Source organism: Somniosus microcephalus, chromosome 29, assembly GCF_052327205.1.
Source record: "Somniosus microcephalus isolate GS21.2 chromosome 29, FLI_Smic_1.0, whole genome shotgun sequence".
Lineage (NCBI taxonomy): Eukaryota > Metazoa > Chordata > Chondrichthyes > Squaliformes > Somniosidae > Somniosus > Somniosus microcephalus.
The window spans coordinates 3,399,928-3,460,875 of NC_141015.1; the positions used below are offsets into that span (position 1 = coordinate 3,399,928).

A 60,948-nucleotide genomic window follows, 5' to 3' on the forward strand; every position below is an offset into this window, starting at 1 on the left:
GAACTGAGCTCTGCATACGGCCTCTGGATTATCTTTGCAAACGCAACATTTGGCGACGAGGATCGCTGAAATCTCTCTTCCACCACCTCCTCCCTTCCTTACACTACCCGGTGAGCCCCCGATCCCATGGGTTCGCTGGTTACAGTCCTTTGAAACCTACCTCATTGCTCTTGGACTAGAAAATGTGAGGACAGCACGGAAAAAGGCACTGTTATCCCATTGCTTGGGAGCGGAGGGCCAGCGTGTTCTTGCGACATTATGCACAGCAGAATCAATTCAAACATATGATGTGGCTGTGGCTCTGTTAAGCGCACACTTCTCTGCCCCACAAAGTGCCCTCCTGCGGCGATTCATTTTTAGACAGCGTCACCAACTCCCCGGCGAGTCGGTGCATCAATACGTGGCTAATTTGAGGGGGTTAGCTAGCTCATGCAAGTTCGGTGCATTAGAAGATGAGATGGTGCGTGATCAACCAATAGATCACACCAACAACGTGAGAGTGCGTGAAAGACTGTTACTCGGGTCCGATGATCTGTCGTTGTCACAGGCAGTCAACATTGCCTTTCAAGTGGAGTCTGCAGCCGAATGTGCAGCGAAACTAGCACACACACCCAGTGACGGCGCCCTCGGCTCCGACAGCCCCGACACTGTAATGCTCGCACAACGGCAGCAACGCGCGCTACCGCGGCAACAGTGTGGAAACTGCGGATCTCGTTCACATGCTACCAGAATGCAGAATTGCCCCGCGCGCAGCCAAGCCTGTCGCAATTGTGGAAAACAAAATCACTTTGCCAATGTCTGCCGCTCTGCCCCTGTTGCTACAGATGAACACTCTCAGTCCTCAAGCAGTTGGCCTATAATTCACAACGTGAGCTCTGGGCCAGTAGTGGCTTTCAAGTCATGCACAATTAACCTGAATGATGTGCGCATCCCTCTGTTGTTGGATACCGGTGCCAGCATCTCACTGCTGAATGTGGACACATTCAAATGCTTTTTCAGCTCCCTGCCACTCTCTGCGCCCTCCACTGCCCTTTGCGGGTATGGTAATTCGAAAATTGGACTAGTGGGCTCAGTCAACCTCACTGTACGCTATGGAACAAAAGTTTTGCCAGATTTTTGTTTTCATGTGGCATGCCAAGGAGCTAACCTGATGTGACTGGATCTTTTCACTGACCTGGGTTTTTCTCTCTTGGACACCGGCGGGTCTGCGATTCTGCACGTTGCCTCACCATGTCACCAAACATGGCCAGCACTCTTCGAGGGTCTGGGCTGCCTGACTGCCTTCATCCACCAGCCCATGGTTGAATCCGCCGTTACCCCTGTCATTCAGCCACTGCGCCGCATCCCACTTGCTCTCCGTGACGGGGTCATAGCTGAACTAAAGCAGCTACTGGAAGCTGGCATCATCAAACTAGTTGATGCCTCCCCATGGGTCTCCAACCTGGTGGTTGCAACGAAAAAGTCAGGTGGTCTACGTGTCTGTGTCGATCTTCAAGCAGTGAATAAGGCCGTAATCCCTGACAAATATCCACTGCCCACGTCAGAGTAACTCACAGCGCAGTTCTATGGTTCCATCCTGTTCTCGAAACTGGACCTTCGACAGGCCTATCTACAGGTTCCCCTCCACCCCAGCAGCAGGGACCTCACTGCTTTTGTGACACATGCTGGCGTCTTTCGGTACACCAGGATGCCATTTGGACTTAGCTCTGCACCCAGCTGCTTCCAAAAGGTGATGTCCTCTGTGCTCGCGTGCATTCCTGGGGTGGCCATCTACCTGGATGACATCGTCGTGCATGGGCCCTCGACCTCCACTTACGACGAACGCCTTCACAGAGTGTTCATGGCTCTAGCAAAACACAAGCTCACACTGAATGGCGAAAAGTGTGTCTTTGCTATTTCAGAGATCGAATTTGTGGGGTTTTGGTTGTTGGCTGACGGTATATCCCCACTCCAGTCAAACGTGGATGCCATTCACAGCATCCCAGAACCCAGCTCTGCAGCACAGGTTGCCTCCTTCCTTGGCATGACTGGGTACTACCTGAAGTTTTTGCCCCAGTACACAGCCACCACAGCCCCACTGCGCCAGCTCCTGCGAAAGGTTGAGTCCTGGGTGTGGTCACAAGCCTGTATGGAAGCTGATCGCCTCCTCAAATCGCAGCTCATGTCGCCTCCAGTGTTGTCTCACTTTGACGTCGCCAGCCCCACCCTCATCACCTGCGATGCATCCGCTGCAGCTATGGGGGTGGTGTTATCGCAGATACAGAATGGAGTGGAGAAACCAATCGCCTTTGCCACCCGAGCTCTTAGCCCCACTGAACAGAAGTTCTCAGTAGGCGAGCGTGAGGCGCTGGCGTGCATGTGAGCGGTGGCACCTGTACATGTATGGCCGTGCCTTCACCCTGCGAACTGATCACCAGGCTCTCACTGCCCTGCTGTTGACATCCGGCACGGGCCACAGACCACTGCTTCTACACCGCTGGTCTCACCGCCTCCGCCAATACAATTTCAGTCTCCAGTTCACACCAGGACGTGACAATGTTGTTGCACATCTGCTCTCCCGCACTGCCTCTGCCCCAGCCCCACTCATCGGGTCTGAACATGTGGAACAGGATATCGTCCAGATGCTGCACACACCCTTCCAAACCACAGTCTCTCTCCAGGAGCTCAAAGAGGCCTCTGAACAGGATCCGGCCCTCTCCCAGCTGTGCATCTTCATTAGAGATGGCTGGCCTCGCAAGGTGCCTGAGGAACTGTCTGCCTCCTCCAGAGTTAAAGAGGAGCTCTGCTGCTGGAATGACTCCTGTGTTGCACGTGGGCTCTGCACTGTTGTCCCAAGTGCCCTTCGTGCGCATGTTTTATCCATGGCGCACGAGGGCCACTTTGGCATAGTGAAGCTCAAACAATGATGCCGAGACCTTGTGTGGTGGCTGGGTATCGACAGTGAAATCGAGGCACTGGTCAAGGACTGTGCAGCCTGCCTTGTAAGTGACAAGACTGCCGCCAAGCTCCTCCACCCCTGCAACCCCTTGCCTGGCCCTCTCAGCCCTGGGAGCACCTGCAGCTGGACGTCCAAGTGGGGACCTATGAACTGCACTCAAAATGGCCAGAGGTCACTGCCGTGGGTTCCGTCACCTCTTGGGTTATCATCGATACCCTTGAGTCCCTCTTCTCCCGCTGGGGGCATCCAAAGGCCATCACCACAGACAATGGCCCCCAAATGGTTTCTTTGGAACTCTCCTCTTACCTTGAGAGCAAGGGCATCCGTCACATACACACAGCGTACTACTACCCCGAGTCAAATGGGGGGGGGTGGAGCATTTTAACCAGACACTGAAAAATGGCCTCAGAGCACACCTATCCCAGGGGTGTGTGTTTGAGAAGGCCCTCCTTCACACACTGCTGCACTACAGAGCCTCCCAGCATTCCACTACAGGGGTCTCACCCGCATCCCTCATGCTAGGCCGTGAGCTCATGCTGGGCTGAGGCACACTGAGCTCATGGCTGCAGTGGCAAGGATGCCCGACTCCATTGAGACACTGGCAAGGAGTGTCCAGGACTTTGGCGCAGCACAGGCAAAGGGTGTGCAGGACTTTGGCGCAGCACTGGCAAGGATTCTTCAGGATTTCAGCGAAGCACTGGCACCTGCCACGCATGTGCTGAGTGCTGCCACACAGTCAGTGGCTGGTCTCATGCAGACGCAGATTGAGGCCACGTGAGCACTGACTGCTGCCACCCTCGCTGGATCGGGCAGGATTCCCCGGGGCCCTCGCCGCGCCACAGCAGGCCAGCAATCTGTGCACCAGCCGATTGCTGCGCATGCTGCAGTGCTGCCCCGTCAGAGTGCCAGTGTCGGCCGACCAGGGAGCTGCTGTCCGCTCTCAGGATGACAGCATTCCTGATGCCACCACTGGCACTTCTCCACTGCCTCTTTCTGTGCTGTATAACTCTATGACTCTATGTAATAAAAGAAGAGAGAGACATTGGAGGATGCAGAGTGGAGAGCTCGAACAGGCCATTAGGCTGGTGCTAGAGTCCGTAGAATATTCGTCAACAGTCTTTATAAAAGACAGAATCATCCAATCCCACTCCCCTCAGTCACTATATTGCACGTCACTCAGTCACTGCAGTTTTTATTCGTTCCTGGGATGTGCGCGTCGCTGTCAAAGCCAGCATTTATTGCCCAACCCCAAATGCCCTTCAGAAGGTGGTTGTGAGTCGCCTTCTTGAATACAACTGCGTGGCGTGCTAGGCCATTTCAGATGGCAGTTAAGAGTGAACCGCATTGCTGTGGGTCTGGAGACGCATAAAGGCCAGACCGGGTAAGGATAGCAGATTTTCTTCTCTGAAGGACATTAGTGAACCAAATGTTTTTTATGACAATCTGGTACTTTTGTGATCTAGCTTTCAATTCCAAATTTTTATTAAATTCCCAGCTGTTTTGGGGGGGGATTTGAACTCATAGGGGGAGAAATTCGGTATCGCCCCGTTTGGGGCGCTAGTATTGGCGGTGCGCAAAATTTAGCGCCAGGCGCAATTTATCACCACCTCGAGCGATATTGGGTAGCTGCGCCCCTGAAGGTGATTGTGGCGCTAAATCAGGCACTGCACGATAGTCTTAAGGCTCTAACCCGGCGGCGCGACGCAATATCTCCGCGGGCAGGCGCAGCGCAGGTGCTGTCAATTTTCGAGTGCAGCCAGACACGCTGGCGCCGGCCAGCTCTTAAAGGGGCGGATCGATTATCATCTGCAGCCGCACCCTGCGCCTCGTAGGCCTCAAATTCGGCGGTAACCTACCTGTGGCGTTGACAACTTCCTGAACATGGAGAGGGCCAGGGAGAGAGCGCAGCGCTTCAGCGAGGGGGCATTGGATGCTCTGGTTGGCGCGGTGGAGCGCAGGCGATCTGTGCTGTACCCGGAGAATGGCAGGAGGCCTCAACACAGCGACTATCGCAGAGCTTGGAGGGAGGTTTCCCAAAGAGTCACCTCCAGCAGCATGGTTCCCAGGACTCCTGTGCAATGCAGGGAGAAGTTCAACGACCTCACTCGGGTCGTAAGGGTGAGTGCCTTTTTCAGAATCATCTTCATCCCACCATCTGGGCCTCACTTTATGGCCAGAGGTTGTGCAAAGCCCCAATGGCCAGCTGTCATCCAGCCACCATGGCCCTTTCTGGAAACACACACGCACATTCAGCTCTGTGCATAATGTAAGGGCTAATCGACCATGGGAGGCATGTCATGCCAGATCAGGGCTGCAGGTTTCATCACACCCCGTCCTTTCTCTTGCAGGCCAAGCTGGCGAATAATAGAAGGCAGCAGCATCGGACCGGAGGAGGCCGGCCTCACCTGCAGACCCTTACAGACCTGGAGGAGCGAGTCCACCGGATAGTGGCAAGCCGGAAGATTGGCCCCGTCGCCTCTGGAGATGCCGACCCCATTGTGGACAGCAATGGTAAGGTCATCAACTTTCTGACCTCTCTCCTTCCACTTGTTCCCCACACCAGCATGCGTTTTCACTCTCGAGCCAACTGAGAGCATTGCCGCACTCATGCATCCCTTGCTGCCACTCTGTCCTTTCGCTAAAGAAATCTTGAACCTCCCTGCTTTCAGATGCTGCATCACCAGCTCGGGAGGCGGGCCCTCAAGCTGCCAGTGCGAGTGACTCTGGAGGCGATGAGGAGGAGGAAGCCGGACCATCCCTACCACCCTCAGGCAAGCCAGCCCATGTCCAGACTGGGGAGACGCCTTCCCTGAAGGGGAGTGGGGGGGAATGGTCTGAGGAGGATGCAGCACCAGGACCCAGCAGCCTGCAGCAACGCGAGGGGGGTAGGGAAGCTCGGGGCTCGCCAGAGGGCCACGAGTGCTGCTGCACAGAGCGCAGAAGAGGTGCGTGCCCTCGCAGAAATGAGCGCCCAGGCTGGGCTGAGGCACACTGAGCTCATGGCTGCAGTGGCAAGGATGCCCGACTCCATTGAGACACTGGCAAGGGGTGTGCAGGACTTCGGCGCAGCACTGGCAAGGATTCTCCAGGACTTCAGCGAAGCACTGGTACCTGCCATGCATGTGCTGAATGCTGCCATGCAGTCAGTGGCTGGTGTCATGCAGACGCCGATTGAGGCCACGCGAGCACTGACTGCTGCCACCCTCGCTGGATTGGGCAGGTTTCCCCGGGGCCCTCGCCGCGCCACAGCAGGCCAGCAATCTGTGCACCAGCCGATTGCTGCGCATGCTGCGGTGCTGCCCCGTCAGAGTGCCAGTGTGTCGGCCGACCAGGGAGCTGCTGTCCGCTCTCAGGATGACAGCATTCCTGATGCCACCACTGGCACTTCTCCACTGCAGCTGCCACCACCTGTAGGACAGACTGCTTCTGCCCATGCAGAGTTGGAGCAGTCAGCAGCTGGGCCCTCCAGGCCCAGAGCTGGTCCAGGCCATCCCTCAAGGGCATCTTCAGTTTCAGTTTCGGACAGTCAGCAGGCCTCCCCCAGCCTTTCTGCAGCCACTGGGGTCCCATTATGGAGGAGCTGCAGGGCGGGAAGGGGGCAATTCCGCAAGGTAAGCAGATCACCATCGAGGGGCAAAAAGTAGAAGGTGCTGCTAAATTATATTATTTCTTTCATTCAAGGCCGAGGATGCTGGTCTGAATGTTGGTTATGTTTTGCACATTGTCTCCAGGGTGTGAGAGACAGATATGTTTTGGACATTGTCTCCTGGGTGTGAGAGGCAGTTATGTGGCAGTCTGTTTGTTTTGCAGTTTGTTTCCATTGCTTTGTCATGTGGGAAGGATACACATTTTGTTAAATAAAGAAGTTTATTTATTCACAATGTCCATGTTTGTTCTTTGCACTAATTTTTGCATTGACCGGCTTAGGGGTAGGAGAACGGTTCCATTCATGTTCTTGGAATGGCAGAAAGCATTCCCTCAGAGGGGCCTAGAAGCAACTTGTTATAAGCCTCTGATGGACGGCCCTTGCAGTTTGTGCCTCCCTCCCGTCTTGGTACTCCTCCTCCTCCTCCTCCTCCTCTGCTAGTGCTCCAATGTCTGGTGGCATTGGCTGGGTCCTGAGGATTGCCAGGTTATGCAGCATGCAACACACAACCATGAACTGGGAGACTCGCTCAGGTGAGTACTGAAGGGCTCCTCCGGAATGGTCCAGACAGCGGAACCGTTGCTTCAGCACGCCGATTGTGTGCTCAGTGATGTTCCTGGTCGCTTGATGGCTCTCATTGTAACGTTCTTCAGCAGGGGTGCTGGGCGAATGGAGCGGGGTCATCAGCCAGGGGCACAGAGGATAGCCCTTGTCCCCGAGAAGCCAGCCTCCTGGGTGAGCCGGGGCCTCAAAGTTCTGCCACAGTAGTCTGGCGCAGGATGAAGACGTCGTGGCTGCTGTCCGGAAAGTGGGCATTGACAGCGAGTATCAGCTGTCGGTGGTCACAGACCAGCTGCACATTCAAAGAATGGAAACCCTTTCATTTGCGGAAATCCTCTGCATCCTCTAGAGGCGCCCGCAAAGCCACATGCGGCTGTCAATGGCGCCCTGCACCATGGGGAAGCCCGCTATCCTTGCGAAGCCCTATGTGTGCTCTCGCTGCTTGTCCGGGGTCATTGGGAAGGAGATGTAATGCCGTCTCCTTTTAAAGAGCGCATTAGTCACTTGACGGATGCAGCAGTGCACCGCAAACTGTGAGATGTTGGCATTGTCCCCAGTAGCGGCCTGAAAGGAGCTGCTGGCATAGAAGTTTAGAGCCACAGTGATCTTCACAGCCACCGACAGAGATGTCCTGCACCTTAGTTGAGGCTGCAGATCTGGCTGAAGCAGGTGGCAGAGCTCAGTGTCCACCTCCTTACTGAAGCGCAGCCTTCGGAAACACTGCTCCTCCGACACGTTGATATACGAAAACTGTTGGCGGAAAACCCTGGCAGCGTAAGATCACGTGTGCCGACGTCTGTTGGCCCTCCTCCGTCTGGCCATGCCTGCCACTCTATCCCTGCGTCTCTGTGCCCTGTCAATATGATTGAGAAGGACGACGTTTCCATCCAATGCAGCCCCCATAGTAAGTGCGCACTGAAAGTTATGCCGGTTGAGAAGCTTACCAACTGGAAAGTTATGTTCAGAAGGCTAAAGTTCCTCAGCCAGCGCTGGCTCACTGCAGGAATAGCTCTCCGTTTGTCTCTGAGCAACTCTCTCTCTTTCTCTCAAAGAAGGTGTGGTCCAAAACTGGCTACCACTAATAATCCATGAAGAGTCTCCTTTAAATGGCGCCCCCCCCCGCCAGCCCGACAGCGACTGAGAAACGTTCCAGGTAACCTGTCCTTGTTAGCACCAGGCGGAACGGATGGGGGCGCCACTGAATTTCTGGTCCGGGGCGCCCCAAGGGCGTTGCACACTGAATGACATCATGATCTGCATGCGCCAGTGAGCGGGCGCAACAGTTTAGCGCCGACACTAAATGTCCGCTCAATTTAGGAAGAGGTGCAGGGTTCGCTGCGCCCGGGCGCTAGTTGGTTAGCGCCCCACTTCCCAACCTCTTTAGGCGCTAATGGGTGGTGCAACCAACCAAATTTTTCCCCCATAGTCTCCAGGTCATTAGTCCAGGCCTGGAGATTACTGGTGCAGTAACATAAACATTGCGCTACTGTTGCCGCATCGAAATCCCCTCAATCTCCTCATGCAACACACGTCAGTCAGTGCATCCCGCAGCCTTCATTAAGAGACTGGATGAATCACAGGGAAAGCAGATTTTTGCCCTTACATTGGGACGTTTTACTAAGTTGAAGGAGCTATATAAATACAAGGTGTTGTGTTTGGTGTTGAACAGTCTGTATAGAATGGACCTCACAAGGCAGTTACCTGAGCTTGCAGACCCTGCTGGGCTAGAGGAGGAACAGTCAACGGATTTGCGAGTGGATTGTTCCTCGGATTCCTGATTTGGGACTGTCTTGGGATCTGTAATGAAGGAAGAGAGACATGGGAGAGTGCAGAGCGTAGAACACCAGAACAGGTCATCAGGCTGGTACTAGCGGCTGGAGAATGTCAGACACTAGTCTTTATAAAACCCAGAATCATCCAATCCCAAATCCCCTGGCCCAGAAAGCCTGGAGAGGGAGCGTGCGGTGCCCAGCGCTACACTGGGTGTCTATCGCGATCAGTGGGCACCACAGAGAAAAGAGTGTCCGACAGATACAGAGAGCAGCGTTTGATTCAGCTCCCTAGAGCTTTGGTGAAAAGTACTGTTTGTGTTTCAGTTCCATTGTGGTTTGTGCCCCGAACAAGGCAGGGTACGTGTAAATTTTATATTTCTGTTGATGACAAGAGACATCCCAGAGTCACCGTTCTGGATCATTTCAAAATGGACGTGTTTCCTCGCAACACCAACTGCTCTAATTGGTCCCCTTGGATGACAAGTCCTGATTGCTGATTTGTCCCCTTGGATGACAAGACTGCCTACTCCAGCCAGGACAGAGCGTACTTGCAACAGACAGGGCTCACCCTCATGGGTTAAGACCTTCTCCCACCCACAAACATGCTCCTGCCCCCACCGCCCAAGGCACTGACCTCCACCCCCCGCCCGAGTTCCTGACCTCCACCCCCCGCCCGAGTTCCTGACCTCCACCCACCACCCGAGTTCCTGACCTCCACCCCCTGCCCGAGTTCCTGACCTCCACCCCCCGCCCGAGTTCCTGACCTCCACCCCCCGCCCGAGTTCCTGACCTCCACCCCCCGCCCGAGTTCCTGACCTCCACCCCCCGCCCGAGTTCCTGACCTCCACCCCCCGCCCGAGTTCCTGACCTCCACCCCCCGCCCGAGTTCCTGACCTCCACCCCCCGCCCGAGTTCCTGACCTCCACCCCCCGCCCGAGTTCCTGACCTCCACCCCCCGCCCGAGTTCCTGACCTCCACCCCCCGGCCGAGTTCCTGACCTCCACCCCCCACCCGAGTTCCTGACCTCCAACCCCCGCCCGAGTTCCTGACCTCCACCCCCCGGCCGAGTTCCTGACATCCACCCCCCGCCCGAGTTCATGACCTCCACCCCCCGCCCGAGTTCATGACCTCCACCCCCCGCCCGAGTTCCTGACCTCCACCCCCCGCCCGAGTTCCTGACCTCCACCCCCCGCCCGAGTTCCTGACCTCCACCCCCCGCCCGAGTTCCTGACCTCCACCCCCCGGCCGAGTTCCTGACCTCTACCCCCCGCCCGAGTTCTTGACCATCTCCCCAGCGCACGAGTTCCTGACCTCCACCCCCCACCCGAGTTCCTGACCATCTCCCCCCCGCCCGAGTTCCTGACCATCACCCCTTCTCCCACCCGCGTTCCTGACCATCACCCCTTCTCCCACCCGCGTTCCTGACCATCACCCCTTCTCCCACCCGCGTTCCTGACCATCACCCCTTCTCCCACCCGCGTTCCTGACCATCACCCCTTCTCCCACCCGCGTTCCTGACCATCACCCCTTCTCCCACCCGCGTTCCTGACCATCACCCCTTCTCCCACCCGCGTTCCTGACCTTCTCGTTCCCCGCAAAATCCTGATCTTATCTCCCCCACTGAGTTCCTGAACTTCTCTCCGCAACACCGAGCTACGACATTCTCTCTCCCCTACCGAGTTCCTAAACTTCTCTCCCCATCGTCCGAGTTCCGGAACTTTTCATACCTGACATGGTCCTGTCCTTCTCTCCCCCATTGATATCCTGACCTTCTCTACCCTCCCAGAGTTCCTGAACATCTCTGGACCCTGCCCCTTGTTCATGACCTTCTCCCCCATATTCCCGACCTTCTCTCCCCCAAACAAGTTCCTGAACTTCTCTCTCCCTGCCAGTTTTTGTACTTCCCTTCCCATCCACATATTCCCTGACATTCTCCACCATCGAGTTCTGACCTGCTCTCCACCCCCGTGAGTTCCTGACCATCTCTCCCCATACTCGAATTCGTGACCTTCTCTCCAAACCACGATTTCCTTACCATCTCTCCTCGTCCCATGTTCCTGACCTGCTCTCCAAACCGGTATTTCCTTTCGAACGAATTCTTGATCTTCCCCCCAAGTCTCTGACCTTCTCCCCCGAGTTTTTGAACATCTAACACTCCTCCGCGAGTTTACTGCTCCTACACCCCCACCTATACTCCTACACCGCAACATTCCCCCGCCACGCCTCAAGTTTCTGAACTTCACCCATCACCAGCCCCCTCCTGGCTTACAAACCTTCTCTCTCCACCCTCTCCCTAGTTCTTGAATGTCTCTCCCCCCGAAATTCGTAACTTTCTCCACAACCCGAGATCCTGAACTCCCCTTTCCCGCTCCCTGAGTTCCTGATTTTCTCTCCGCACACACCAGTTCCTGAACTCCTTCCCCCACTACCCGAGATCCTGAACTTCTTCCCATCCCCCACTGAGTATCTGACATTCTGCCCCCTCACTCGAGTTCCTGACCTTCTCACCAACCCTCGAGTACCTGACATTATCTTCCCCCCGCCCGAGTTCCTGAATTTCTTTGCCCAAGCCCCGAGTTCCTGACCTTCTCTCCCTTCCCCTGAGTTTTGAACATCTCTCCCCCCCAGAGTTCCTGACCTTCTCTCCCCCACTCTAGTGCCTAACATTCTGTCCCCCCACCCCGAGTGCTTGACATTCTCTCCAACTCTGATTTCCTGACCTTCTCTCCCATAGACTGACTTCCTGACCTTCTCTCCCCCTTCTAGGTTCTGACCTTCTCATCTCCCGCTCCCAAGTTCCTCACATTCTCTCTCCCATCCCCGACATCCTGACCTTCAGTCCCCCCCCCGACTTCCTGACCTTCAGTCCCCCCCCCCCGAGTTCCTGGCCTTCTCTCACCCCCCCGATATCCTGATCTTCTCTCCCCCCCCCCCCGAGTTCCTGGCCTTCTCTCACCAACCCCCCCCGCCCCCCCCCCCCAGTTCCTGGCCTTCTCTCACCCCCCCAATATGCTGGCCTTCTCTCACCCCCCCGATATCCTGACGTTCTCTCACCCCCCCCGATATCCTGACCTTCTCTCCCCCCCCGCGAGTTCCTGACCTTCTCTCCCCCCCGCGACTTCCTGACCTTGTCTCCCCCCCCACCGTACTCGTGACCTTCTATCTCCCCCTCGAATTCGTGAACTTTTCCCTCACCGAGTTACTGACTTTCCCCCCCGCGAGTTCCTGGCCTTTGCTCCCCGAGTTCCTAAACATCGCCCCCCGCAATGTACCTGTGCAATAAGCCAAGTAACATGTGGCTGTCGGCTTCAACTCATAAGCAAAATAACTGGTGCAGTTTTTGATCTTTATCTTCCGGGTCCAGCGACAGGGAGTTCCATCCCAGTTAAGACAAACTGTCCTCGTCTCTTCTCCCTGTCCCATGGTGGGATGAGAACCTGAAACGAGTTGGGCGACCGCCAGATAGAAGAGGAGGACCAGGCAGGTAGTGCAGGAGTCCATTGAGTGCATCTCACACTCCAACGGGTACCTCAGTTCAGGGGAAGTGGGGGACAATAGGGAAAGCAATAATGGTAGGATATTCGAGTTAGGGGAGCAGACTGCCGTTTCTGCGGCTACAGATGTAACTCCAGGCTGGTATGTTGCCTCCCTGGTGCCAGGGTTAAGGATGTCACCGGCTGCAGAACATTCTAAGGGGGGAGGGTGAACAGCCAGAGGTCATGGTCCATGTCGGCATTGACAACATAGGTAGAAAGAGGGATGAGGATCTGCAGGCAGATTTTAGGGAGATAGGAAAGAGATTGAAAGGCAGGACCTCAAAGTTAGTAATCTCTGGATTACTCCCAGTGCCACATGTGAGTGACTATAGAAATAGGAGGATAGAGCAGATTGGGACCTTTCCTGTGGGAGGGGGGACCTGTAGAGGCCGAGGGGTTGCACCTCAACAGTGCTGGTACAAATATCCTCGCGGGATGTTTGCTAGTGCTCCTGAGGAGGTTTCAACTAAGTTGGCAGGGGGATGGATACCAGAATGTAGCATTAGAAAGGAGAAACAAAGGCCACAAAGGATTGGAGAGTTGGATAGTGGTAATGTAATAAACAGTAAGGTATTAGTTGGGGTCAGACTAAGAGACAACACAGGCTGGTCTAAGATAGGTTTACAGTGTAAGTATGTGAACGCACGAAGCATAGTAAACAAGGTTGATGAGCAGCAGACGTAACTAGCCATATGGGAATATGATGTTGTGGCACTAACGGCTCAAACCAGGGCAGGGTTGGTTATTAAATATTCCTGGATATAACTTGGTCAGGAACAATAGGGAATGAAAGATAAGAGGTAGTCTGGAAGTATTGGTTAAGGAGAATGTTGTCCTGGACGCGTCAAGGACAGGATCTGTATGGCTCGAGTTAAGAAATAACAGAGGTACCATGACACTACTAGGTGTATCCTATAGACAACCAAATAGTGGGAAAATATGGAGGAGCCAATTTGCAGAGAAATTAGAGAGAGATGCAAGAAATATAGAGTAGTGATAATGTGGGACTTCAATTATCCTAATACAGACTGGGATAGTAATAGTGTAAAGGGCAGTGAGGGGAAAATTTCTGAAGTCTGTTGAGGAGAAAGTTCTTCATCAGTTTGTTTCCAGCCCAATGATGGAGGAGGCATTGCTGGCTCTGGTTCTGGGGAATGAGGCAGGTCAAGTGGAGCAAGCGTCAGTAGGTGAATACTGAGGGAAGAGTGATCATGTTATCGTAAGCTTTAAATTAGCTATGCAAAAGGACAGGGAGCAATCTAGAGCAAAAATACTTTTTTGGTGGAAGTCCAATATCAGTGGGATGAGGACGGACCTGGCCCGGGTAAATTGGAATCAAAGATTGGCAGACAAATCTGCAATTGGACAATGGGCTGCCTTTAAAGAGGAAATATTTCAGGTACAGTCGAGATACATTCCCACTAGAGGAAAAGGCAGGGCAACTAACATCGGAGCTCCCTGAATGACGAAAGAGAATGAGAGGAAGTTGAAGCAGAAAAAGAGCGCATATGACAAATGTGAGGTCGAGAATACTTCTGAGAATCAGGTTAAAAATAGAAAGTTCAGAGGAGAAGTGAAAAAGAAAGTAAGAGGTGCTGATTGAGGATATGAGAATAGAATGGCAGCTAACAGATTAGGTAATCCAAAAGTCTTCTATATGCATGTAAATAGTAAACTGGTAGTAAGAGGAGGAGTGTGTCCAATTAGTGCCAAAAATAGAGACCTAAGCTTGGAGGCAGAGGGCATGGCTGTGGTGCAAAATGATTACTTTGCATCTGTCTTCACCAAGGAAGAAGATGCTGTCATAGACATAGTGAAGGAGGAGGTAGAGGACATACTGGATTGGATAAAAATTGTTATAGAGGAGGTACTAGAAAGGCTGGTTATACTTAACGTAGATAAGTCACCAGGACCAGATGGGATGCATCCTATGACGCTGATGGGGGTAATGGAAGAAATCACAGAGGTACTGGCCATAATCTTCCAATCCTCCTTAGAAACGGGAGCTTTGCCAGAGGACTGGAGAATTACAAATGTTACATACTTGTTCAAAAACGTGTGTAAAGTTAAACTCAGCAACTACAGGCCAGTTAGATTAAACTCGGTATTGGGGAAGCTTTTAGAACCAATAATCAGGGACAAAATTAACAGTCACTTGGACAAGTGTGGATTCATTAAGTAAAGCCAGCACGGATTTGTTAAAGGCAAATCGTACTTAACTAATCTGATCAGGTAACAGAGAGGGTTGCGGAGGGCAATTCGGTTGACGAGGTGTACATGGATTTCCTAAAGGCGTTCAACAAAATGCCACATAATAGTTTTGCAAGCAAAGTGGTAGCCCATGGAATAAAAGGGACAGTGGCAACATGGATACAAAATTGGCTTAGTGACATGAAACACAGGGTAGTGGTGAACGGCTGCTTGTCGGACTGGAGGAAGGTATACAGTGGTGTTTCCCAGGGGTCGGTTCGAGGAACACTGCATTTCTTGATATATACAAATGACTTGGATGTGGGTTTTAAGGGCACAATTTCAAAATTTCACATGACACAAAACGTGGAAGTATAGTGAACATTGAGGAGGATAATGATAGACTTCAAGAGGATACAGACAGGCTGGTGGAATGGGTGGACACATAGCAGATTAAATTTAATGCACAAAAGTGTGGAGTGATAAATTTTAGTGGAAAGAAAGAGTAGAGGAAATATAAACTAAAGGTTAAAATCCTAAAATGTGTCCATGAACCGAGATCCCTAGGGGTATATGTGCACTAATCGTTTAAGGAGGCATGGCAGATTGATAAAGCGATTAAAAAAGGTTACGGAATCCTTTGCTTCATGAATAGAGGTATAGAGTACAAAGCATGGAAATTATGTTGAACTGGTATAAAACACTGGTTCGGCCTCATCTGGAGTATTGTGTTCAATTCTGGGTACTGTACCTTAGGAAAGATGTGAAAGTCTCAGCGAGTGGTTAGGATGTGGAATGCAATGCCTGAAAGGGTGGTGGATGCAGACTCAATCATGGCTTTCTGAAGGGAGTTGGATACGCACCTGAAGGAAAAATAATTGCAATGCTAAGAGGAACGTGCGGGGGAGTGGGACTAGCTGAAGTGCTCCTGAAGAGAGCTGGAACGAGCGTGGTGGTCCGAATGGCCTTCTTCCTTGCTGTAATCATACTATGATTCTATGAAAGACTGGGACTCGCAGAGAGTACCGGAAACAGCGGTGCATCCTTTACTCTCTGTCCCTGTTCTATATTCCCCTCTATCCCGGGTATCTCCCTTTACTCTTTCCTCGTTCCATATTCCCCATCAACTCGGAAATCTCCCTTAACTCTCTGTTCCTGTTCTATATGCTACGTTATCCCGGGTATCTCCCTTTGCTCCCTGTCCTCATTCTTTATTCCCCTCTATCCCGGGTATCTCCCTTTGCTCCCTGTCCTCATCCTATATTCCCCTCTATCCCGGGTATCTCCCTTTGCTCCCTGTCCTCATCCTATATTCCCCTCTATCCCGGGTATCTCCCTTTGCTCCCTGTCCTCATCCTATATTCCCCTCTATCCCGGGTATCTCCCTTTGCTCCCTGTCCTCATCCTATATTCCCCTCTATCCTGGGTTTCTCACTTTACTCTCTGTCCCCGTTCTATATTCCCCTCTATCCCGGTGTCTCACTTTACTCTGTCCCCATTCTATATTCCCCTCTATCCCGGGTATCTGCCTTTACTCCCTGTCTTTCTCTGTAGTGTCAATTTGTTCCACCTTCCCTGTATCCACTCCCTGTCCTTTGTTCTGACTTATGTTCTCGGCATCCCTGCAGTTCCCATTCCTACTCTCAAGCTTTATTCGCTTTTGTACATTTACTCCTCGCTTATCAACAAATTTACCTGTAATTTCCCCCTTCCGTTACCTTTTAAATCTGTACCATCCGTGGGAAAGAATCTCATCACACTTCACTTCGTCAGAGCACTGATCACACTCCTTCTGATATTGGCCGATGCACTGAGTCCCACTACAGTCCTTGCTCCTCCAGGGCTGGTCTAGGGCTGTGGGGTTTACACACAGGTCAGTAAGTGCAGAGTTTGTGACTGAGTGACAGAAAGATGTATAATGTTAATATAAAGCACAGCTAATGTTACACAGCGGCTTGTACCCCCGAAGCACTAATAACCTCAATCTCACTTTGCACCTTGGTGGAAAATTCCCCAAATGAAAGCTGGAAACTTTCCTCCTTCCATTAACCAGGTTTCCATTGATCCCAGCCCAGCCTCCATTCTGACTCACTGCTCACAGACATTCCTCCATATTCCAGATTAACTATTAGCTCTCAGGTGACATAAAGCAGCAATAACCTAGGCGCCACTTCGTAAAACAGAAAAGATGCAAATTGAAGCTGTAATTTAGCGATTCTGTAAACCAGGCTTCGTTCTGTGTCTCTGAAAGTTGGGCTCCGTTTTACTTCTATTAACACAGAGACTCGGGATGTCTGGCTCACTGTCATCCTCTTACTCCCTCCTCACAGACTGATTTCTCTGTTCTACATTAACTGTTGCGTCCCGGCTACAGAACGCCGTGTACCTGGTTAAGTTTCAGGCTGCAGCTCCCGCGGGCACCTCCAACATATGGGACCCTCCTGCTGCACCTGCAGACTGAGCTGGCGAACACTGAGTGCAGATGGTGAGGGACACTCGATGGTCAGTGAGAGATATCATGGGGTATCTCAGTCCCCAGGTGAACACTGAGTGCAGATGGTGAGTATTATGTCCGTGTATAATTGAGACACGGACTGCAGGAGTTGATTATAACAAGTCTTTACTGAATGGAGACAACCTGGAAACTGAAACTACAGAAGCCTGCTAGGGCCTTTTATACAGGGGTGGTCACTGCCGGTACTGCAGTCTGAGACCAGTCATTCCCTTAAAGGTACATACACAACAATTCCTCCCTTTTTAGATAAACAGTACATAACATTCATTTAACAAATAAATAATAACTAATTACAGTCCAAAGATGTGCGGGTTAGGATGATTGGCTATGATAAATTGACCCTTAGTGTTAGGGGCATTAAATACGTGGGGTAATGGGGATAGGGTGGGATATGTGTTGGTGTAGGGGTTACGGGGATCGGGTGGGATATGTGTCGGTGCAGGCTCGATGGGCCGAAATAGCCTCTATCTGCACTGTGGGGTTTCTGTGATTTCTGTGATTTCTGTGAATTACAATTACGGTTGCTAGATACATTGGTTGAAGTTAAGCAATTATAAGTTCAGTCTTTGAGGAGGCTTCCTGATTCTGTCTGGATAACGCCTCTTTGGGATATCAGGTTCTTCTGGCAAGGTTGAGTCGGGATCAATGTCGTTGTTTGGTTCGTCTGCTTCCAATATCACCGATTCTGCGGTAGATGCAATTGGTACTTCGGTTTCATCGCCAGGTGTATCAGATCGTGCTGTGGAGTTGACATTTTCCAGTGACTCTAGAATCTGGTCAGCATGGCGTCTTACAATGCTCTCTCCAACGTCCACGGTATACATTAGAGGTCCTTGCCGTGTACAGATCGTTCCTGGCTGCCATTTCTCTGTGCGGTAGTCCCGGGCCAAAACTGGTTGACCTATCTTAAAACTCCTGGTCGGCCTTTCATTCATATTCTGAAACTGCCTGTTCTCCACATCTCTTCTGACGTTTGGCTTAACCAAATCCAAGCGGCATCGTAGTCTTCGATTGAAGAACATCATGGCTGGAGTTTGGTTGGTAACCGCATGTGTCGCATTCCGGTAGGCAAACAAGAATTTATCCACCTTGTGTTGTAGGGGTATATCTTCATTACACATTGCCTTGATAGCCTTCTTGAATGTTTGAACAAACCTCTCGGACAATCCATTAGTGGCTGGATGATATGGGGCGGATGTGAAATGCTTAACACCATTGTTCTTTAAGAACCTCCACAACTCTTCAGACACAAACTGTGGTCCACTGTCAGAGCAAATCTGTTCAGGCAGCCCATTCCTGGCGAATATGGTTCGTAAGACTGTAATAGTTTTTTCTGTGGTGGTTGAGGACATTTTTATTACCTCTGGCCACTTTGAATGTGCATCCGCCGCAATTAAAAACATCGAGTCCATAAAGGGACCAGCAAAATCAATGGGCACCCTTTGCCATGGAGATGAGGGCCACTCCCATGGGTGTAGAGGGGCTTGTGGTGGGGCGTTTTGGACCTTCTGGCATCCTGTACAGCTCTTGGTCATCTCTTCGATTTCTCTATCGATTCCCGGCTACCACACAAACGCTCTGGCTAAGTTCTTCATTATTACGCCTCCCAGATGACCCTCATGAAGCTCATTGAGCACTCTATCCTTCAATTTGGGTGGAATTACTACTCTGGATCCACACATCAAGGTTCCTCTGCACACTGACAGCTGTTCTCTTCTTGGCGAGAATGCTGGCAGCAGTGGTTCGCCATGTGCTGGCCATCCCTTCACTATTAAATCATAGACCCAGGAGAGTGTCGGGTCATTTCGTGTTTCCTTTTCTATGTTTGCATTCCTCACAGGGAGACGTTCAGCTATGGTTGAGTGGAATAACTCCACTGGACCCACTGACAGTTCTTCTTCCACCATCGGCAATGGTAGGCGCGACAAACCATCAGCATTCCCATGCTGTTTAGTTCCTTTGTACTCGATGTCATATTGGTGTGCCCCTAGGAAAAGGGACCACCTCTGTAGCCGTTGTGCCGTCATTATCGGTACGCCCTTCTGAGGGTTGAAAATGGAGACGAGAGGTTGATGATCAGTTATTGGAGTAAATTTCTGACCGTGCAGGTAGTGATTGAACTTCTTCACCCCCCACACCAGGCTGAGGGCCTCTCTGTCAATCTGGGCGTAGTTACGCTCGGCTGAAGTTAACGAGCGTGACGCAAAAGCTATCGGCCTCTCTGAACCATCAAGGAATTTATGTGACAGTACCGCCCCAATGCCGTAGGGAGACGCATCACACGCCAGTCTTATCGGTAGTGATGGGTTGTAGTGAGCCAATACTTCTCTTGAAGTGATTAGGTCCTTACTCTTCTGAAAGGCCCGCTTACATTCATCGCTCCATTTCCATGCTACTCCCGTTCGTAGTAGGGCGTTCAGTGGATGCAGAATTGTGGATAAATTCGGCAAAAACTTATGGTAGTAATTCACCAATCCGAGGAATGGCCTCAGTTGCGATACATTTTCAGGTGCTGGAGCCTTAACTACCGCTTCAATTTTGTCAGGGGACTTATGCAACCCCTCTTCATCAATCACGTGGCCACAATACGATATCTGTTTCTTAAAAAACTCGCACTTGGGGCGATTGGCTCGTAGCCCATATTCACGTAGTCTAGTGAGCACTTGCTCTAGGTTGGCAAGGTGTTCACTGTCATCTTCACCTGTCACTAGGATGTTGTCCAAGTAACACTGAGTCACCGGAATCCCTTGCAGGACTTGTTCCATCGCTCTTTGCCATATCGCCAGAGCTGATGCTACTCCGAATACCAGTCGATTATACTGGTAAAGACCTTTGTGGGTGTTTATCGTGAGATACTTCCAAGAGGATTCTTCAACCTCCATCTGCAAATATGCTTGTGCTAGGTCAATTTTTGTAAAACGCTTCCCTCCAGATAGTGAGGCGAAGATATCTTCTATCCTTGGAAGAGATTATTGTACTGTGTGAAGGACTGGGTTCACCGTCACCTTGAAGTCCCCACAGATGCGAACCTTCCTTGGCTCCTCTATTTATGCTAATATATATGTACAAATGTATGTTGAAATGTTTAATTGTCCTAATCCAAATTGTACACTCTCGGGAGCCACAAGCCTACATTTCGTTGTACTGCACTTGTGCACTAACAATGACAATAAAAGTTGATTTGATTTGATTTGATTTGATTTGATGGGTGTCGCCCACTCGCTCCAGTCTACCTTAGATAACACGCCTGCATTCTCCAGATTCTCCAACTCTGCCTCGACGGCTGGGCGAATTGCATATGGTTCCGGTCTTGCTTTGAAAAACTTGGGAATTGCATTCTCTTCTATTTTTATCGAGGCGGTTATGCCTTTAAGAGTGCCCAGTTCTTGTTGAAATACCTCTCTGGCGTCAGCTAAGATTGTTGACAATCATCCAGGAGTGACGTCGTCATCCTTTTTACCAGCCACCGTCAGTGCCTGAATGGAGTGCCAGTCTAAACTTATCTTTCTGATCCATTCACGTCCCAATAACGGTGGTCCACCATCTTGCAGAATGTAGAGATACAATTTCCGTATTGTCTTGCCGTTGTATTCGACAGGCACCTTTATTTTTCCTCTGGGGTATACTTTTTGCCCCGTATACATCCTCAAGACAATGGATGTCTCTCTCAAGGGTATGTGTGGTCATAGCCGCTCGTAGTCTCATCGATTCATGGCGGTTAGAGCTGATCCTGTATCCAATTCCATTTTGAATTGGGACTCTGCTATCGTGAGGGTGACCCAAATGGTTCGGTGATCCTCTTTTGCGATTACGTTGTGAAGTTTGAGACAGCTTAGTCTCTTGTTCCGGGATTCACTATCACTCATCTGGTCTTCGGAACTACTGTCCGTCATCTTTCGTACTTTCCTGTACGGTTCCTTAGTAGCCTTTTTGTTGTCATTGATCTTCTTCCCAGACCTGCAAACTCGTGCAATGTGTCCCATCTTTCTGCATTGCCTGCATATTTTGTCCTTGGACCAGCAGTCCTTCTGGTCATGGTTTGTTCTGCCGCAGCGATAACATTTTGCAAATCCCCGTGTCATTTCGTGGTTGCCGTATTCCTGTGGCTTTTGTTGTATTTCTGCAGCTCCCCTTGCTGCTGCTTCGTACGATACTGCCACGCTGAAAGCCTTATCTAGCGTCAGCTCTTTCTCTGAGAGTAACCTCTTCTGGGTTCCTTCACTCAGGAGTCCACAGACAAATTTGTCCCGTAAGGTATCTGCCAGTCCTGCTCCGAACTGGCAGTGCTTTGATAGCTTGCGTAGTTCCGTAAGATAATCAGCATTGCTCTCATTTTTATGCTGATTTCTCCTGTGGAATTTAAATCTTTCTGCTATCAGCAGCGGTGTAGGATTTAGGTGTTCCTGTAGGATAGCAACAATTTCGTTAAAACTCTTCGCCTTTGGTTTGGCTGGAGTAATCAGGTCCCGCAATAGGCCGTACGTTCTTGCGCCCATTAAATTTAGCAATACCGATGCCTTTTTCTCATCGGCTATTTCGTTTGCCTCGCAATATACCTCAACTCTTTCCACACACGTGGTCCAGTCTTCTATTGCATTATCGAAGGCAGTGATATCGCCAGTCGTTGGAATCTTGAAAATCTAAGATGGCGCCTCCCGCGCTTTGCCTTCGTCCCCAACGGATGAAAATGGTGCCTCCCGCGCTTTTCCTTCTTCCCTGCCGACTTAAGATGGCGCCTCCCGCGCTTTCCCGCCGCTGCCAATGCTGTTGCTGGCGATTATATTTATTTTACTATCCTGTAATGGCGACGCCCTATGGTCTTCGTGCCTCCCCGATCGCTGCTGCCAACTCCACTCTCCGCGGTATTTTTATTTTTCTATCGCGCTTCAATATTTGCTCCGTTAATTGAAGAACCGTTCCCGTCATGGAGCGGACCCTCTGGGACACTTCCCTCCCTCTTCTTAGGTCCGAACGCTGCCCGGCTTCGAAGCACCGGCCGCGCCCTGTGTGCTCCACCCTCTCTCTCTCTCTTTGCTTCCTGACTCGCTGCCCGGCCCCATTGCAGAGCCACCCGATCGAGCTCTAGCCCGCCGCAGCCCAGGAAGGATCAGTGCACTACCTGCCACCAGCCCGATTAGCTGGGAAACCACAGACTGGAGAACCAAGCCTGGCTCTCGACAGTCTCTCCTGCACTTTTCAATTTGATGATTTGGAGGGCGGTTGCCCACGGTCGACGCCCGTTTCTCGAGTTTCTTTGGATTACTTTTTTTTTCTTTCTTCTGGCTTCGACCTTCAATAACGTCGTCTGAGGTGCTGCCGAGTTGCAGGTAAGTTCGTTTCTTACTCGTCGCCAGTATTATGTCCGTGTATAATTGAGACACGGACTGCAGGAGTTGATTATAACAAGTCTTTACTGAATGGAGACAACCTGGAAACTGAAACTACAGAAGCCTGCTAAGGCCTTTTATACAGGGGTGGTCACTGCCGGTACTGCAGTCTGAGACCAGTTATTCCCTTAAAGGTACATACACAACAGTGAGGGACTCTCGATGGTCAGTGAGAGATATCATGGGGTATCTCAGTCCCCAGGTGAACACTGAGTACAGATGGTGAGGGACTCTCGATGGACAGTGAGTGATATCATGGGGTATCTCAGTCCCCAGGTGAACACAGAATGCAGATGGTGAGGGACACTCGATGGTCAGTGAGAGATATCATGGGGTGTCTCAGTCCCCAGGTGAACACAGAGTGCATATGGTGAGCGACACTCGATGGTCAGTGAGAGATATCATGGGGTTATCTCAGGCCTCAGGTGAACACTGAGTACAGATGGTGAGGGACACTCGATGGTCAGTGAGAGATATCATGGGGGTATCTCAGGCCTCAGGTGAACACTGAGTGCAGATGACGAGGTACACTCGATGGACAGTGAGATATATCACAGGGTATCTCAGTCCCCAGGTCAATACTGAGTGCAGTTGGTGAGGGACACTCAATGGTCAGAGAAAGATATCATGGTGTATCTCATTCCCCAGGTAATCACTGAGTGCAGATGGTGAGGGACAGTCGATGGTCAGTGAGATATATTATGGGGTATCTCAGTCCTGGTGTGAAATTAGATTAAAAATAACTTGCTATTATTGGTTCTTCATTGATAAACCTATAAAATTATATATATATATATATATATATATATATATATGAATATTGAATATATTAATACTGAATATGTAATAAATTGGAAGCTGAATATCAAAGATATTTTCATAATAAATTATACAAATCGTTTGAAATATATTCTAATGAAATACTGAGTATTTGAATATCATAGCATCATGGAATAGTACAGCACTGAAGGAGGCCATTCAGCCAATCGAGTCTGCTCTGGTTCTTTCGAAGATAAATCCAGTTAGTCCCACTCCCCCTCTGTTTCCAGATAACCCAGAAATACTTCTACTTCGATTATTTATACAATTCCCTTTTGAAGGCTACTACTGTATCTGTTTCCTCCACCCTATCAGGCAAGTGCATTCCAAATCCTAACCACTCGTTGTGTAAAAAAGCTTCATCTCGTGTTGCCTCTGAATATTTTCCCAATCATCTTAAATCTGTGCCCTCCTGTTATCGACCCATCGGCCAGTGGAAACAGTTGCTCTTCATTCTCTCTATCTAAAACCTTCATGATATTGAACACCTCTATCAAATCTCCTCTTAGCCTTCTCTGCTCTCAGGAGAACAACCCCAGCTTTTGCAGTCTATTTTAAAATAGTCAACATTAAAGACATTTAGTGAAATGATCTGACATAACAAAAAGGTAATCATCTCTCCTGGGCCATGGTAACCATCTGGGCTTTGTTGTTGTAACATAACTTGTCGTCAGCTGCCCAGCATGAATGGCTGAAGGGAGATTGTAACTGGGGAGGGTCTGACCATGTTATGGTCAGTATTGGGGAATGGTCTGTGTATATTTTGAACTTTAATGGGCATAAGGACATAAGAAAAAAGAGCAGGAGTAGGTCATTCGCACCCCCCCCACCCTGACCCTGCTCTGCAATAAGATCATGGCTGATCTTCTACCTCAATGCCACCTTCCCGCACTAACACATATACCTTGGTTCCATTAGTGCCCAGATATCTATCCATCTCAGTCTTGAAAATACTCATCGACTGATGATCCACAGCCCTCTGGTGTAGAGAATTCCAAAGATTCACTAACCTCTGAGTGAAGGCATTTCTCCTCATCACAGACCTAATTGGCTGGTCCCTGATCCTGAGACAATGACTCCAATTCTAGACTCTCCAGCCAGCGATAAACAGCCTCTCAGCATCTACCTTTTCAAGTCTGTTAAGAATTTCACACATTTCAATGAGATCCCCTCTCATTCTTCTAATCTTCAGAGCATATGGGCCCATTCGACTTAATATCTCCTCATAGGACAGCACCATCTTCACCGGAATCAATCTGGAGAACATTCGTTGCACCCACTCTAGGGCAAGTATATCCTTCCTTAGTGATGAACACCAAAACCGTGCAGAGTATAGGTATGGTCTCACCAAATACCTATTTCATTGCTGCAAGACTTCCTTACTCTTATACACCATTCCACTTGCAATAAAGAATAACATACCATTTCCCCTCCTAATTGTTGCTGTACGTGCAAGTTATCTTTCTGCGATTCATGTACACGGACCCCCAAATCCCTCTGAATAACAATTTATTAATCTCTCACCTTTATAAAATGTGCTATTTTTCCATTCTTCCAATCAAAGTGGATAATTTCACATTTCCGCACATTATTCTCCACCTGCCAATTACTTGCTCAATCACGAAACCTGTCTATAACACTTTGCAGTCTCCTTGCGTCCTCCTCACAGATTATAGTAAGTTGAGAGGGTATGTGAAGATCAAAATACGTTTGGCAAATGGATTATGACAGTAGAATGGCAGTTAACATAAAAGGGAACAGAAATATCTTCTACCCGCTAGCTGCTTACATGCAGGTACTAAGAGTTGGGGTGGGTCCTATTAGGGTCAAAGAAGGTGATATATGCATAGAGGTGCAGGGCAATACGAGAATACTCAATGAGTAATTTGAATCGGTGTTTACTAAGGAGCTGGATGCTGACAAAATGTCGGTAGAAGTTGAAACGGTCGAAGCAATGGAAAGGTGAAAATTGATAGACAGGATATACTAGAAAGGCTGGGTATGTTTCGAGTGGAGAAGTCGCCTGGTCCAGATGGCTTACATCCGAGGTTGCTAAAGGAATTGGGGGCGGAGATAGCAGAAGGGCTTGCCATCATTTTCCAATTTCCAAGATGCGGGGGAGATGCCCGAGGATTGGAATGTGGCAAAAGTGACCCCATTGTTCAAGAAAGGGTGTAAGGACAATCCTAGTAACTACCGGCCGGGCAGTTTAACATCAGTGGTGGGTAAAGTTTTAGAAACAATAAAAAAGGAAAAATTTAAAGGGCACTTGGAGAGGTTCAAGCTAATTTACGAAAGCCAACACTGATTTTTAAAAGGCAGATCCTCTTTGGCTAAACTAATTGAATGTTTTGATGATTAACAGAGAGGGCTGATGAAGGATACGCAATCGATGTTTTCTACATGGCTTTTCGGAAGGCGTTTGACAAAGTATCACATAGAAGCCTGGTTAACAAAATTGAGGCTCATGGAGTAGGTGGGTCAGTGGCAGCTTGGATAAGGAATTGGCTTAAGGACAGAAAACAGCGTGTTGTGGTAAATAGCTGTTTTTCAGACAGGAGGATGGTAGACAGTGGTGCTCCCCAAGGGTCACTGCATTTTTTGATATATATTAGTGACCTGGATATTGGAATACAGAGTAGAATTTCCAAATTTGCCAATGGCACTAAACGAGGAGGTGTGGCAAACAGTGACGGTGATACCAATCGACTCCAACAGGACATGGGCAGATGTGTGGCAGATGGAATTTAATAAAATAATTGTGAGGTAAAGCATTTTGGCAGAAGGAACAGGGAGAGGCAATATACATATAATGGCACAATTTTAAAGAGTGTGCAGGGATAGAGGGATCTGGGAGTTAATATGCATAGGTCCCTGAAGGTGGCAGGACATATTGAGAGAGTGGTTTTTTTTTATTCATTGATGGGATGTGGGCATCGCTGGCTAGGCCTGCATTTAGTGCCCATCCCTAATTGCCCTTGAGAAGATGGTGGTGAGCCGCCTTCTTGAACCGCTGCAGTCCATACGGTGTAGGTACACCCACATTGCTGTTAGGGAGTTCCAGGATTTTGGCCCAGCGACAGTGAAGGAACGGCGATACAGGTCCAAGTCAGGATGGTGTGTGGCTGGGAGGGGAACTTGTAGGTGGTGATGTTCCCATGCGTCTGCTGCCCTTGTCCTTCTAAGTGGTAGAGGTCGCGGGTTTGGAAGGTGCTGTTGAAGGAGCTTTGGCGAGTTGCTGCAGTGCATCTTGTAGATGGTACACACTGCAGCCACAGTGCGCCGGTGGTGGAGGGAGTGAATGTTGAAGGTGGTGGATGGAGTGCCAATCAAGCGGGTTGCTTTATCCTGAATGGTGTTGAGCTTCTTGAGTGTTGTTGGAGCTGCACTCATCCAGGCAAGTGGAGAGTATTCCATCACACTCCTGACTTGTGCTTTGTAGATGGTGGCAAGGCTTTGGGGAGTCAGGAGGTGAGACACTCGCCGCAGAATTCCCAGCCTCTGGCCTGCTCTTGTAGCCACAGTATTTATATAGCTGGTCCAGTTCAGTTTCTGATCAATGGTAACCCCCAGGATGTTGATAGTGGGGGATTCAGCGATGTTAATGCCATTGAATGTCTCGCTTGTTGGAGATGGTCATTGCCTGGCACTTGTGTGGTGCGAATGTTACTTGCCACTTGTCAGCCCAAGTCTGAATGTTGTCCAGGTCTTGCTGCATATGGACACGGACTGCGTCAGTATCTGACGAGTCTCGAATGGTGCTGAACAGTGTGCAATCATCAGCGAACATCCCCACTTCTGACCTTATGATGGAGGGAAGGTCATTGATGAAACAGCTGAAGATGGTTGGGCCTAGGACACTGCCCTGAGGAACTCCTGCAGTGATGTCATGTGATTGAGATGAATGACCTCCAACAACCACAGCCAACTTCCTTTGTGCTAGGTATGATTCCAACCAATGGAGAGTTTACCCCTTGATTCCCATTGACTTCAGTTTTGCTAGGGCTCCTTGATGCCACACTCGATCAAATGCTGCCTTGATGTCAAGGGCAGTCACTCTCACCTCACCTCTTGAGTTCAGCTCTTTTGTCCATGTTTGGACCAAGGCTGTAATGAGGTCAGGAGCTGAGTGGGCGTCAGTTAGCAGGTTATTGCTGAGTAAGTGCCGCTTGAAAGCACTGTCGACGACACCTTCCATCACTTTGCTGATGATTGAGAGTAGACTGATGGGACGGTAATTGGCCAGGTCGGATTTGTCCTGCTTGGGATTGGTTAACAAAGCATATGTGAGTTTGGTCTTCATAAATAGAGGTATTGATTACAAAAGTAGAGATGATATGCTGAACCATTATAAAGCACTGCTTAGGCCGCAACTGGAGTAATGTGTCCAGGTCTGGTCACCACACATTAGGAAGGATGTGAATGCCCTTGAGAGGGTGCAAAGGAGATTTACCAGAATGATTCCGGGGGTGGGCCATCTTAGCTACAAGGACAGGTTGGAGGAGCTGGCTTTGTTTTCATTAGAGCAAAGGAGGTTGAGGGGTGATTTGATAGAATTGTACAAGATTATGACGGGTTTGTATAGGCTAGATGGAGAAATTTGTTCCCACCAATTTATGGTACAAGAACTAGGAGATACAGATTTAAGGTTTTGGGCAAGAGATACAGGGGTATGTGAGGGAAAAATTTATTTACGCAGCTAGTGGTGAGGACTTGGAATTCACTGCTGATGGAAGTGGTGGAAGCGGAGACAGTCAATGTTTTCAAGAGGTGACTTGATAGGCACTTGAGGGACATAAACTTGCAGGGCTACAGGGATAGAGCGGGGGAATGGGACTGACTGGAGAGCCGGCACGGACTCGATGGGCCGAATGGCCTCCTTCTGTGCCGTTGTGACTCTATGACTTATTTTGCCACCTTTGTATCATCAGCAAACGTGGTTACATTACACTCAGCTCTCACATCTAAGTGATTGATATAGATTGTAAATAGCTGAGGCCCAAGCACTGATCCTTGCGACACTACACTAGTTACAGCCAGCCATCCCGAAATTGTCCCGTTTATCCCTACTTCACAAGATATATTCCTGGGATGATAGGGGTGTCCTATGAGGAGATATTAAGTCGAATGATCCTATATTCTCTGGAGTTGAGAAGAATGAGAGGTGATCTCATTGAAGGTTATAAAATGATAAAATCAAAATACACTTCAGCCACTGGTTTCCCCCTTATCTAACTTGCTAGTTATACCCTGAAAAACTTTAATATATTTGTCAAACTGTGCTGCCTCTACCTAATCTTATTATGAGTTTCCAAGTGTCCTATTAACATTTCCTTAGTGATATATTCAAGCAATTCCACTCCTACTGATAGCAGACCAAGTGGACACTGAGTGTTAGAGAGAGAATATTCACTGCCAAAATCCCTCCCATATCAGTAACGTGGCCGTAATGAGCAATGGTCTGTGAGTAACACACTCCAATGTACAGCTTACACTAATCCTTCGAGATACACACTCTTGGTGATTCTTGCCATTTAATTCAAATACAGAGACCATCGCAGTCCCTTTACTGTCTCAGTGTTAGTGGGTGAGCAGCAGTCAGGGTCTGAGACATTGATATCTGGTCAGGGGCCTCACAGTACCACGTGTCCTGGTTACACAAACACTCTCCCAGCTCGCTCTCTCTCCTCACTCTAGTTTGCATTTGTTGCTAAATGTACTCCTGTGCTCTTTGAAAGATCTTTTCCATGTTTCTGATGCGAACAAACTATTTTTCTCAGTCTGTCAGCATCATTTGACAAACATTACATCATAGAATCATGAAATGATACAGCACAGGAGGCCATTCAACCCATCGTGTCTGTGCCATCTCTTTGAAAGTGCTGTCCAATTAATCCCACTCCCCTGCTCTTTCCCCATAGATCTGTAATTCGTATCCCTTTAAATATTCGCTTTTGCAAGTTAGTATTAAATCTCCTTCCACCGCTCTTTCAGGCAGCACATTGCAGATCACAACAACTTGCTGTGTAAGAAAATGTTTGCTCATGTCGCCTCTGGTTCTTTTTCCAATCACCTTAAATCGGTGTGCTCTGATTACCGACCCTTCAGCCACTGGAAACAATTTCTCCTTATTCACTCTGTTAAAACCAGTCATGATTTTGATCACCTCAATCAAATCTCCCGTAATCCTCTCTGCTCTAAGCAGGCAAATCCCAGCTTCTGCATTCTCTCCACATAACTGAAGTCCAACATTAATGGCGCCATTCTGCTTCTGCCCGATTCCTTTACCTAAAAATGCCCTCTAAGCATCACCTCAATATTGACATGTTACTGACACGGGAGGGATTCAACGTGTAAATATTCTCTCGCGTACAATCAGTGCCCATTAATGTTCCAGCCTTGGTGACTCTTGACATTTCATTTAAATACATACCATCGCAGTCCATTTACTGTCCCAGTGTTAGTGTGAAACCAGAAGTCAGGGTCTGGGATATTGATATCTGGTCAGGGACCTCACTGTGTCCCATGTCCTGGTTAGACAAGCACTCTCCCAGTTAGACCCCATCTGGAGTAGTGCGTTCAGGCCTGAGCATCGCCCCTCAGGAATGGTATATTGGCCATCACTCCACCAAGGCCAACACCCCCTCAGTTCCTGACCTTCCCCAAACCAATCCCTGACCTTCGCCCACCCCGAGTCCTTGAACTTTGCCCCCCCCCCGAGTTCCTGAACTTTGCCACACCGAGTTTCTGATCTTTGCCCCCGAGTTCTTGACCTTTGCCCCCCGTGTTCCTGACCTTGGCTCCCGAGTTCCTGAAATTTGCCCCCCCCTCCCCCCCATTCCTGATCGTTCCCCCACCGAGTTTCTGACCTTTGACCTACCGAATTCATGATCTTTGCCCCCCGAGTTTCTGACTTTGACCCCCTCTGATGTCCCTGTGCAATAAGCCATGTTACACCAGTGTGTCGGCTTCAACTCATAAACCAAGTCACTGGTGCAGTTTGTGATCTTTATCTCCCGGGTCCAGCGGCAGGGATCGGCATCCCAGTGAAAACAAACTGTCCCCGTCACTGCTCCCTGTCCCCCAGAGGGATGAGTACCTGAAACCAGGTGTGTAAATATTGAAGAAAGTAACCGAGGTGAAGAGTGCTGGACAGTGAATGTAAATCTGAGATTATAAAGTCTGAAATTACCCTTTAACCAGCCTGGGGCGCTGGTGGAGCAGTGAGAGAATGGAATCTCAGTCTCGGGAATCCTCCATCCACCAGAACTGGAACAACAATCACAGAGTCAGCCCCTGAACTGATGGCTCTTATTAACTGACTGAGAGACTGGGAATTGAGTGGTTGGTAAAGGTCACACCGTGTTTCTGCTCTTCATGTTAGGGGCTGGGGTATAATAGCTGCTTAGTGTTAAAGCAGGAGCTTGGAGATTAGTTACTGTTAATACTGAATTACATTAGTAACCGTTAATACTACGTTAAATTAGTAACTGTAAATACTACGTTAAATTAGTAACTGTTAATAATCTAGTAAATTGGTAAGTAATAATAACATATTATATGAATATCTTCAATTAGGTACCCCTGTAGAGTTTGTAAAGTTAGTTAATATTCAAATAAATAGAGGCATGGCAGGGCAGCTCAGTCCCACGGAACTTTAATCCTGTCCCATGTGGGAAATCCAGGATGCTTCCCGTGTCCTGGACAACCATATGTGCAGGCGGTGTCGTCAGCTGGAGGAGCTCGCGCTCTGTGTTTCAGAGCTTGAGCAACTGCTGGCGTCACTGCGGTGCATCGGCGAGGCTGAGAGCTACGTGGATAACACGTTTCAGGAGATGGGAACCCCGTAGCTAATGAGTGCAAAGACTGCGAGACAGAAGAGGAGGAACAGACAGGTAGTGCAGGAGTCCCCTGAGTGCATCTCGCTCTCAAACCAGTATTCTCTTCTGAGTAATAGTAAGGGCGATGATGCCTCTGGGGAGCACAACCATGTCCAAGTCCAAGGCATCACTGGTGTCTCATCTCAGGTGGGTGGAGGAAGATAGGGAAAGCAATTGTGGTAGGGGATTCGGGTTAGGGGAGCAGACAAACGTATCTGCGGTCGCAGATGTGACTCCAGGATGGTATGTTGTCTACCTTTTGCCAGGGTTATGGATGTCACCGAGCGGCTGCATAACATTCTGAGGGGCGAGGGTGAACAGCCAGAGGTCGCTGTCTTATCAGTATCAACGTCATAGTTAGAAAGAGGGATGGGGTCCTTCAGGCAGATTTTAGGGAACTAGGAAAGAAATTAAAAAGCAGGACCTCAAAGGTAGTAATCTCTGGATTACTCCAGGCCCCATGCACAAGTGAGTATAGAAATAGGAGGATAAAGCAGATGATTGCGTGGCTGGAGAGATGGTGCAGGAGGGAGGGCTTCAGATTCCTGTAGTATTGGGGACTTTTCTTGGGCAGGCAGGACCTGTATGTGCCAGACAGATTGCACCTCATCACAGCCATTACAAATATCCTGGCGGGGAGATTTGCTAGTGCTTTGGGGGGAGGACTTAAACTAAGTTGGCAGGAGGATGTGCACCAGGATGCAGCATTAGAAAGGAGAAACAAAGGGCACAAAGAATTGTGAGAGATGGATAGCAATAAAGTAAGAAACAGTAATGTATTCTGTGGGGTTAGAGCAAGAGCGAACACAGGATGGTCTAAGATAGGTTTACAGTGTAGGTATGTGAATGCACGAAGCATAGTAAACAAGGTTCTTGAGCTGCAGGTGCAAATGGCCACATGGGAATATGCTGTTTTAGCAATAACGGAGGTCTGTCTCAAAAAGGGGGAGGATTGAGTGTTATATATTCCTAGAACTAAGGTGTTCAGGTAAGATAGGGAAGGAAAAAAGGAGGTGGTGTGGCAGTACTGGTTAAGGAGAATGTTACAGTGCCTTAGAGAGATGGTGTCCTAAACGGGTCAAGGACAGAATCTATATGGCTCAAGTTAAGAAAAATAGATGTGCCATTACACTACTGTGTTTATTCTATAGACCACCTAATAGTGGGAAAAATATGGAGGAGCAAATTTGCAGAGAAATTACAGAGAGATGCAAGAACTATAAAGTAGTGCTAATGGGGGACTTCAACTATCCTAATACAGATTGGGATAGTAATAGTGTAAAGGGCAGTGAGGGCGAAGAATGAATCTTTCTTGATCAGTATGCTCCCAGCCCAACAAGGAAGGAGGCATTGCTGGATATGTTCCTGGGGAATGAGGTACGTCAAGTGAAGAAAGTGTCAGTACGTGAATATTTAGGGAACAGTGATCATAATATCACAAGGTTTAGATTAGCTATGGAAATGGACAGGGAAAAGTCTAGAGTAAAATATTTATTTGGAGGAGGCCAACTCCTGTAGGGTGAGAGTGGATCTGGCCGGGTAAATTGGACAAAAAGTTTGGCAGTCAAAACTGTAATGTAACAATGGACTGCCTTTAAAGAGGAAATATTTCAAGTTACATTCACACTAGGGGGAATGGTAGGGTAACTAATGTCAGAACTCCCTGGATGAGGAAAGAGATAGAGAGTGAGATGAAGCAGAAAAAGAGCAGGTATGACAGATGTCAGATCGAGAATACATCTGAGAATCAGGCTGTATATAGAGAGTTCAGAGGAGAAGTGAAAAAGAAATTAAGGCCTAGAAATTCACTAGCCTTAGCGCCGCTTTTGAGGCGCTAGAGGGACTAGCGCCAGAGTTATGGCCAGTTGAAAAATTCCCTGGGGCCCTAAAGCGGCGTTGCACCGGTAGCGCTGCGCCGGCACCGATGACGTCATCGGTGTGCGCAGCGTCCCGGTTGCCATGCCGACGGGCCCCAGCGCCGAAATTCAGTTGCGGCCGCCTCGCCCGTGGCAGCCGCAACTAAGACTCTGGCAACAGAGTCCAACATGTGTTTGCGCCGGCGCATTAAAGGCCCCGCGGCGGCCGGCCGCTTTCCCGCCGGCCGCCTGCCCGCAGCTCCCTCCCCGGACTTCTCCCCCCCCGCCCCCCGGAACAGATGCAAGCCCGGCACTTGTCCGAGGTGCCGGGCTCATTTTTAAACAGATTTGCGCGGGCCGCGGCCGGGTGCAGGCAGCTCCTCCTTAATGGAAGGAGGAGGCCTGCACTTCCCCAGCTTGCCGCACCGCATCGGGTGCCGCAGCGCCGGAATTGCGGCGCTAAACGGCAGTGAGCGCCCTTTTCCAGGCGCTAACACCCTTCAGTAGCGCCGGCAGCCGTTTGGGCGCGGCGCTACTGAATTTTTGGCGCACGCAGGGGGACTTAGCGCCGGCACTAACTTCCGGCGCTAAAGCCCTGGCTAAGCCAAAACCCAATTTCTAGGCCTAAGAGTGGCAAAGAGAGGGTATGAGAATAGAATGGCAGCTAAAATAAAAGGTAATCCAAATGTATTCTATTGACATGTAAATAGTAAGCACGTAGTAAGTGGAGGGCTGGGGCCGATTAGGGACCAAAAAGGAGACCTACGCATAGAGGCAGAGGTTGTGGCTGAGGTGCTAAATGAGTACATTGCAACTGTCTTCACCAAGGAAGAGGATGTTGCCATAGACGTAGTGAAGGAGGCGGTAGAGGAGATACTGAAGGGGATAAGATTTGATAAAGAGGGGGTACTAGAAAGGCTGGCTGTACTTAAAGTAGATAAGTTACCAGGACCAGATGGGATGCATCCTCGGACACTGAGAGGAGTGAAGGAAGAAATTGCGGAGGTACTGGCCATAATTTTCCAATCCAACTTAGGAATGAGTGTGGTGCCAGGGAACTGGAGAATTGCAGATGTTACAACAGCAGCGGAGGCGGCAGCAGTGCGGACCTGCGAGGGACGAGGCAACTGAGGCGGGATTAAGCGCCAGAGTTCAGGTGAGGTGTACCAGTCTCCAGTCTCCGAGCTCAGAGGGAGGGAGAGAAGTAAAAAGTAATTGAAGTGTGACATCACCAGAAAGCAGGTAGGTGATTGGTTGGTGAGTATTTCTCTCTTTTTAAACATTAACTCTGTAGTTTATAGTTACTAAGGTCTCTCTGGTGTAACGGGGACTGTTGGTAAACCATTTAACTGTAGTGTAATTGGTGGGATTGATTGATTTAATTTAATTTCAATTAATTAAAGGTTATTCATGGCAGGACAGCCCAGCCACGTGGCATGCTCTTCCTACGCTATGCAGGAACTCAGGGACACTTCCTGTGTCCCTGACAACTACATGTGCAGGAAGTGTATCCAGCTGCACCTACTGACAGACCACATTGCGGCACTGGAGCTGCGATTGGATGCATACTGGAGCGTTCATGATGCTGAGGACGCCGTGAATAGCACGTTTAGCAAGTTGGGCACACCGCAGATAGAGGTTGGACAGGCAGGAAGGGAACAGGTGACCAACAGGCAGAGTGCTAGGCTCAGGCAGGTAGTGCAGGGGTCCCCTGTGGACATCCCCCTCTCAAACAGATACACCACTTTGAGTACTGTTGGGAGGGATGGCTTATCAGAGGAAGGCAGCAGCAGCCAAATTCCTGGCACCAGGGGTGGCTCTGCTGCACAGGACGGGAGGAAAAAGAGGGGTAGAGCTATACTAATAGGGGATTCTATTGTAAGGGGAATAGATAGGCGTTTCTGCGGCCGCAAACGAGACTCCAGGATGGTGTGTTGCCTCCCTGGTTCAAGGGTCATGGATGTCTCAGAGCGGCTGCAGAACATTTTGGAAGGGGAGGGTGAACAGCCAGTTATCGTGGTGCATATAGGCACCAACGATATAGGTAAAAAACGGGATGCGGTTCTAAAAGCTGAATATAGGGAGTTAGGAGATAAATTAAAAAACAGGACCTCAAAGGTAGTAATCCCAGGATTGCTACCAGTGCCACGTGCTAGTTAGAGTAGAAATAGAATGATATTTCTGATGAATACGTGGCTAGAGGAATGGTGCAAGGGGGAGGGATTCAAGTTCCTGGGACATTGGAACCGGTTCTGGGGGAGGTGGGACCAGTTCAAACCGGACGGTTTGCACCTGGGCAGGGCTGGAACCGATGTCCTAGGGGGTGTGTTTGCTAGTGCTCTGGGGGAGGGTTTAAACTAAGATGGCAGGGGGTTGGGAACCTGAGCAGGGGGGCAGAGGAAAGGGAAACAAGGATAAAAGCAAAAGAAGAGAAGGAGAAAAACAAAAGTGGCAGTCAGAGAAATCAACGGTTTAAATCAAACATGGCCACAGTAAATAATAATTCTAATAGGTCTAAGAGCGTTAAAAAAATAAGCCTGAAGGCTTTGTGTCTTAATGCGAGGAGCATTCGTAATAAGGTGGATGAATTGGCTGCGCAAATAGAGGTAAACGAATATGATTTGGTTGGGATTATGGAAACGTGGCTCAAGGATGGTCAAGGCTGGGAACTCAACATCCAGGGGTATTCGATATTCAGGAAAGATAGGCAAGAAGGAAAGGGAGGTGGGGTAGCATTACTGGTTAAAGAGGGGATTAACACAATTGTAAGGAAAGATATTAGCTCTGATGATGTGGAATCTGTATGGGTAGAATTGAGAAATACCAAGGGGCAGAAAACGTTAGTGGGAGTGGTATATAGACCTCCAAACAGTAAGGTGGAGGTTGGGGATGGCATTACAAGGGAAATTAAAGAAGTGTGCAATAAGGGCACAGCAGTCATCATGGGTGACTTTAATCTACATATAGATTGGGCTATCCAAATTAGTAACAATACTGTGGAGGAGGAATTCATGGAGTGTTTATGGGATGGTTTCCTGGACCAATATGTCGAGGAACCAACCAGAGATCAGGTCATCTTAGACTGGGTATTATGTAACGAGAAAGGATTACTGTAATTAGCAATCTTGTTGTACGAGGCCCTTTGGGTCGGAGCGATCATAATATGATCGAATTCTTCATTAAGATGGAGAATGAAGTAGTCGACTCAGAGGCTAGTTTCCTAAATTTAAATAAAGGAAACTACGATGGTCTGAGGCACGGGTTGGGTAGGATTGATTGGGGAATGTCACTCAAAGGGTTGACGGTAGATAGGCAATGGCAAAGATTCAAAGACTGCATTGAATGAACCACAGAAAATGTTCATCCCAATTTGGCACAAAAATAAAACAAAAAAGGTGACTGAACCGTGGCTAACAAGGGAAATTAGGATAGCATAAGGTCCAAGGAGAGGACATATAAAATGGCCAGAAAAAGCAATAATCCTGAGGATTGGGAGCAATTTAGGTTTCAACAAAGGAGGACAAAGGGATTAATTAAGAAGGGGAAAATAGAATATGAGAATAAGTTTGCATGCAACATAAAAACTGACTGTAAAAGCTTTTATAGATATGTGAAGAGAAAAAGATTGGTGAAGTCAAGCGTAGGTCCCTTGCAGTCAGAATCTGGGGAATTTATAATGGGGAACAAAGAAATGGCAGACCAACTAAATAAATATTTTAGTTCTGTCTTCACAAAGGAGGACACAAATAACCTCCCAGAGATGCCGGGGAACATAGGGTCTGATGAAAGGGACGAACTGAAATAAATCAGCATTGTAGGGAAATGGTGTTAGGGAAATTGATAGGATTGAAGGCCGATAAATCCCCAGGGCCTGATAATCTACATCCTAGGGTACTTAAGGAAGTGGCCCTAGAAATAGTAGATGCATTGCTGATCATCTTCCAACATTCGATGGAATCTGGAACAGTACCCATGGATTGGAGGGTAATGTTTCCCCACTATTCAAAAGAGGTGGTAGAGAGAAAACGGGGAATTACAGACCGGTAAGCCTGACATCGGTCGTGGGGAAAATGCTAGAGTCCATTATAAAAGATGTAATAGCAGAGCACTTGGAGAACAGTGACAGGATCGGACAAAGGCAACATGCATTCACAAAAGGTAAATCGTGCTTGACTAATCTACTGGAATTTTTTCAGGATGTAACTGGTAAAATAGATAAGGGAGAACCAGTGGATGTGGTGTATCTGGACTTTCAGAAGTCCTTCGATAAGGTCCCGCATAAGAGATTAGCTTGTATAGTTAAGGCACATGGGATTGGGGGCAAGGTATTGACTTGGATAGAGAACTGGTTGGCAGACAGAAAGCAAAGAGTTGGAATAAACGGGTCCTTTTCCGAGTGGCAGGCAGTGCCTATGGGGTACCGCAGGGATCGGTCCTTGGACCCCAGCTATTCACAATATATATTAATGATCTAGACAAGGGAACTAGATGTAATATCTCCAAATTTGCAGACGACACAAAGCTGGGTGGGCGTGTGTGCGGTAAGGAGGTAGTCGAGAAACTCCAGGATGATTTGGATATGTTGGGTGATTGGGCAGAAACATGGCAGATGCAATATAACGTGGATAAATGTGAGGTTGTCCACTTTAGTGGCAAAAACGGGAAGGCAGATTATTATCTAAATGGCAATAGATTGGGAGAAGGGGAAGTGCAACGAGACCTGGGTGTCCTTGTGCACCAGTCGCTGAAGGTAAGCATGCAGGTGCAGCAGGCGGTTAAGAAGGCAAATGGTGTGTTGGCCTTCGAAGCAAGAGGGTTTGAGTACAGGAACAAGGATGTCTTGCTGCAGTTGTACAGGGCCTTGGTGAGACCACATCTTGAGTATTGTGTGCAGTTTTGGTAACCTTATCTGAGGAAGGATGTTCTTGCCATGGAAGGAGTTCAGCAAAGATTCACCAGGCTGATACCTGGGATGGCAGGAATGACGTATGAGGAGAGATTGGGTCGATTGGGCTTGTAATCGCTGGAGTTTAGAAGAATGAGAGGTGATCTCATTGAAACTTATAAAATTCTGACAGGACTGGACAGACTAGATGCAGGAAGGATGTTCCCGATGGTCGGGGAGTCCAGAACCAGGGGACACAGTCTAAGGATAAAGGGTAGGCCATTTAGGACAGAAATGAGGAGGAATTTCTTCACCCAGAGAGTGATGAACCTTTGGGACTCTCTACCACAGAAGGTGGTGGAGGCCAGTTCATTAAATATATTCAAGAAGGAGTTGGATATATTTCTTAAGGGTAAAGGGATCAAGGGGTATGGGGAGAAAGCAGGGACTGGGTACTGAATTTGGATGATCAGCCATGATCGCATTGAATGGCGGAGCAGGCTCGAGGGGCCGAATGGCCTACTCCTGCTCCTATCTTCTATGTTTCTGTGTTTCTATGTTTCTACTCACGTTTTCAAAAAAGGGTGTAAAGATAAAATCAGCAACGACAGGCCAGTCAGTTTAACATCGGTAGTGGGTAAGCTTTTAGAAACAATAATCCGGGACAAAATTAACAGTCACTTGGACAAGTATGGATTAATTAAGGAAAGCCAACAAAACCTCATCGGCTTTACTGTTGAGGTAACAGAGAGGGTAGATGAGAGCAATGCAGTTGACGTGGTGTACATGGATTTCCAAAAGGTGTTCGATAAAGTGCCACATAATAGGTTTGCCAGCAAAGTTAAAGCCCATGGAATAAAATGGACAGTGGCAGCATGGATACGAAACTGGCAACGTGACAGGAAACAGAAAGTCATGGTGAACGGTTGTTTTTCGGACTGGAGAAAGGTACACAGTGGTGTTCCGCAGGGGTCGCTCTAAGCACCACTGCTTCTCTTGATAGATATTAATGACTTGGACTTGCGTGCACACGGCACACTTTCAAAATTTGCAGATGACACAAACTTGGAATTGTAGTGAAAAGTGAGGAGGATAGTGACAGAATTCAAGAGGATACAGGGCAGATGAAATTTAATGGAGAAAAGTGCGAAGCGATACATTCTGGAAGAAAGAATGCGGTAGGAAATATAAACTAAAGGGTACAATCCTTAAGTCGGTGCACGAACAGAGAGATCTAGGGGTATATGTGCACAAATCAGTGAAATTTGCAGGACAGCTTGAAAAAGCTTATCGGATCCTGAGTTCCACGAATAGAGGTATAGAGTAGAACAGCGTGGATATTATGATGAACCGGTCTACAAAACTGCTTCGGCCTGAACTGGAGTATTGTGTCCAATTCTGGGCACCGCACATTAGAAAGAATATGAACGCCTTAGAGAGGGTGCAGAAAAGATTTACAAGAAGGATTCTAGGGATAAGGGACTTTAATTACGTGGATAGACTGGAGAAGCTGAGTTTGTTCTCCTTGGAGAAGAAAAGACTGAGAGGGGTTTTGAGAGAGTTGTTCAAAATCATAGGAGTCTGGACAGAGTAGATAGAGAGAAACTGTTCCCTTTGGCAGCAGCATCGAGAACCAGAGGACACAGATTTCAGGTGATTGGCAGAAGAACCCAAGTTAACATAGGATAAACATTTTTGCTCAGCGAGTAGTTAAGATCTGGAATGCACTTCCTGAAAGGATGGTGGAAGCAGACTCAATCACGGCTTTCAGAAGGGAGTAGGATAAGTACCCGAAAGAAAAATATTTGCAAGAATATGGGGAAAGGGCAGGGAAGTGGGACTAGCTGAGGTACGCTTGATGAGAGCGGCACGGGCTCGGTGGGGCGAATCGCCTTCTTCCGTGCTGTAACCATTCTATGATTCTATGAAAGACTGGGACCCACAGAGAGTACCAGAAAATAGGGCCCATCCTTTACTCTCTGTCCCCAATCTATAATCTGCTCTATCCCGGCTGTACCGCATTACTCTCTGTTCCCGATCTATATTCCCCTCTATCCCGGGTATCTCCCTTTACTCTCTGTTCCCGATCTATATTCCCCTCTATCCCGGGTATCTCCCTTTACTCTCTGTTCCCGTTCTATATTCCCTCTATCCCGGGTATCTCCCTTTTCTCTCTGTCCCCGTTCTATATTCCCCTCTATCCCGGGTATCTCCCTTTACTCTCTGTCCCGTTCTATATTCCCCTCTATCCCGGGTATCTCCTTTTACTCCGTGTTCCTGTTCTATATTCCCCTCTATCCCGGGTATCTCCCTTTTCTCTCTGTCCCGTTCTATATTCCCCTCTATCCCGGGTATCTCCCTTTTCTCTCTGTCCCGTTCTATATTCCCCTCTATCCCGGGTATCTCCCTTTTCTCTCTGTCCCGTTCTATATTCCCCTCTATCCCGGGTATCTCCCTTTTCTCTCTGTCCCGTTCTATATTCCCCTCTATCCCGGGTATCTCCCTTTACTCTCTGTCCCGTTCTATATTCCCCTCTATCCCGGGTATCTCCCTTTTCTCTCTGTCCCGTTCTATATTCCCCTCTATCCCGGGTATCTCCCTTTTCTCTCTGTCCCGTTCTATATTCCCCTCTATCCCGGGTATCTCCCTTTTCTCTCTGTCCCGTTCTATATTCCCCTCTATCCCGGGTATCTCCCTTTACTCTCTGTCCCATTCTATATCCCCCACTATCCCGGGTATCTTCCTTTACTCCCAGTCCCCGTTCTATATTCCCCTCTATCCCGGGTATCTCCCTTTACTCTCAGTCCCCGTTCTATATCCCCCTCTATCCCGGGTATCTTCCTTTACTCCCAGTCCCCGTTCTATATTCCCCACTATCCCGGGTATCTCCCTTTACTGTCTGTCCCCGTTCTATATTCCCCTCTATCCCGGGTATCTCCCTTTACTCCGTGTTCCTGTTCTATATCCCCCTCTATCCCGGGTATCTTCCTTTACTCCCAGTCCCCGTTCTATATCCCCCACTATCCCGGGTATCTCTCTTTACTCTCTGTAACCGTTCTATATTCCTCTCTATCCTGGATATAGCCCTTTACTTTCTGTCCCCGTTCTATATTCCCCTCTATCCCAGGAATATCCCTTTAATCTCTGTCCCCGTTCTATATTCCCGTCTATCGCGGGCATCTCCCTTTATTCTGATAGCAAAATACTGCGGATGCTGGAAATCCGAAATAACAACAGAAAATGCTGGAAAAACTCAGCAGGCCAGGCAACATCCGTGGAGAGAAATTAGAGTCAACGTTTCGAGTCAATCTCTTTGTCAAGGCCAAAGGTTTTGACAAAGAGATTGACTGGAAACATTGACTCTATTTTCTCTCCACGGATGTTGCCGCTCCCTTTATTCTTCCTGTTACTCTGTGCAGAGTCCAGTTGTTCCATTTCCCCTGTATCTACTGCTGACCCAGTTGCTCTGACTGATGATCCCGGTCTCTCTGCAGTTCCCATTCCTACTCTCACACTTTGATATGTTTTGTACATTTACTCCTCGCTTACTGACTAGTTTATCTGTAATTTTCCCCTCACGTTACCTTTTAAACCTGTACCATCCTTGAACAAGGTACTTATCACACTTCCAGTTCCACCCAGCAATGCACTGAGTCTCAATGCAATCCGTGCTCCTCCAGGTGTCCTCCAGGATTGTGTGATGTTCACACGGGTCAGTGAGTGCGGAGTCTGCAACTGAGTGACAGAAAGATGTTTCATGTTAATATAAAGTACAGTTAATGTTACACAATGGCTTGTACCCCTGAAGCACCAACAACTGCAGTCTCACTCTTCACCCTGGTAGAAAATCCCACAAATGAAAGCTGGAAACTTGCCTCCTTCTCTAAACCAGGTTTACATTTTTCTCCCAGCTCATCCTCCCCTTTAACTCACTGCTCACAAACAGTCCACTCTATTCCAGATTAACCCTTATCTCTCAGTTAACAGAAAGCAGCAATAACCCCAGCTTCACTTCGTCCAATAGAAAAGCTGTAAATTTAAAGCTGGAATTTAGCGATTCTGTAAACCAGGCTTCATTCTATGTCCCTAAATGTTGGGCTCCGTTTTACTTCTATTAACACAGAGACTTGGGATGTCCGGCTCGCTCTTATCCTCTCCCTCCCTCCACACAGACTGATCTCTCTGTTCTACATTAACTGTTATGTTCCAGCTACAGAATGCCATGTGCCCGGGAAAGTTTCAGGCTGCAGTTCCCGTGGGAATCTCCACCATTTGGGACACTCCTCCTGCACCTGCAGACTGAGCTGGTGAACAGAGTGCAGATGGTGAGGGACACTCGATGGTCAGTGAGAGATATCATGGGGGTATCTCAGGCCCCAGGTGAACACTGAGTGCAGATGGTGAGGGAAACTCGATGGTCAGTGAGAGATATCATGGGGGTATCTCAGGCCCCAGGTGAACACTGAGTGCAGATGGTGAGGGAAACTCGATGGTCTGTGAGAGATGTCAGGTCGGTATCTCAGTCCCCAGGTGAACACGGAGTGCAGATGGTGAGCGACACTCGATGGTCTGTGAGAGATGTCATGGGGTATCTCAGTCCCCAGGTGAACAGAGTGCAGATGGTGAGGGACGCACGATGGTCAGTGAAAGATATCATGGGGTATCTCAGTCCCCAGGTGAACACAGTGCAGATGGTGAGGGACACTCGATGGTCAGTGAGAGATATCATGGGGTATCTCAGTCCTGGGGTGAAATTAGATTCAAAATAACTTTCTGCTGTTGGATTTTGAGTGATAAAATTATAAACTTATATATATATCTTCTATCTATATATATAAACTGGTATGTCTCTCTGTCTGTCTCTCTGACTATCTCTCTGTCTGTCTGTCTCTCTGTCTGGCTATACAATCAAAAGTTATAGAGCGTACCTACACGTATGTTATATCGAAGGAAACCTTATCGTTAGGGGACTCTCATAGGCATATTTATTTTTTCGTCAGACAAAAATTGTTTGGATAGTATACAAAAAATGTTCAAAAATCCTCAAAAATCCACTCAATAGCGGGTGACCAATCCTACCTCTCATTAGCGTTGAGTGACGTGCTGCTTGACCAATCCAACAGGTCACTCACCTGATGGTTGACCAATCGGGGCATCACGGGCTGGTCCTAATCCTCCAGTCTCCCTAAACTTCGCCGCCATTTTTTCCATCCCCACAGGGACAGCAGCAGCAAAAGAAACCCCCACATTGCTGCTCCCGATCCCGCTCCCGCCCCGCCGGAGCGGCAGGTAAGTTGGGTTCACTCGGGCCGTGCCTCGCAACCGCTTGGCCCGACACACACAGCGGTCGGGGGAGCAGCAGCAGCTGGCCGTCAGCCACGCGCTCCGCGGGGGAGCGCAGCTCGGGTCCATCTCGGCCCTGAAGCGCTGGGCCCCGCACAGCCGGTATCACAACGGCACCGGGCCTCAGGCGCTAGGCAGGGAGAGGGGAGGGAGGGGGAGGGGAAGGAGGGAGAGGACAGCACAGGGAGAGGGGGAGAGGGAGAGAGAGGGGGGACAGACAGGGGCAGGGAGACCGCGTGGCCCAAAATTGCCCTGGCAATGCCGGGCACCCCCAGCTAGTATATATACATAAATATATATATGAATCTATATATATAAACGGATACTTCTTTCTGTCTGTCTGTCTGTCCTTCTGTCTGTCCTCACGTGTGCGTCTGTCCGGCTATGCGCTCGAAAGTTATAGAGCGTACCTACGCGCGCGTTACCTCCGAAGAAAGCTTACGCTTCCGGGACGCTCGTAAACGTATTTACTTTTCGGTCGGACGAAAATTGTTCGCGCCTTATGCAAAAAACCTTCAAAATTAAACTCATTATCTGCTACTTAGCATTGATTGACTGATGTCAAGGTTCCACCAATCCTGTGCCGTCACGATTGACCAATCCTACAGTACGGTCCCCTGATGGTTGTCCAATCGGTGTGTGTGTGTGGGCGGGACTAATCGTTTTCATCTCAGGGATCTGGCAGCCATGGTTTCACTGCCATTACTTCAGCTTCCAGCTCAAACTACTTTGATCATCCAGCTTTGAAAAAGTTAGTATCTCTTTTAAAAATAACATAAGATTTACCAAAAACGTTTTATAAGTACTTTCACTTTCATCTTTCAAGGTATTAAAAGGTAGAAATGTTGCCCGGCAGCAGATTCACAAAGGGACACAGACAGGGCCCAAAAGCCTGGGACTCGATTTAAAATGTTGCCCGGCACCTGATTCACAGAGGGACACAGAGGCCCCAAAGCCTGGCACTCGATTTAAACCGCCCGGCCCAAAACAGCCCTGGCAAAGCCGGGCTCCCCCCAGCTAGTAATGAATATATTAATACTGAAAATATAATTAAATTCCAAGCTGAATATCAAAGGTATTTTAATAATATGCTATCCAAATTGTATTATCAATATACTGATAGAAATACTGAGCATATGAATATCATAGAATCATAGAATGGAACAGAACTGAAGGAGGTTGATTGGCTATGGCGGGTTAGGTTGATTGGCTATGATAAATTGACCCTTAGTGTTAGGGGGATTAAATACGTGGGGTTACGGGGATAGGGTGGGCTATATGTTGGTGTAGGGGTTACGGGGATCGGGTGGGATATGTGTCGGTGCAGGCTCGATGGGCCGAAATGGCCTCTATCTGCACTGTGGGGTTTCTGTGATTCTGTGTGATTCTGAGGCCATTTGGCCCATCGAGTCATCGCCGGCTCTTTCGAAGGTCAATCCAGTTCGTCCCACTCCCCTGCTTTTTCCCCATAAACCTGCATTTTTTCTCCTTCAATTATATTTCCCTTTTGAAGGCTACTACTGAACCTGTTTTCACCACCCTATTAGACAGTGCATTCCAAATCCCAACCACTCGTTGCATATAAAAACTTTATCTCATGTCGCATTTGGTTGTTTTCGCCATCACCGTAAATCTGTGCCCTCTTGATCTCGACCCTTCAGCCAGTGGCGCAGTTTCTCTTTATTTTCTTTATTTAAATCCTTCAGGGTTTTCAACACCTCTATCAAATCTCCTCTTAGCCTTCTCTGCTCTAATGATAACATTCCCAGCTTCTCCAGTCTATCCAATTAACTGTCATCCCTGTGGAAATAGAGGTTAATAATTATGACCTAATTGGGATTACGGAAACATGGTTGCAGGGTGAGCAGGGCTGGGAGCTTAACATACAGGGGTATTCAGTATTTAGGAAGGATCGACAAAAAAGAAAGGGAGGAGGGGTAGCATTGCTAGTAAAAGAGGGGATAAATGCAATTGAAAGGAAGGATATTAACTCAGTTAATACAGAATCTATATGGGTGGAGCTAAGAAATAGCGAGGGGCGAAAAACATTAATAGGAGTGGTATATAGGCCTCCAAATAGTAAAATAGAGGTTAGGGAGGGCATCACGAGGGAAATTAGAGAAGCGTGCAATAAGAGCACAGCTGTCATCATAGGTGACTTTAACTTACATATAGATTGGACTAGCCTAATCAGTAAAAATAATGAGGAGGAGGAATTCCTTGAGTGTTTGAGGGATGGTTATCTGGATCAATATGTCGAGGAACCAACTCGGGAACAGGCTATATTGGACTGGGTACTGTGCAATGAGAAGGGACTAATCAGTAATCTTGTTGTACGGGGACCCTTGGGTCAGAGCGATCATAACATGATCGATTTCTCACTCGAAATGGAGAGCGAAGAAATTGACTCAGAGACTAAGGTCCTGAATTTAAACAAGGGGAATTATGATGCCATGAGACGGGAACTGAGTAGGTCTGATTGGACAACGTTCCTGGGAGGACTGGAGGTAGATAAACAATGGCAAACATTTAAAGATAGAATGACAAAATTGCAAAAATTGTTTATACCAATCTGGCATAAAAGGAAATCTAAAAAGGTGACTCAACCGTGGATAACAGGGGAAATTAGAGACAGCATAAAATCCAAAGATAGGGCGTATAAAATAGCCAAAAAAAGCGCCAGAGCGGAAGATTGGGAACAGTTTAAGATAGAGCAAAGGAGGGCAAAGGGCATAATCAAGAGGGGCAAAATAGCTTACGAAAACAAGCTGGCGGAAAATATAAAAACTAACTCCAAAAGCTTTTATAAGTATATCAAAAGGAAAAGACTGGTGAAAACCAAAGTTGGTCCATTGCAGTCAGATACGGGGGAATATATAATGGGAAATAAGGAAATGGCAGATCAACTAAATGCATACTTTGGGTCAGTCTTTACGAAGGAAGACACAAAAAACCTCCCTGGGATATCGGGAAAAATAGGGACATTGGCAAAGGAGGAACTGACGCAAATCAATATCTCTAAGGATATGGTGTTAAGGAAGCTAAAGGGATTGAAGGTGGACAAATCCCCAGGGCCTGATAACATGCATCCTAGGGTACTGAAGGAGGTGGCCCTAGAGATAGCGGATGCACTAAGGATGATTTTTCAGAATTCATTAGACTCGGGAACAGTGCCGATGGATTGGAGGGTAGCTAACGTTACCCCACTATTCAAAAAGGGGGGTAGGGAAAAAGCAGGTAATTACAGACCTGTAAGCCTTACATCAGTTGTGGGCAAAATGCTGGAGTCCATCATTAAGGATGAAATAGCGGAGCACTTAGCAAATGGGGACAGGATAGGACAGAGTCAACATGGATTTACAAAGGGTAAATCGTGCTTGACTAATCTATTGGAATTTTTTGAGGGAGTAACTGGTAGAATAGATGGGGGAGAGCCAGTAGATGTGGTGTACCTGGACTTCCAAAAGGCCTTCGATAAGGTCCCACATAAAAGATTAGCATGGAAAATTGAGGCTCATGGGATAAAGGGGAAAGTTTTGGCGTGGATAGGGAACTGGCTGTCAGATAGAAAACAGAGAGTTGGAATAAATGGCTCATTTTCTGAATGGCAGGCAGTAACAAGTGGGGTACCACAGGGATCTGTCCTGGGCCCCCAGCTGTTCACAATTTACATTAATGACCTGGATCAGGGAGTCGGATGCAGCATTTCCAAATTTGCAGACGACACTAAACTAGGAGGGGGGGTGGGCTCAGAGGAAGAGACCAGGAAGCTCCAGAGCGATTTGGACAGACTGGGCGATTGGGCGGATAAATGGCAGATGCACTATAATGTGGACAAGTGCGAAGTTATCCACCTTGGGTGCAGGAACGGGAGGGCAAATTATTATTTAAATGGCAATAGATTGGGAGAGGGGGAAGTACAGAGAGACCTGGGTGTTCTTGTACACCAGTCACTGAAGGCGAGCATGCAGGTGCAACAGGCGGTCAAGAAGGCAAACGGTATGCTGGCCTTCATAGCAAAAGGGTTAGAATACAGGAACAGGGATACCTTGCTGCAGCTGTACAGGGCACTGGTGAGACCACACCTCGAGTACTGTGTACAGTTTTGGTCGCCTCATCTGAGGAAGGATGTTCTTGCCATGGAGGGGGTGCAGCGGCGATTCACCAGGCTGATACCAGGAATGGCGGGAATGACCTATGAGGAGAGACTATGTAGTTTAGGGATGTACACACTGGAGTTTAGAAGATTGAGAGGGGACCTCATAGAAGTGTATAAAATTCTGACAGGTCTAGACAGACTGGATGCAGAAGGAATGTTTCCCTTGGCGGGTGAGAACAGAACTAGAGGACATAATTTAAGGATAAGGGCTAAACCATTTAGGACAGAGATGAGGGGGAATTTCTTCACTCAGAGAGTGGTGAACCTGTGGAACTCATTGCCACAGAGGGCAGTGTACGCCAGCTCATTAAATATATTTAAGAGGGAATTAGATATATTTCTACGGGCAAAAGGGGTTAAGGGTTACGGAGAGAAGGCGGGGACGGGATACTGAATTAAAGGATCAGCCATGATCTCATCGAATGGCGGAGCAGGCACGAAGGGCCGAATGGCCTACTCCTGCTCCTATCTTCTATGTATCTATGTATCCCTGGAACCATTCTAGTCAATCTCTTCTGTACCCTCTCCACAGCATTCAGGTCTTCCCTAAAATGTGCTGCCCAGAATTGGACACAATTCTCCAACTGGGACCGAACTTGTGAATATGAAATATAAATTTTAAGATAAATATTAAAGATCTATTACAGATCCATAATAAATAATATCAATCAATAATGCAAATTTTGAAGATCTATAACAAATCCTGAATAAATAAAGCAATCAATAATGCAAATATTAAAGATCTGTTAGTAAGTCTTAATACATAACTTCAATCAAAAATGCTAATATTATAGATCTATTACAAATCCTTAACAAATAACATTAATCATTAATGCTAATATTAAAGATCTATTACAAATGCGTAATAAATAATAGCGACCAAAAATGCAAAAATTAAAGAACTATTACAAATCTATATATATATAATCGGATCATTCTGTTTGTCTGTCTGTCTGTCTATCTGTCTGTCTGTCTGTCCTCACGTGTGCGTCTGTCCGGCTATGCACGCGAAAGTTATAGGGCGTACCTACGTGTGCATTACATCGAAAGAAAGCTTACCGTTCCAAAACGGTCGTAAGGATATTTACGTTTCGGCCGGATGAAAATCGCGCCCGCGGTATCCGAAAAACGTTCAAAATTCCGCTCATTAGCGTCTCATTATCCGCTCATTAGCGATAGAGTGACCTCGAGGTCGACCAATCGTACGCAGGGTTCCTGGCGCGTGCGGCCGGGCCCTCCTACAGTCGAGTGACGGGACGATTGACCAATCCTACGCTTCGGTGACCTGACGGTCGACCATGTGTGGGCGGGCCTTATTGTTCTGAACCGAGGTGAGTCGCCACCATCTTGATTCCAAACTTTTCCTTTCTTTTTCCCGCTTTCTGCGTCTTTAAAAAAAAAGTTGCTTTTAAAACACATAGGCCTAGAAATTCAGTATAGCCACTTTTGGGGCGGTAAAGTCGGGCGGCCGCTAAAGTTTGCGCCCGGCGCAAAGTCGCGCCCCCTTCGCCGATATTCAGTCGCATCGCCCCAAGAGGTTGCTGCTGCGCTAAAACAGGCGATGCACGACTATCTTTAGGCGCTAAGCCGGCAGTGCTGAGCGATACCCCCGAGACCGGGCGCAGCGCAGGTGCGGCGAGTTGTTGATTGACGGCAGACACTCTGGCGCCGGTCAGCTCTTAACGGGGGAGAGTGGATTTGTTTGCCTGCCACGCCCTGCACACTGCAGCCCTCAACCTAGGCCTGACCACTTCTGCTTCATCTGTGCTACGTCCAGGGCTATGGAGAAGGCCAGGGAGCGAGCGCAGCGCTTCAGCGACGGTGACCTGAGGGTGCTGGTTGGCGGAGTGGAGCGCAGGCGCCGTGTTCTGTTCCCAGAAGGTGGCAAGAGGCCGCTACCCAGCACCTACCGGAAAGCCTGGAGGGAGGTCTCAAACAGGGTGTCTTCCAACAGCGTGGTTGCCAGGACTCCTGTGCAATGCCGGAAGAAGTTCAACGACCTCACTCGGGTTGTCAGGGTGAGTACCCTTTCCAGTGTCCTCCTCATCCCTGCATGTGCACCTCACTTTATGGGCAAAGGGACCTCAAAGCCCTAATGGCCAGGCCTCATCCAGCAGCTATGGGACTGGCATGAAAATCACTTGCACATTCAGCACTTTACACACTGTACAAGCTATTCGACCATGGGAGGCATTGCAGACAAGATCAGGGCTTCACACTGTTCAAGCTATTCGACCATGGGAGGCATTGTAGACAAGATCAGGGCTTCACACTGTTCAAGCTATTCGACCAGGGGAGGCAGTGCAGACAAGATCAGGGCTTCACACTGTTCAAGCTATTCGACCATGGGAGGCATTGCAGACAAGATCAGGGCTTCACACTGTACTTAGAGGCCGTCGTTTCTCTTGCAGGCCAAGGTGGCGCACAACCGGCGCAAACGAATTGACACCGGGGGAGGCCATCCTGACGTCAAAGAGCTCTCCGACCTCGACCAGCGTGTGGAGCGCATTATGGTAGGCCGGCTGATTGGACCCGTCGCCAGTGGAGATGCCAACCCTGTTCTGGGCACCAATGGTAAGGGCATCACCTTTTTGACTTCGCTCGTTCCACTGGCACCTCAGATCAGCATCCTTTGCCACTGTCCGACCAATGCAGTGAATGGCACCACTCATGCCTCCCTCGCTGCCGCCCTGTCCTCACTCTAAAGCTAATCTTGTGCCTTCATGCTTTCAGATGGTGAATCGCCAGGTGAGGAGGCGGGCCCTCAAGCTGCCACTGTCAGCGCTTCCGAATACGAGGAGGAGGAAGAGGAAGCCGGCCCATCAGTGCCACCCTCAGCCGCGCCAGCCCATGGCGATGTAGGGGACACGTCTTCCCTGGAGGGGAGCCGGGGGGAAGGGTCGGAGGAGAGTGAAGCTCCGGGGCCCAGCAGCCTGCAGCAACGCGGAAGGGGAGGGGAAGCTCGGCGGACTTCTCCCCAGAGGGTGAGTGCGGCCTCCAGTCCTGCGACGGTGAGCGCAGAGGAGGTGCGCCTCCTAGAGGAAATGGCCGTCCAGGCTGAGCGCAGGCACACTGAGCTCATGGCTGCAGTGGCAAGGATGCCTGACTCCATAGAGTCTCTGTGAAGGAGTGTGCAGGAATTCGGAGCAGAACAGGCCAGGAGTCTGCAACAATTCAGTGCAGCACAGGCCAGGAGTCTGCAACAATTCAGTGCAGCACAGGCCAGGAGTCTGCAGGACTTCGCGGCAGCACAGTCGGCTTCTAGCCAAGTGCTCAGTCGTGCCGTCCATTCACTGGCTGGTGTCATGCGGACACAGACCATGGCCACACGGGCACTAACTGCTGCCACCCTCGCTGGATCAGCCAGCCATCGCCAGGGCACTCACCGCGCAGCAGCAGCGCAGCAGGCTGTTCTTCACCTGTTTGCTGCGCATGCTGCAGTGCTGGCCCGTGCGAGTGCCAATGTCTCAGGCGACCAGGGAGTACCTGCGATCTGTCAGGTTGGCACCATTCCTGCAGCCGACACTGCGACTCCGCCATTGCAGCTTCCATGAGCCGCTGGACAGACTGCTGCCGCCTAAGCAGAGTTGGAGCAGTCAGCAGCCGGCCCCTCCAGGGCCAGAGCTGGTGCAGGCCGACCCCCAAGGGCATCTGCCGTCTCGCCATCTGCCCCTCAGCAGCCTTCCCCCAGCCTTGCTGCAGCGACTGGGCTCCCATTGAGGAGGAGCTGCAGAGCGGGCAGGGGCCAGGCAAGTATGCGCAAGGCATCGCCCTCACAGGGCAAAAAGTAGGGGTATGCACAAATGCATGGTGCTTGTTGAAAGGCCGAGACTGGTGCAGTTGTGTTTGTGTAAGGCCGAGACTGGTGTCTTTCTTTCTTTTTGTAAGGCCGAGACTGGTAGTTTTGTGTTTTTGGAGGGGGCTTCTCCACATGAGGATGTAATGTGGGAAGGGCAGAGGTTTGCAATAAATTATTGTTGTTAAATTGCAGTGTGCATGGTTTTTTTGTTAAGTCCTGGTTGCCCTGCTCGGCTGAGGGCTTGTGGAGCGGCTACATTCATCTGCTGACATTGGCACAAGCCATTCCCTGAGAGGGGGCCTAGAACCGACGTTCAATAAGCCGGCGACGGGCGGCCCTTGCACTTTCTGCCTCCCTCCTGTGCTGGTCCTCCTCCTCCTCCTCCTCCTCCTCCTCCTCCTCCTGAGGTGGTCCTCCAATCTCTGGTGGCAGTGCCTGAGTCCTGCGGATAGCCAGGTTGTGCAGCATGCAGCAAACGACCACGAAATGGGAGACTCACTCCGGCGAATACTGTAGGGCTCCACCGGAATGATCCAGACAGCGGAACCGTTGCTTCAGGACGCCGAATATTTGTTCGATGATGTTCCTGGCCGCTTGATGGCTCTCATTGTATCCCTCTTCAGCAGGGGTGCTGGGCGCACGGAGCGGGGTCATCAGCCAGGTACACAAAGGATAGCCTTTGTCCCCGATAAGCCATCCTCATGGGTGAGGCTGGGCCTGGAACATGTCTGCCACAGAAGTCTGTCGCAGGATGAAGGCATCGTGGCTGCTGCCTGGAAAGCGGGCATTGACAGCTAGGATGAGCTGCCTGTGGTCACACACCAGCTGGACGTTCAGCGAATGGTAGCCCTTCCGGTTGCGGTAATCCTCGGCATTCTCCAGAGGTGCCCGCAAAGCCACATGCGTGCAGTCAATGGCGCCCTGCACCATGGGGAAGCCCGCGAATGCTGCAAAGCCCATTGCACGCTGTTGCTGCTTGGCAAGGGCCATGGAGAAGGAGATGAACTGACGTCTCCTTTTGAAAAGGGCAGTGGTCACCTGGCGGATGCAGCAATGCACGGCGAACTGGGAGATGTTGGCAATGTCCCCAGTAGCGGATTGGAAGGAGCCGGTGGCATAGAAGTTGAGAGCCACCGTCACCTTCACTGCCACCAACAGAGACGTCCTGCTCCTCAGCTGTGGCTGCAGATCACCGCCAAGCAGCTGGCAGATCTCTGTGTCCACCTCCCTTCTGAATCGCAGCCTCCGAACACACTGCTCGTCAGACATGTTGAGATAGGAGAACTGCTGGCGGTATACCCTGGGTGGGTAAGGCCTCCTTTCCCGACGCCTGTTGCCCCCTCTCTGTCTAGCCAGGGCTGCCACTCACGGCGTCTGTGAGCCCTTTGGATATAATTGAGAAAGCCAGCGTTGACACCCATTGCAGCCCCCATAATATGCTGGCAAACAATGAGATGTCAATGAAGGCAAAGACTAGTGAAAAGCTGTGGCCAGAAGCCAGAAATACCTGTCCGAGTGTTGGGCCAAAGCAGAAAGCTCTCTACCTTGGTCTCTCTCCAAAGATCCGTTTCTCAAGAAGGAGTGCTGCGAAATGGCAGCCTTTTATAGTGCAGGAGGTGTGCCCTTTAATTTGCGCCCCCCGCGCCCCGCATCGACTGAGCACCGTTCCACTCTAACAGACGCTAGGGGCGCCAGGCGCACAATGGGGCGTCGCGACTGAAGTTCCGGTTGGGGGCACACAAAGGGCGTTGCACGAGGAAATGACGTCATGATCTGCGCGCACAGCTGAGCGCGCGCAAAGACTTTGCGCCGCCGCTAAATCTCTAGTGAAGTTGGGGCGAGGCGCATATCGCGCTGTGCCCGGCCGCTAGCCGCCTAGCGCCCGACATCTACTCCTCCTAAGGTGCTAATGGCTGGCGCAACCAACTGAATTTCTAGGCCATATTCTTTTTAAAAATAGTTAATTACTTTCTAAATCTTTTATCTAATCTCATTAATTTTCCTACCTTTCCCCGTTTTTCCAGGTAGGCCGCGAAGCCTCGGCCTCTCCGCCGCACCCATGCCCCAGCTAGGCACCTCCCGGCCCCTGTCAACAAGTGGCCCCCGATCGCCGCAATCTTTGCGAAGGCTGGAGGGGCGGGCCTCAGCCGAGCGCCGCTACCGCCGCCATCTTAGTAAAGGCTGGTGCGGCGGTGGCGTCATGGAGCTCCACGGAGCAGGTGCGCGGCAGCGTCTAACTCTCCCCCCCACCGTCTGTCTCTCTCTCTCTTCCCCGCGCCTCCTGAATGCACGGGGGAAGAGGCCCGGGGCACCGTAGCCGCTTTCGGAGACTTCAACTCCGTGACAGGTGAGGAGGGTCTTTGTTCACGCAATCGGCCGCTCAGGCCCAGGCCCGGAGATCGGGAGGCGGAGAGGGGAGGAGGGTAACCAAGGCAACCGGGGCTCGGGCGGGGGGCGGGGTCTCTCTGCTCCTGAAGCCGGATCGTGCGGGGGGCGGGGCTCCAGAGATCGGGCCTCCGGAGATGGGGTGGGCGTCGAGCCTCGGGAGATCGGGGGGGGGCGAGCCTCGGGAGATCGGGGGGGGCGAGCCTCGGGAGATCGGCGGGGGGGGCGAGCCTCGTGACATGGGGGGGCGAGCCTCGGGAGATCGGAGGGGGTTGGGGGCGAGCCTCGGGGGGGGGGGCGAGCCTCGGGAGATCGGGGGGGGCGGAGATCGGGGCGCGGGGCTTGGGAGATCGGGGGGGCGGGGCTCGGGAGATCGGGGCGGGGGGAGCCTCGGGAGATCGGGGGGTAGCCTCAGGAGATCGGGGGGGGGCGGGGCTCGGGGACTCTCCCCCTCCCTCCCCCCTCCCCTCCCCCTTCCCCCTCCCCCGCTCCCTCTCCCCTCCCCTCCCCTCCCCCCCGCTCCCTCTCCCCTCCCCTCCCCCGCCTCCTCTCCCCCTCTCCCCTCCCCCTCCCCCCTCCTCCCCCTACACCCTCCCCTCCCCCCTCCCCTCACCTCCTCTCTTCCCCTCCCCTTCCCCCCTCCCCTCCTCTTCCCCCCGTCTTCTTCCCCCCCTCCCCCTCTTCTCCCCCCTCTTCTTCCCCCCTCTTCTTCCGCCCCTCTTCTTGCCCCCCTTCCCCCAGTCGCTCTCTCTCTTCCCCCCAGTCGCTCTCTCTCTTCCCCTCAGTCGCTCTCTCCCTTCCCCCCAGTCGCTCTCCCTCTTCCCCCCAGTCGCTCTCTCTCTTCCCCCAGTCGCTCTCTCTCTTCCCCCAGTCGCATTCTCTCTCTTCCCCCAGTCGCATTCTCTCTCTTCCCCCAGTCGCATTCTCTCTCTTCCCCCCAGTCGCTCTCTCTCTTCCCCCCAGTCGCTCTCTCTCTTCCCCCCAGTCGCTCTCTCTTCCCCCCAGTCGCTCTCTCTCTTCCCCCCAGTCGCTCTCTCTCTTCCTCCCAGTCGCTCTCTCTCTTCCCCCCAGTCATTCTCTCTCTTCCCCCCAGTCGCTCTCTCTTCCCCCAGTCGCTCTCTCTTCCCCCGTCGCTCTCTCTTCCCCCCAGTCGCTCTCTCTCTTCCCCCCAGTCGCTCACTCTCTTCCCCCCAGTCGCTCTCTCTTCCCCCAGTCGCTCGCTCTTCCCTCCAGTCGCTCTCTCTCTTCCCCCCAGTCGCTCTCTCTCTTCCCCCCCAGTCGCTCTCTCTCTTCCCCCCCAGTCGCTCTCTCTCTTCCCCTCCAGTCGCTCTCTCTCTTCCCCCCAGTCGCTCTCACTCTTCCCCCCCAGTCGCTCTCTCTCTTCCCCCCAGTCGCTCTCTCTCTTCCCCCCAGTCGCTCTCTCTCTTCCCCCCAGTCGCTCTCTCTCTTCCCCCCAGTCGCTCTCTCTCTTCCCCCCAGTCGCTTTCTCTCTTCCCCCCAGTCGCTCTCTCTCTTCCCCCCAGTCGCTCTCTCTCTTCCCCCCAGTCGCTCTCTCTCTTCCCCCCAGTCGCTCTCTCTTCCCCCCAGTCTCTCTCTCTTTCCCCCAGTCGCTCCCTCTCTTCCCCCCAGTCGCTCTCTCTCTTCCCCCCGTCGCTCTCTCTCTTCCCCCCAGCCGCTCTCTCTCTTCACCCCCAGTCGCTCTCTCTCTTCCCCCCCAGTCGCTCTCTCTCTTCCCCCCAGTCACGCTCTCTCTTCCCCCCCAGTCGCTCTCTCTCTTCGCCCCCAGTCGCTCTCTCTCTTCTCCCCAGTCGCTCTCTCTCTTCCCCCCCAGTCACTCTCTCTCTTCCCCCCCAGTCGCTCTCTCTCTTCCCCCCCAGTCGCTCTCTCTCTTTCCCCCCAGTCACTTCCCCCCTGTCGCTCTCTCTCTTCCCCCCAGTCGCTCTCTCTCTTCCCCCCCAGTCACTCTCTCTCTTCCCCCCAGTCGCTCCCTCTCTTCCCCCCCCCCAGTCGCTCTCTCTCTTCCCCCGCAGTCGCTCTCTCTCTTCCCCCCCAGTCGCTCTCTCTCTTCCCCCCCAGTCGCTCTCTCTCTTCCCCCCCAGTCTTTCTCTCTCTTCACCCCCGGTCGCTCTCTCTCTTCCTCCCCAGTCGCTCTCTCTCTTCCCCCCCAATCGCTCTCTCTCTTCCCCCCCCAGTCGCTCTCTCTCTTCCCCCCCCCCAGTCGCTCTCTCTCTTCCCCCCCCCCCCACCAGTCGCTCTCTCTCTCTCTTCCAACAACAACATGCCCTCGAAATAGCTTCGGCACTGCCGGGCACTCCAGCTAATCCTTAATATATAACGTCAATCAATAATGCAAATATTATAACACTATTACAAATCCTTCATAAATAACATCAATAATGCAAATATTAAAGACCTATTGCAAATCCATAATAAGTTACATAAATCAATAAAGCTAATGTTAAAGATCTATTACACATCCATAATAAATAACAATGAACAATAATACAAATATTACAGATCTATTACAAAGCTTTAATAAATAAAATCAATCAAAATGCAAATATTCACAATCTCTTACAAATCCTTAATAATTAACATCAATCAAAAATGTTAATATTACAGATCTAATACAAATCCTTAATAACTAACATCAATCAATAATGCAAATATTGAAAAACGATTACAGTTCCTTCATAAATAACATAAATAATGCAAAAATTAACGATCTATTACAAATCCTTAATAAATAGTATCAGTGAATAATTCATACATTAAAGATCTATTACTAATCTGTAATACATAACATTGATCAAAAATGTTAATATTTCAGATCCAATAAAAATCCTTAATAAATAACATCAATCAATAATGCTAATATTAAAAAAAACGATGACAAATCCTTCATAAATAACATCAATAATGCAAATATTAAAGATTTATTACAAATCCTTAACAAGTAACATCAATCAATAACACAAATGGTAAAGATCTATTACAAATCCTTAATAAATAAAAATGATCAATAATTCAAATATTTAATAAATAAAATCAATCAATAATGCTAATATTAAAGATCTAGAGCAAATCCTTAATAAATAATATTGGTCAATAATGCAGATATTAAAAATCTGTTACAAATGCATAATTATGCATCTGATCAGTAATTAAAAGTGGTGTGTGTATAATATATAAATATGTACGGCGTAGAATTAGGAAGAATTTACAGCTCAGAAACAGACCATTCAGCCCAACTGGTCTTACTGGTGTTTATTCTGCATAACAAGACTCCTAACACCATTCTTCATCTAACCCAACAACATACCATTCGATTGCTTTCTTTCTCATGAGATTATCTATAAGCTATGCTCTTTGCCTCAACTTTTTCCTCCATTAATGAGTTCTGCACTCTCATCTCTCTCTGGGTAAAGAAGTTTATCTTGAATTCCATCTTGGATTTTCAATGACTCTTATACTGATGTTCCCCTAGATCTCATCTCGCCCTGAAGTGGAAACGTCTTCTATGTGTTTACATTCATAATTTTAAAGATCTCTTTCAGGTCCACCCTTAGCCTTCTCTTTTCTAGAGAAAAGAGCTCCAACCAGTTGAGTCTTTCCTGAAAGTGAGAGCATCTCAGTTCTGGTATCATCTTGGAAATACTTTTTCGCACCCTCTGCAGTATCTCTACATCTTTTTTGTAATATCGAGAACAAACCTGTGCACAGTAATGATCGAATACCTATCACAAATGCATAAGTTTTAAATCTGATCAGCCGTTCCTGCATCGTCGCTTGGTCAAAATCTTGGTGTTCCCTCCCTGCAACACTGTGGGAGTACCTTCACCACATGGACTGCAGCGATCAAGAAGGTGGCTCGCCACTAGCTTCTCAAGGGTAATTAGGGATGGGCAATAAATGCTGGCCTTGCCAGCGACGCCCATATACCATGAACGAATAGAAAAAATATAAAGTATAACTGATAGGAATGTAAAAATTTCAATTTAAACTCCATGTTTGAACCTCCCCAATCAGTTTCCTACCCCCGCCACAGCCCTGAAACTGTCCTAATCAAAATCACAACCGAAAAGCGCCTTGGGAAGTTTTGCTCCGTAAAGACATTAAATAAACACGGTGCAAAATTGTTTATAATGAAAATTACTTACTCAGGTAACTGAGAATCAGCAGCAGAGTCCTCATCTCACCGGGTGATATTCTGGAAGTAAAAACACAGAATTTGTATTAGAGAGAGTTGAGGGGATGGGGGATCAGAGGAAACTTTAAATAGGGAGCTGGACAGGGAGTCAGTGGCTATATCTATTTATGGCCCCGATTTTCGGCTTGCGTGGGAAACGGTCAGGTTTCCCCGAATGTGGGGTTTCTGACACACACAAAAAAGTGTCAGCCAGCTCCACGCAATTGTCCCTCAATTGGCCAATTAACTCCCAGCATGTGGGAAGCCTGGCTAATTGTCCAATTCGAGTCAGAAATCCCCACAGTATGATGTCATCATGCGTGGTGCTTTCAAGGTCCATAGCAAGCACTGCATCCTCTGAAGGCTTCCAAATGAACCATACAGGATGGCAGAGGAGCCTACAGCAGCTGTGGCCAGTGCCAGACCCCGAGCTGCCTCCAAATTCGATGAGGCTTCACTGCAGGCATTATTGGATGGGGTAAGGGCCCACAGGGAGGTCCTCTTCCCTAGGTCAGGGAGGAAGAGGCCTCCCACTGAGACCAATGCTGCATGGATGCAGGTGTCAGAAGATGCCAACTCGCTGGGAGTCACCAGAAGAACCTTGGCATTACATCTCTAACTCCTTCCTTTACTCCCCCACAGTACCATCCAGAGCCCCCATCCCCACTGTAGAGGAGGAAGAGGCTGTGCAGCCAGACTCCTCAGAGGAAGCTCCAACATCTGAGCGCGCAGCGTCAGCAGAAGTAAGTGCACCCAGCACCAGCGCAGACACTCACACATCGGGGGGACCTTCGGGACATAGAGTAGTGTTGTCACCTGGTGTTTCACAGCTCACAAGTGAGCCTCAGCAGGCTCTGGAGACAGGGACAGCAGTGGAGAGTCCTCGTCGGAGGGCGCAGGACACTGCCAGCTCAGCTCAGCTGCACTGCATGTCGACCCTCTGCCTCTGGGTCTATCTGCAAGAGAAGAGGTGATGGATCTCCATGCACAGATGCAGGGGTCTCTGGCAGGTTTTGTCTCCAGGGTCGCTGCGAGTGTGGAGTGAATGGAGGAGTCCATAGCGACCATGAGCAGAGCCTTTGTGGAGTCATTGGCACATGAACGCATCACCATGGAAAGGTTGGCAACCTCCATGGAGGAGGTAACTCGCCAGGGTACGGAAAACATGGTGAGCGCTCATAAGAGAATGACATCTCTCGAGGAGCGTTGGCCATCTGTTGAACAGAGAAATCAGATCTTCATGGAAGTCCTTCTGAGTAGGACTGCCAGTGCAGAAACGGGTCCCCATGGCCCCCTAAAGCACAGCAAGGTGCTCTCAAGCCACTTCCAAGCACTGGCCCCTTCTGGCCTGTGCAGCTTCAGGTGAGTGAGCAGCAGCCTGGTGCTCCTGGTGCTCATCCTGCTGTTCCTGGTTCTGCTGCTGCCGCCTCTGCTGCTGGAGATCCTCTAATGGCAAGAAGGGAAGGAGAAAAAGGCGTCCCATGCTTCTGGTAGATGCTTCCGCTGAGGAAGCGCTGAGTGAGGGTGGCGAGAGGGGCTTCCCAGGAGCTCACATTGGAGAAGTATGTGAGGCTCCAACCTTCCACAGCTGTGCCTAAGCCTTGAAGTAGTAGCCCCAAGCCTTCAGCAACAAGGTCCTTCAACATACAAGTGCTGTCCCTTTAAATCGCAGCTTTCCCTGACCTGCAGCTGACAGCAAGCAAGCCGGCAAGCTTCATGTAAGGTTTCATCAGCGGGGTTCCCCACAGGCGTGTTTGATGTGGGGAAAGCCCCAAATTCGCAACGGTCCTGGAAAATCTTCTTCAACAAGGTAATTATTGGTCATTAGTGTGCCGACGACCAGTCCTGCCAGCGGCGGGCAGGACTGAAGCGGGTCGCTGAGAAACGGCGGTCCGAAAGTCAGACGGGGCGGGGAATCAGGCGGGGGGGGGGTCCCGACCCGCTTTTACGGCGATTTTCGGCCCCCGGCCGCCTGAAAAGCTGCCCGACGGCGGCCAGAAAATTGACCTCTATGTGTAATCTCTACCGCTCTCCCTCACTGGGACCCTACAGATAGAGGTGAGCTCTCCCTCACTGGGACCCTACAGACAGAGGTGAGCTCTCCCTCTCTCCCTCACTGGGAACCTACAGACAGAGGTGAGCTCTCCCTCACTGGGACCCCACAGACAGAGGTGAGCTCTCCCTCTCTCCCTCACTGGGACCCTACAGACAGAGGTGAGCTCTACCTCCTTACATGTCCTTGATAAACACCAATTGCTTGACCCTCTTTACAGTCTCCCAGTACTGACCCCATTCTAATATTCTACCACAGGTCATTACTGAGCCCTGTATTGGGACAGGACAAGCGGTAAACACACCCCTGAATCCCTACTCAGCAAGAGACAAACTCCTGAGCTTGTTCTAAAAGTCCATTCATGCACCACTGCTTACCAGATTCTCCAAATGAAGTGTTGCTGTGTGAGGTGCAGTGGGTTCAGATCACCTGCACCCTCCTCAGTCTCAGGTACAATCTGCTGTGAGCGATGTCGGACTTAGTGACAGCTCATCCACCAACACCTCCCACATCAGAGGCATGTGTGACTCAGGGCAGTGCTGGTTGGCTGACAGAATCTGGTTTAGTAATGTTCTATAATATGGCAGAATCCATGCAAATTAAAGACTTTTAATGAAATGATCTGAGCTAAACAAACATTTAAACATCTCTCCTGGGTCCATGGTATCCAGCTGGGCTTTGCTGCAGTAACAAAAATTGTCTTCAGCTGCCCAGCGTGAAGGATGTAGTGAGATTGGAACTGGGGAGGGTCTGAGCCTGTTATGGTTAGTAATAGGGAATGGTCCGTCTTTATTGGAACTTTAATTGACATAAAAACACAATGTATAGGAGCAGGAGTAGGCCTTTTGGCCCCTCGAGCCTGCTCCGCCATTTATTAAGAACATGACTGATCTTCGACCACAACTCCACCTTCCCGCGTTATCTCCATATACCTTGGTTCTGTAGTGTATGTACCTTTAAGGGGAGAACTACTTTTTACAGCTCCTGTATACTGTAGTACCGGCAGTGACCACACCTGTATATAAACCGTGAGTA

At 49.6% G+C, this 60,948-nt stretch overlaps 1 long non-coding RNA gene across 1 annotated transcript; it reads right to left on the minus strand.

Moving 5' to 3' along the window:
* Positions 1-8,852: 8,852 nt before the first annotated feature.
* On the minus strand, positions 8,853-57,884 carry LOC147098199 (uncharacterized). The gene is made up of 4 exons (XR_015074171.1): positions 57,832-57,884; positions 41,570-41,720; positions 16,362-16,497; positions 8,853-8,942 (listed from the first exon to the last, which is right to left on the minus strand). It is a non-coding gene; the product is annotated as an uncharacterized LOC147098199 (long non-coding RNA).
* Between the last annotated feature and the right edge of the window lie 3,064 nt (positions 57,885-60,948).